The 72,089-nt window shown below is 48.2% G+C and overlaps 2 long non-coding RNA genes across 2 annotated transcripts; both read left to right on the top strand.

Annotated features, from left to right (window-relative positions):
* Positions 1-23,260: 23,260 nt before the first annotated feature.
* LOC120229550 lies at positions 23,261-25,088 on the top strand. Its single transcript, XR_005527772.1, has 3 exons — positions 23,261-23,363; positions 23,813-23,902; positions 25,063-25,088. It is a non-coding gene; the product is annotated as an uncharacterized LOC120229550 (long non-coding RNA).
* Positions 25,089-33,902: 8,814 nt separating this feature from the next.
* Positions 33,903-52,103, top strand: LOC120229551. The gene is made up of 3 exons (XR_005527773.1): positions 33,903-34,030; positions 49,304-49,458; positions 52,069-52,103. It is a non-coding gene; the product is annotated as an uncharacterized LOC120229551 (long non-coding RNA).
* The last annotated feature ends 19,986 nt before the right edge of the window (positions 52,104-72,089 follow it).

Below are 72,089 nucleotides of genomic sequence, written 5' to 3'. Positions count from 1 at the left end.
AAAAGCACCAGAAATATGCCCTTCAGCAACACCATGTCATAAATCCTCTCCCAGTTTCAGCATCTGATCACCATAGCAACCACATCTGGTGATATGTCGCAGCCTATACAGAGGTATAGTGTTACAGCAGCCAAGTGGGGAGAGCATTTCAGGAAGGAAGAGGTAATGGATTAGGACATATTGGGTGGAAGGGAGCCAATGACACTTGTCCTAATGACTGTGGGAGCGGGGGCCCTAGATGGAGGATGAGAAATTGCAGTACAAAGCTTAGTAAAGAGAGGAGCCAGGGAAGGGAAGTGTGAGAGAAAGTGCACTATGAAGGCAGGTGTCTGGGAAAACTTGAGCATGGAGGACACATCCTTGGCTGGGTTTTTAGCCCCCCAACACTTGTTCTTGGGGATGCATGAGGCCCAATCCAGCCTGCAGTACTCTTGAACCAGGCAGGCTCTGGACGAGTCATCACACTGGGGCTCTTACCCTGAGTCTCCCTCCTCACACACTCTGAGCTCTGTGCACAAGGCTGGGACATGTTTACAACAGCTGCGGACACTAGTCAGTGAGGTGTCATTCATGAGGGTCCCAGGCTCCTCGATAACACCATCAACAAGGTCTCCAGCATTCGCTCCAAAGAGCAACTTTTCCAAGGTCTCACTGAATTTCTCTGACGACCCAGTAAAGCTTCTCTCCAGGGAGACGACAACACAGGGCTCCCAGGAGAATCACCTTCTCCCGTTGGCCCCACCCCAGAAAAGCCAGGCTGTACTTTAATTCACTTCATTCACAGAAAAGTGGTCAGAGCTCAAAACTCTCTGGGTTTGGGGTGCCTGGGTGGCTCAGTCGGCTAAGTATGTGACTCTTGATATTGGCTGAGGTCATCAGGCTCTGCACTGAGCATGGAGGCTGCTTGGAATTCTCTTTCTCCTCCATCCAACCCTTTCCTGACTCATGCTCTCTAAATAAATAAACAAACAAACAGACAGACATTTAAACAAAACCATCTGGGTTTGAATTTTGCTAGCTGTGTAACCTTTGGAAAATGATCGAACCCCTCTATGCCTCAGTTTCCTCATTTGTAAAATTGGTTATACCAATAGGATCATGAAGGATTATGTCAGCTACTGCGTATAGGACCTTGCAAGGCCTGTGATCAGAACTGCATCAAGACTTAAGCTGCATCCCTGTAATTTCTGACCAGCTAATGAGCCCCAGGACATGGCCAACATTCAGCAGGAGAATGTTCCCAGAGTGCTCGCAGGTGTGGAGGGCAAGGTGTGTGCAGGTGTGAGGGCAGAGCCAAAGAGAAAGGGATGGAGGAAGGGGTTTGGAGGCAAGGGGGGGAGATGAAAGTGGGGGGAGAAAGAAGGAAATTCAGCACATCTTCTTGCATAGGTTACAAAAGTCACACCTCTCTGTAACATTTCAGTGTGTTCAGGATTCACTTCTCAGTGTGTCTTCCCGTGTTGATGCCCTCAACCAGCCAGGATCTGGGTTTCAATTAACTCAAGGTAAAGCTTAATATTGTCTTCAGCCCTGGCCTTCATGTGACCGAGGATAAGCCTGGTGAGGTGTAAAGAAGATTAAATGAAGAAACAGGACATAAAGTTGGACTCTGGCGGGAAGGAAAGGCCCACCGGAGACTTACAATGCTAATTACACGACGCAAGTGATCTCTGCAGAGGGACCTAAGTCTCTGTTTCCTTTGAAGCTTCTCTCCTTCTGATCCTTCTGTTTATTCAAATGATATCCTGTAACAAAGCAGAGAGTAGAAACTGCAGAAGAGTAGAATCCTAAAGTTGCCGTAATCCCACAGGAACTGGGTTACAGAGGATCCTAAATTTGGAAGGAAGCCGGGGAAGGAGGGAAGGAATTTCCTTCTCGTCTCTTGTGTGGGATCCTTCCCCAGTGCGAGTGGCTTGTCTTCTTCCCCAGGATGGCCCCCAGAGAGGGTTTGCATGTGACTTTCAGATGCACCGGACGATAGCAAGAAGGGCTGTTGTTCTGATTATCAGTCTTGCCTGTTGGGAGCACAGAGCGTCTGGTTGACAATATAACCTGATCCCCAGGGCCTGACCAGCCAGGCAGCTGAAATGCAGCCATAATGACAGCAAAGTGGGGCTCACAGGCCTCCCTCCCACTCTTCTGATGCAGGATCGAGTCCCCCCAAGCTCCCCACTCAGTTCCAGCAGCCCTTGGGGGTCTTCTGCTCTCAGGACGCTGCCAGCCATCACAAGGGTGGTCCCGCAGGCCCCGCACCGGGCTGGCCTGGTGAGAACCCCGACCCTGGCCAGCCCCCAGCCCCAGGATGCTGGGCACCTCCTGAGGTCCCCGCACAGTGCGTCCTCTGCCTCTGTCCCTGCCAGAGAGTGTCCTGGTGTCCCGGTCTCCCCCAGCCTCCCCCACCTGCACTGCTCCTGCCTCTGGGAAGCAGCATGGGCAGTGTCACCCCTCAGGGCCCAGATGCGGCCCATGGGGCTGAGTGAAGGAGCAGAACAGACCCCACAGTGTCCTCTCCATGCCCAGGCCCCATCTTTTTTCTATTCCCCCCCCCCATTTCAGACCAACCCATAGAAAACAGCAGTCTGGGTCTTGGCCACCCCAGCACCGCAGATGCCCCGTGTCAGGGCCCTAGATAGGCTGAGGACAGATCTCTAGCCCACGAAGTAAAAGGGGCTGTTGGTGTGGGACAGCAGAGGGCCGAGTCAGAACACCTCTGTCTTCTGCTTCCTCAGCAGTGACCTCTGGGCAGCCCTGTGACCTTGAACTCAGACAGGTGCACCAAGGGCTGATCCCAACACCTGCCCTGCCCCCTCAGAAGAGCAAATAATATATGAACAAATGACTCAGAGATCACAACGTGCTATACAAATGCTAGCTATTGTCAAGGTTAATAATGACACTGGTAATAAAATTGAGAGGAACGGATCAGCGTACTCTGAAGAGAACCTCATTGGATGAGCTATTCTCTCTGCTTCACCCAAAGAGGGAAGCAGCCAAGTCTCAAAGACATCTCTAGGAATTGGAGGGCTCAGCTCCTCCCACGGCCACCCACCCCTGTGACTCCGAGGACAGGAACAAGGGAGGGCAGGGTGTGCATCTTCTGATAAGCTGGTAGAACTGGGTGGCGCTCTGTTAGGAGAGGAGGGCCCCCTTTGGTAAAAGCACAGCTCTGCGAAATCTCTAATTGCCCTGGTTTGGGGATGCTGCCGTAACAAAATGCCAGACACCAGGCGGCTAAAACAACAGGCGTGTATTTCCTCTCAGTCCTGGAGGCTGGAACCCCAAGGTCAAGGTGTGGGAAAGGCCGGTTCCTTCCACGGCATCGCTCCTTGGCGCGTAGACGGCCGACTTCACACACACTCAGACTTCCCTCCGTGTACCTTTGTCCCGATCTCCTCTTCTGATGAGGACATGAGTCATCTGGGGTTGCCCTCCCCCCAGTGACCTCATTTAACTTCAGTTACCTCTTTAGAAACCTTGCCTCCAAATGTACAGTCACATCCCCAGGCCCCGGGGCCAGGACTTCAACATAGGAATTTGGGGAGGACACAATTCAGCTCCTAACAATTGTTATTATTTAATCTTCCCACAGTGCAGTGAAGAAAGGGCATTAAAGATAAGGAAACGGAGGACCACAAACATTCATTAACTGCCTTCATAATAACTTAGCTTCATTAAGGGCAGGGACACCGAGGCTGTGCCAAGATCAAGGCCCAGGTAATAATACCCAGCGCAGCGTGGAGAAGGGCTTGCCCGCTTCCTGTCCACACAGGTCACATTAAAGGGCAGGTCTGCGCCGGGTCCCCTGGACTGGCAGGGACTTTGTACGGTCTGCGTCGGGCACGGTGTGGGGTTCCCCTGAATCGCACCCTTCCCCACCCTTTCGCAGCTGTTCCTCCCCAGTAAACCCCCTGTGCTCCTCGCTGCCCCGCCGACCCTCACAGATGGTAAGAGGGTCCAGACCGGCAGATGCAGGAAGATAATGCAGCTCCCAACGTCCTCTGATGCTCAGTCATCCTTGGATGTGTGGGTCGGGGGAGGGACATGGGTTTCAGGTATGTGGTGAGTATCCTAAGCCCCATAAATATACTGAAAGTTGGTCCAAACTGCTATTATTTACCTAGTGTACATACGGACCTTTTCTGGAAGGCACTGGAAACAGGTCATAGGCATCTTGAGAGAAGGGGGGGGGGCAGGAAGGGGCTTCGGCCTATCAGGCAGGACACTGCCAAGGCTCAGGCTCAGGGGCCCCAAGTAGGGGTGGGGCCTGAGCGGTGTGCTCATACAGACCGGCGTTTTTGTGAGCTTCGCCAGTGCCATTCATCGTGTTCTTTTTCTGAGCGGGGAGCCCTTGAATTATACAAGCCTCTGGCCCCGCAGAACGTAGCGCCCTGCTTTTCACAAACATGCTTTTGGACGCTTTGAATTTTTCCCACGTGCACATGTTACAGTGTAACTTTGTCTTAGGTGCTATGTTACAGCCCAGAACAAGCCGGAGGAAAGGGGAGAGAAGAAAATTAACACACGGGTCAACTGCTGCAGAAACATCTTAATGGAAAGCAATAAGGGGAGATGCTGGACACAGGGAAGGGGAGTGTTTAGAAACCCCAAACTCAAACTATCAGAATCCCTTTCAGCAGTTACTGTCCAGGGCCAGAAGACAGCAGGGTCACTGTGTCACCTGCGGCAGTAAAAGGGACAGGCAAGACATCTTTCCCAGCCCGTTGGGTGTGCATTTTGTGCCTGCGGGGAGCCCTGGTCCACAGACAGGGAGCTGTGCTCGCCCTCTGGCTGAGAGCTGCTCAGATAGACACCCAGCAGGAGCCCGGTCAATCCACCCACCCAGCAGGTGTCTTCAGCCCAAAGGGAACAGAATCACACCCATCAATTTCCCTTTTATGAAGCCCTTCAAAGCGGTCGTCCCAGGAAGGGAATTAGAGCTCTGCTATACAAAGGCTGCCTTGCAAGCCTCCTGCAAGACAGGGTGGGGAGGGAGGACCTCCTTGAGGAATGTCCAGTTTTCCCATGAAGCCGAAACAATATCAGACTGTGTTCGGGCCGCAGCTGCACCGAGACTGACTCAGCGCGTGGCTTCGGACTTCTTGCTCAGCTCTTTTCCTGGCTTCCCACCCCCAAAAAGGGAATCCCCACTTTGAAGACGCTTGGATGCAATCATGCCGACGGGACAGTGTGAAAAGCAGACGGTGCTCTCCGAACGCGAAGTTTTTCGCATTCGTGTCGTCCTGTGTCCATGTGTGAATAGTGGTTGTAGCTTAACCCAGACATAAACTAGAGCCCAGAGCCAAATCTTCTAGGTATTCTCTCTGGGGAGACCCTAACTGCTGTGTAAGGCGAGTGCCTCTGCTGTGCTTACCCCGCTTCTGTGAGTGTCTCCATTCGTCTTTCAGACCCCTTGGCGTCAGCAGATTGCCCTCCTTGGCCACCGTTTCGCTCTTCCCTCTGTTCATGACTCTGTCCCTCTGGCTAGATTCACTGCTTCGGACAACATGCTTTGCAAACCGCCCGGCAGGCCTGAGCTAGACCAGACTCCTGGGGAAGGCTCCCAGCAAAGAGGGGTGATGACTCAGGGTTGTAACTTCTGGGAGGGGGCTGGACACACGGGCCCCGAAAACATGGAAGAGGAGTCACTGCTGAACACAGCTAAGCTTCATGAGTGCCTTTATTTCTCTCCCCCGAAGGCTTGGGTTTGCACATAGTCACTTTGAGGTGCCCAGAGTTTGATGAGTCGGTTTAAAATCAATTGGAAAACAAGTGCCCTCCTCCATGCAGTAAACTATTTGTAAACAAGTAAACAAATAAATAAAAATTAAAAAAAAAAAAAAAGAATTGGAAAACAAGGGTGCCTGGGTGGCTCAGTCTTCAGTCACTTGAGCGTCTGACTTCAGCACAGATCATGATCTGATGGTTTGTGAGATCGAGCCCCACATCAGGCTCCACGTTGACAGCACAGAGGCTGTCTGGGATTCTCTCTCTCTCTCTCTTTCTCTGTCCCTACCCTGCCTGCACTCTCTCAAAAATAAATAAACTTTTTTTTTTTTAATGGGGCGCCTGGGTGGCTTAGTCGGTTAAGCGTCCGACTTTCGCTTAGGTCATGATCTCGCGGTTCGTGGGTTCGAGCCCCGTGTCGGGCTCTGTGCTGACTGCCAGCTCAGAGCCTGGAGCCTGTTTCAGTCTGTGACTCCCTCTCTCTCTGACCCTCCCCTGCTCATGCTGTCTCTCTCTCTCCTAGAAATAAATAAAACATTTAAAAATAAATAAATAAACATTTTTTTAAAAAAAATGAATTGGACAGGGGCGCCTGGGTGGCTCAGTCAGTGAAGCGTCCGACTTCAGCTCAGATCGTGATCTCACAATCTGTGAGTTTGAGCCCTGCGTCGGGCTCTGTGCTGACAGCTCAGAGCCTGGAGCTGCTTCGGATTCTGTGTGTGTCTCTCTCTTCCCCTCCCCCACTCTGCTCTGTCTCTCTCTGTCTCTCAAAAATAAGTAAATGTAAGAAAAAAAATTTTTTTAGTGACTTGGACAACAGACAGGCATACTTGAAAATGCATAGATGACTTAGAGAAGCACATTCCAGGCCTACTCTATCATCGTCAGTGTAAGTGGCTGGTGATCCAGGGGCACTTTGTCCACACCAGAGCTTTAGAAGGAACAGAGCGAGTCATGGCCTGAGTAAAAGCACAGGCAGACGGTACACTTGAGCCTAAGAAGACGTTCGGCCAACAGGGACCTCCAGCCCCCAGACCAATTCCTGAGGATTTATGCACCCAAACGTTCACATCGTAGGGTGAACAGAGCCGCGTAAATTGGCTGTGTGTTACAACACCTGCAATGACTTGCTGAGTCTGGCTTGGTGTCTGCTGCAAAGTCATTGTGCCAAGAACATGTGGTCACAGCACAAAAGGGTCTTGTCTGACGGAAATGAGGGCACGACCATCACTCCTCACTGTTTGCTTGATATTTTTGGAGGCAGCACAGTTCTAGAAGCACAACCCCCGGCTGCCGAGAGGCACTAAATGGAACACCATGCTCGGTACGATGTGTGAGAACCAATGCAGGGAAAGACTTGCATAGGCTCCATTCTAGAACTTTCTTTCCTGGATCGGCCCTCCCCGAGAACCTGATTCTGCCCTCCTGGGGCCACCGGTCGGGACACCCACACTTATCCCAGGACCCTGTTCGAATCCCAGCATGGTTACCCCCAGCCCTGAAAGCAGAGTCATTTTCATCAGCTTCCATCTCTCAACTAAACCTGAAACAGAGGTGCGGCTTCGGTGTTACCACGGGAATTCACTGTGCAGAGCCCGACGGCCCCTGGCAAGTGCTCACCAGGAGATAAATATTATCGTAAAAGACAGACGTGATTACTCATCAATGCCCCCAAAGGAGCCCTTTGAAACAAACACTGCCCGACAGCAGGAAGGATTGGTGTGAATGACGGACATGATGTCCACGACAGAGAACAAATTCTTGACCGAAGCAATGTCTCACCCGACTCCTGTGGAGCAGACCCTCCTCCTAGCTGCTACCCGGCACCCATGGACCCGATACACTCCTGGGCACCACCGCCCTCTGTGCAGCTTTGCAGCAAGAACTTACTACAAATCCCGGCCTAGTCCAAGTCTTGCTCTCTCTTTCTTTTCCAGCTACTGGAAGTTCACAGTTCTAGAAGCACAGCCCCTAAGTCTTCATCACATGTATTTCTCTACCTTTGGATTCTTTACACGCTGAAGACTACTGCACCGGTCTGAGCAGCACAGGAAACCAATGAATTTCACTTTTCTTTCAGGGTGCTCCAAGGAAGAGGGGTTTTCATGCCTGGGGGAGGAATGCTCTGTTCTTTCACGCCCCCCACAACCCCGTGTGCTACAGAAGCATATCGAAGGCCCATTATGTGTGTGTGCGCGCATTTTAGTGGGAAGAGAATTTCCAGACGAGATGTTGTGCTCCTTAATAACACATAGGTCCCTGTTCCTTCCAAAGTGTTTCTTCATCAAATACTTGTCCCCCTTCCCCAAGGCAACAACAGCCTTGGGATTTGCTTTAAAGCAAAGTTTAAAACATTATTTAGAAGTTGTTGTGTTTCTGACCAATGTTTGTAAGATTATACCTACCTAGATCTGTATCTACATATTATGTAGATCTGTCTCATAAATCTTAATTCATATTATATATTATCTTTCTAAATCTCTTCATGTACTCTTATACATTATCTCTCTATATAGCTATGTATTAAATGCAATTTGGGATGCCGCCCTGAGCCTCTGTGACTTGGCATTTGCTGTTCATACATTGGCTTTACAGTCAGCACGGGTCTGTGCTTTGTGGTCATGGTCCTCATCCGTGTGTCCAAATGTGCATTTACTTCTCAGACATGGGATTCTGTTCCCACCATGCTCTCCAAAGTACTCCCGCCTCTCACACACACAGAACTAAGATCCAGATATAGTCCCTATTTGGGAACATTGCCTATTTCTGCAGACATAGATTGCTGTTCCTATTATCAAAGCTAATGAAATCTATGCAGCATAACCTCAGATCTAGAATGTTCTCTCTCAGACAAAGGGGGGGGGAGAGATAATACTCCATGCAAAAAGCTCGTGTTCAGCAAGCGATTTCAGTGATGATTCCAAGAATCAGACCCCACAGAACACACCCAGCTCATGGGTCTGCCGCCGTAAACAGAGCATGTGCGGCTGGGTCTCTGTGGACACTTGATGGAGAAGCCTGCGTTCTGATGGTCCCTCTGCCTGACTGGCTTTGCATACGACACCAGGCTGCAGGCTCCACGCAGCCTCCAAGGCGATCCTGGACAGCGGTCCTTCCTATTAACAGCCCCGCCCGTAATTTACTGCGCTGGCTCGTTGTCTGCAATTTCCAGCCCTGCTATAAATTCTGCCTCTAATCTCAGGCTCAGAGAAGTCTTTCTCCGTCATGTCTCCACCGCACAAACGTCTGCAGACCTGCTTTTAATAAACAAAGAGCGACGGGCAGAGGGCCAAAGAAGGAAATGGTGAACCACAGAAAGCCTCTCTCAGAGAGCTCTCCCTCTTCTGACTGAAGCCCCCCGTCCCCGACTCCTACTAACCACAATTGTTGTTTGCCGTGACCCACTCGGTCCTTGAAGAAAATAGTAAATAAGTTTATCCAGGCAAAACGCTGAGACAGTGTGATAACCTGCCCAGGGGTGGCATGTGTCCTGAAATCTGGAGTTTAAGGGTTAATCAAAAGTAGTGGTTTTTAACACATATTGGCTCCATGAGAGAAAAAGAGAGTGTTTTATGAAAAGAAGTTATGAAAATGATGGACTTAAAATGGCCCCGTCGGGACTTCTCAGAATCACTAATATGCTAATGAGAGTTGGATCTCCGAGAAGGAGCTGGAAGGTTCACCGGTTCCCACATCTCTCTGACCACAGATCCCGTTTTTGAAGGAATGTCTGGACGGGTGAGTTGTTCGCATCATTGGCTCTGGAAACACTGATCTAAGAATGCACTTCCGAGGCAAAGGTGCAGTGGGAGGGAAGCCTTCGAGGCGTGACCACCTTCCTGGTCGGTCACTTTGTGTGGGAGCAAAGGTGGCCAGGTTGGGAATATGTGTGGACTCGTGGGCAAGGGCACACGGCTCTCAGTGGCTTAGATGGTACGAGACTGCAAGACTGGGCACTCCGTCAGAAAGCCTGGAGGCCGGGCGTCCGGGCCACGTGCACAGGGATGGGCCCACGGAGGTGGGCGGGGCACGTGAAGGTGTGCTCCCGTGCTGACACCTCCCCAGAGCACCCACCGTAGAAAAGGCACTAACCGAACAAGCAGAGGGAATGACTCCTTCCCCAGCTGCCGACATCATGGCCAATGATCACTCACCCCCAGCCCCTCGACGGCCCTCAGCTGCAGCGAGCCGCCTCATCAAGGTTACCACCCCGCCTGAGCATGGCTGCCGCTAGCGACTGCTTCATGCAGAGTTCAAGGCTGAGCCTGCTGCTTTGATTCAAGGCAGCTCTGAACAGCCGTCCCAGCCCCAGAGCTTAGCAGAGCCCTCAGCTGTGACTGCATCAAGGTCCAACCTCTCCCTCCACCCAGGCCTGTGCTGGGTGCTCCCCAAGTGTGCTCCCCAGTACACTTCCTGAAGGCATGTCTCTATTGCAGACTCTCAGAGAACCTAACCTGAGCCACCTGGATTAGGAGCAATTGTGCTCTGATAGTCCATCAACAAGAGACCACGTTATTGGGGTGCTTGGGGGGCTCAGCTGGTTAAGCACCAGACTTCAGCTCAGGCCATGATCTCGCGGTTCATGAGTTCAAGCCCTGAGTCGGGCTCTGTGCTGACAGCTCAGAGCCTGGAGCTGCTTCGGATTCTGTGTCTCCCTCTCTCTCTGCCCCTCCCTTACCTTGCCCCCCTTCTCTTTCCCTCTGTCTCTCTCAAATATAAATAGACATTAAAAAACTTTTGTAAGTGCTCCCTGTTCCGATGCCCAGCATCAGAAGACCTACATGGCCAGAAAACCAAATAAGGCAGACAAGTCAGACAGACGAGACAACTGTCGCTGAAGACAGTCCACGGCAGTGGGTCTCCCACCGAGAGCCAGGCACCGTAGCAGATACTCCCTCCCCTGAAGGGCTGCATTGTTCTCCCCATTCGATAGATGGGAAAACTGAGAACAGGGAGGGACCCCCAGCACCTTCCAGAGTCTGCAACACATTAGAGGTTCATTGAACATTTGTTGATCATGGAAAAATTGCTGGGGAGACGTCCTTACTCTGTTGCACTGAATGCCGGCTTTGAGACAAGATGACTGGCAACCTTCACAATCCTGGGCCTGAAATGCTCAGACATCAACCATTCATTCAACAAACATTTATTGAGCCCCTTCCATATACAGGACCATGCTGGGTGTGGGGGTCCCATCCCAGTCCCCAGGACACAGACCATGAGCAGTGTTGCTGGTGATGGCTGGGATTCAGGCATTACCGTCCATCTCCGCAAAGGATCCCTTCTCAGTGGGGACCCCCAGTCGAGAAACCCTTACCTTTCCAAAGGGAATAAACAGATTGCACAGGCCCTGTGACCGCCACAAACCAGGAACAGGCACTGACCGTCATACAGACACACTGACAAGGATTGAAACACAGAGTTGATGAAACACAGAGTTCTTTGGTGAAAACAAGTCGGGCAGCCAGCCAGCACCTTTGCGCAGCAGACTGGAAGGAGTCCCCTTAGCAATCTATTGATTTCTGCTTAACATGAACTTTGAGCTTTTTGTTTTAGAGCTAGAGCTAAAAATTACTCCTCAGCAGATATAAGGAGGCTTTAAAATAAAGGAGATGTATTCTTAGCACCTTGGGTAGGGGACGGGAACAATGAGAAACACCGAGGGGGAAGTTAGCAGCAATGGTGAGCAGAGAAAAGTGGGCGGTTCAGCTCCGAGATAACCCCCTTTACCACAGGGGACAGGGGTTGTCACGACCTCTCATGAGGAGGAAACAGAGTCTTCCTGGTTGTTGTAGATGATTGTACTTAGTTGCGTTACCATAACCGCTGTGTGGTCCTCAGCTCAGTACCATCGACGAAATCTTGTCATTTTGTGCAGCCTCCATTAAGGACTCCTACCAGACCCTGACACACAGTCCCCCAGCCACTGGGGGTCTTAAGGGATAACTAGTTAAGACTCTGGTGCCCAGAGCTCAAGCAAACTCCCTTTAAGGATTCTGTCTTCACAAGGCTTCTTGCTCTGTGTGTGTGATATGCGTTGTAAGCTGACACCTTCACGGGGAGGAGCAGAACGGATCCAAAGTAAACCCAAGACTAGAAATAGAATTTTAATACAATGGACAAAGCGTTTCACACCCTGCAGAATTCATTCGGTGATATGAAAGCTGGTCAAAGAGTGGATCCGAGGCACTGCGAGCTGTGGCTGTAGAGGACACTGGTGACGCAGAACTCACAGGCAAGGCTGGCATTAGAACACGCAGCCAAACAACAGAACACGAAAGCACTATTTAGAAACCAGTATGATCCTCTGGGGCAGATGAATTGGACGCATTCATCTCACATTGGCCCCGCATCGGCTTTGTGCCCGGTAACATCCTGGGCTTTGGAAATACAGTAAATAGGACAGGGGCGCCTGGGTGGCTCAGTCAGTTGAGGGTCCAACTTCAGCTCAGGTCATGATCTCACGGTTCGTGGGTTCAAGCCCCGTGTAGGGCTCTGTGCTGACAGCTCAGAGCCTAGAGCTGCTTCAGATTCTGTCTCCCTCTCTCTCTGCCCCTCCCCTGCTCACACTCTGTCTCTCTCTCTCTGTCTCTCTCTCTCAAAAATAAACATTAAAAAGAATTTTTTCGTGTCACTAGGGATGGCGTATTCTGTCACCCTAAGTCATTACTAGTGAGGATCTAAATAGAAATATGCCCACTCATCAAGCCCTTTCCCTGTGCCGTCCCTGTGCTAAGTGGCAGACATCGTCTGGTTAACAGCAAGTGAGGACAATCCCTAGGAAGGCTCTTAAGAAGGAGCATAGGGGCGCCTGGGTGGCTTAGTCAGTTAAGCGTCCGACTTTCGCTTGGGTCATGATCTCGCGGTTCGTGGGTTCGGGCCCCGCGTCGGGCTCTGTGCTGACTGCCAGCTCAGAGCCTCGAGCCTGTTTCAGAGTCTGTGACTCCCTCTCTCTCTGACCCTCCCCTGCTCACGCTGTCTCTCTCTCTCTCTCTCCTAGAAATAAATAAAAACATTAAGAAAAAAAAAAGAAGGAGCTTAAATCCAGTGTCAGTGGGCTCGGCCCTCTGTCTGTACAGCACTAGCCACTGGGCTCCACTGTCCAGCGCTGCTATCTTCACATCCACACATCTTGGATGGATTCCCGAGGAGTAGAGTCAGAGACCTGCATTCCAGTGCAAGGGTGGAGGCAGTGATAACAGCAAACGCAGGCGTGGGAGGCGACGGTGAGAGAGATGGGCAGAAAGCCAGGAGGGGGTTTGTGGTCACAGAAGTTTCTCCTGTGGCTCAGTGCCCTGGGACTCTGGATGCCTGCTGGGATCGTGACCGGGGTTATCTCACGTCCCATGCTGGGTGAAGGCCCTGGGCCTTTATCCACCACCTCCCCTCGGGCAGGGCTTAAGGGCTGCCTGAGTGGGGAGGGCATCTCCCCGGCACTTCCAGCCCACCCAGCGTGTGGGCAGGGTAGGCAAGGAGATGCAGATGGTAGCCGTTGGGAGTCTACCGGCTGCGCAGAAACACAGGAGCCAAGGGATGGGGGGAGGCCGTCACCAGCAGCATCCGCGTCAATACCTGCTGTGAATTCTCAGCTGCAACCAGACACGCGTTTATCCAACACACATTTAGCGGAGAACCTACCAGCGGCCAGGCCTGGACCGGTTCCTTGTCTGGAGCCAGCAAGTGGGGCTTTAGACATGCTGTCGCCAGATTGTCACCTTCTTCAGAGGCCACTGCCATGCTGCGCTGAGTCTGTGCCTGGCCAGTCTACGTGAAGAGGCATGTTCCTCCAGCAAGGCCCCGCTGTTTGGCCTGTAGTACCTTCTCGCCCATGCCTGTTGCCTCTCTGGCCTCTCCTCTTCCGAAAGCTCCAGTCACCAAAGTGTCTCTATTTAGAGCTGGAGGGACACAAGAGGGGGCAGGCAGAATGAGAGGTGGGACCCACCTCATCTTCCTAATTCCGGTCTTCCCCTCAGAATCCCACCTCAACGTCTCGGTCCTCCGAGGATCTCTGTGGCCACCCCACCCGTCGGGCCCCCCTCGGCTCTCCGGCACATCCTGGGTGGCTCCTTCTTCTGCCAGCCATGCCCCTCGCTCACTGAAGCCTCGTCAAAGAAAGAAAGACAGGAGAATGAGCAGGGGCACCTAGAAATTGAGAGAACAGCAGATTTGGCAGGGAGTGGATGTTGCTGCCACGGCTGATCAGGCCGCTGAACAGGGCTATCAGCGTGGCAAGAGTGTGTGAAGCACAGGCGGGTAGAAAGGAAGCCAAACTCATTACCTAAGAGGCTGCCTGCCTGGGGGTGAGTGGGCATCAGTGTGTCTGACTGCGGCACCTGATGGATGGAGTCGAAAGCCCTCTTCTTGGGGACCACACCGCCGAGCATGTGCGATCATTTGCCGTGAATACTGAGACAAGGACGCAGGCAGCTGACCGTGGGCCACATTGGAGAGTCCCCATTTCTGTACCAACACCAAGAAGTTCTAACCTATTTTCTCTCTCCAATATAAGTAAAAGGTGCCTCGTTTTTTAAGATGCACCATTTATTTGGTTATCAGTAACAATGGGCATTTTTTTCATTAGCTAATTATCCCTTTGCATTTTTTATCTTTTGTGAATCTACTTTTTAAAAAAATTTTTTTTGAATATTTTTGATATGGAGAGAGACAGAGCCTGAGCAGGGGAGGGGTAGAGAGGGAGGAAGAAGCAGAATCTGAGCTGTCAGCACAGAGCCCGACGCGGGGCTCGAACCCACGAACCGTGAGATCATGACCTGAGCTGAAGTCGGACGCTTCACCGACTGAGCCACCCAGGCGCCCTGTAAATCTCATCTTCATGGTCTTTACTGATTTTTCTTTGGGTTTTTATTTTCCTTGTTTTTTTTTTTTGTTTGTTTTATTTTTTTCTGTCAGAGAGGATTTGAATATTTTCTCTTGTGTGTATTGGCTTTCTAAATTTTTAGCATTTCTTACTATTCACAAGTTTTGTGATGTTATGGTTTAATCTAGGTTTGGTTTGGTTTGGTCTTTGAAGTTTCATGCAGTCATGTATTAGTCATTTTAGCTTTGGTGTCCCACTAAGAATGGCTCTTCTCAGGGGCACCTGGGTGGCTCAGTTGTTTAAGTGTCCAAATTTGGCTCAGGTCATGATCTCACGGCTTGTGAGCTTGAGCCCCTCATCGGGCTCTGTGCTGACAGCTCAGAGCCTGGAGCTGCTTTAGATTCTGTGTCTCCCTCTCTCTCTGTCCCTCCCCTGCTCACACTGTCTCCCTCTCTCTCTCAAAAATAAATAAACCTTAAAAAAAAAGAAGAAGAAGAAGAATGGCTCTTCTCCACCAAGAATGATAAATCAGCTTTGTTTGGCCGCCTTTCAGTGTGAAAGGTCTTTTATTTGTTTTTGTTGGGAAGGAAGCAGCCGTTGTTAATCTACTCTCTAATCCATGCATGAATCATTGCTCTTAGAGCAAGAGAGAAACTCAGACAATAATGTGGCTCAGACTTCACGTGACTAAAAGGTGTTTGTTGCCCTTCAGGGCAGGAGGCTGCAGCAAAGACGTGACCAGGGCCAGTCCTGTGCATAGTGACAGCAAGAGTTTAGGACACAGGCCCCTGCTTTGCAGTTCTGGGTGGTTCTCGCTATATCACCTCATGAGTCACTGCTTGTATCAAGTCCCTACCACTCAGCTGCACTGCCCAGCAGGGGTTAACGGCTCCTAGCAGTGATGGGGTCACCATTGGGTCCCACACAGCCTGCATTCATGGAGCCCACACAGCCAGAGCACCTCCATGAAGAAACGACCACCTTCAAGATGCCATCAGACCCTTCTCCTAAGGGCTCGGAAGACTGGCCGTTCCAGCTTCCTCCCTTCATACCCACACCCCAGTGTTTGAGCTACCTGCCCCCCTTCCAGATCTTCCAAATGCCGTTCCCAAGCCCCAAGTCAGCTGGTTCTGAAATTGTTCTGACTTTCGCAAATAGCAGTTTCCAAAACAGCAAACTCCAAACACCTTTTCCGATTGCTTTGTTGTTGGGTGCTGGAATTGTACGTTATTGAATGTTCCTCGAAGATGATAGATTTATGACAGATTTCTATACGCAGTGATTTTTAGTTTAATGGAATCTAAACTGAGATGGATTTTTTAAAGGCTCTTTGAAACACTTAATAACCCTCTCCATTGCACATTGAGAAAATTCATTCCTTCAAAACCAAAAATCAAACCTACAAGATGTTGGACGCTTACTGTATATCACAAGCGGTGGTCAATTGACAGCAAATTTGGTCCCCGTGTCCACGTCCTCCGCGATGGTGGCCTCGAGTCCCTCCTATCAAGATGCAGAGTCTTGAGTCTGGGCTGGCTTTGTGGCGAGCTTTAGTGGAGAGGGTGAGTCAAAGGAGGCAGTGCCCCCAGCAGCCTGTGAGATTCTCTCTTTCTCAAAACCTTCCTTTCCATGGTGATGCTAACAAGCCCAGGCTTGCCTGCTGGAGGGATGTGAGGAGTCTCCTGTGGCAAAGCCACATCGTCTGGACTGTCCCCGCTGAGCTCCGGACGTGATGAGAACCCAAGTTCAGCAGAGCCTCTGAGCTAAGCCCAGCATGGGTCAGCAGAATGGCCCCAGTGACCTGTAGAGCCTGGAGCAAAAATTAATATTTATTTTTAATAAATATTAATTAGTCCTGTGCCACTGAGGTCCACTTATTATTACCGAGCATCATTGTAGCAAAAAATAATTGATATGAATGTTGGTGTTGACGGCTCAACAATTTATACCAATGGTGAGCATTCAAGAAGTAAAAGGACAGCCATTTCCTGGCCTCCTGGGTGGTACAGCCTCCCGCGAACCTATAAAGCAGCACCCTGGAAATACTGTGCTGTGCCCGATCAGGTAGTGACACACAGCGCCCTCTGGTTGGCATGGAAAGGGAAGTCCTCAAGGATCAGGGCATCAGAGAAGACTTCCGGGACCCAAGAGATAAGTCTTGGAGGATGGTCTTTGACTTGGCATGTGCAAAGGCCCGGGGCTTGAAGCACCAGAGCAGCATGGTATTTGGGCCTAACTGAAGCTTAGGACAGTGCAGTCCGTGTTCTCCCTCGGAGTCTCCCGGAAGGACTAAAAAGACTCAAGTCTCTGAGCTCCAGCCCGCAGTTTCTGATTCAGGTGGTCTGGATTGGAGCCCAGGAATCTGCACTTCTATCAAGTACCCAGGTGATGCTGAGGGTACTGATCTAAGACCCACAGGCATGGAGGTTAAGAGTATGGCGTGACTTCACCAGAGGGACCCAGGACGCAGTTCTGGCAGGTTCTTGATGTTTCCTCCACTGGGAAGCAGGAATCGTAATGCTCATGGCCTCATGGAGCTGGTCAGCGAGCACTGAATGAGCTAATGCAGAAAAACCCCGCAGCCCAGAGCTAAGTGCATGGGGACGTTCAGGAAGATGAATGATCATTGCCACGGGTATAATTTGAATTGTCACTATGGTGATTCCTGAGTACTTGCTGGAGCGTGGAGGAGTCACCATACAGACGGGGAGAGGGGAGGAGACAGGCCAGGCCAAGAAGGGCCGGGTTTGCGTTGACCCTAAGGTTATATGGAGACATAGGGGGCCGTCCACTGGCTGTAACACTTTAGACTCACATCTCAGAGAGATGGTGTGGGCACCGGAGTGAAGGATGGGCTGGTGAAGGATGGTGAGCCAGGAAGAAACAGAAGCTGTTTGAGGGGCATCTGGTCATTTCTGTGGGCACCTTGATGAGTGACGGGGCCGAGAGGGCATAAGCCAGTGAGAGACGCCTGCCCCCCTTTGATTGCGGGTGCTCTGAAATGTCCCTCGTGTGGACGTCTAATGGGCCAGAGCAGAGGCCTGATCCCTCCCAGGGATCACACGTGCCCACCTGCCAGCGGCCAGTCTGTCCAGGCAGGAATTGGACACCAAGCTTCCGAGAGCGTCCAGACCAAATGTCTCAGAGTCCTGCCTTCCTTTCCTCCGCCCCTTCTCTCCCTCTCTGTCCCTTCTTTCCCCACCTCTGTCCGTCTCCCTGCTTCTGTCTCCTACGGTCCAGTCCTTCAGCAGACCCCACAGAACAGCATCTACGATGTAATGGGACTTTCCCACACAGCACCTGCTGTGCCCTCCCCGAGGCAACTCTTCCTAAATTATGCCAGGTCCTTCCTTGCCACACCCTGTTTCCTCTCTTTCCCCCTCTAATATTAGAACCCTCCAAATGGCAGCCAAAATGCCCTTAAAGTGTGAGCCGAGTGGGTCCCAATGACCCTCATGACTCACAGTCTGAAGCCCTCACAGTCTACACGACCTCCCCAGCCACGTTTCACACCCGCCCCTCCATCTTCAGGCTCCATTCACTCTGGCCTCTCGCTGAGCCTCCAGCTCCACACATATCCCCCAGGGCCTTTGCATTGGCTGTCTCCTCAGCCAAAACTGTTCTTCCAAGGGTGACTGCACCACGAATGCCCTGTCTTCACTCACAACCGCCTTTCTGACCACCCAAGCATCTCTGTCCTCCCACAGACTTCTCTCGTTGGGTTCCTCGCTGCCTTGAGTACCTGTTCAAGGTCTGCATCCTTGTTTGCAGGGATGTCCGGGAGGGAGAAGATGGGCCTGCTCCACTCAGGGCTTACCCCTGGCTGTTGGACAGTACCTGGCATCAGGGGCCACTGTCACTGAACATGTCCCCAGAGATGGAGCACATGACCCTGCATGATGAAGGCGGCCCCATTGTGGCCTCCAGCCCTGTCCCCTCCCCTGGTCCCCAGAGAGCAGTGCCTGGTCTGCCTCAGTAACAGCGGGCCTGTTTGGCCTGACTCAAGTTCAGGAAAGCCAGAGGGTTTTATGAAGTTGCGTGTGTCTAAGGCATGAATATCATTTGCCAGTATCCGCAGTGAGAGCTCATCATCGGTCAGCATGGCCTGGGGGCAGAACCAAATTTCATTGCTTGGATTCATGGTAAGGGGAAAATATGTATGTCAAGACGTGATTTATTTGCATTTCTCTCCAACTCTCGTGACTTCTAAGAAATCCTGTTTGGACAGTTTCATGACTTGGAAGTGGCACTGAGACTCCCTTCCCTGCCTAGGTCCCGGAGTCAGGAATGATGAATAGAAGGCAGGAGGGAAGCTGTGTTTATCTGACTAAAGGCTCCAGGTTCCCAAGCAACGAGGAGAGCAGGTTGATCAAATCCCTCCCATCTGCTGGGGGCGAAACCTTTTGCTGACAGGTGGCCCCACTGTCCTTATTAATAGAGTCTGGGGTCAGAAACTGGCTTCCCGGAATATTCTCAGGGCAAGCTCTACTCAAAGTTCAAAGCCAACTAAGCATGTTTAAAACTTGACAATGAATTAAAATGGAAAATCAAGAACACTTTGTTTTAAAATTTTGAGCTAAAAGGGAAAAGCATTGGGGCCCCGGGATGGCTCAGTCGGTTAAGCGTCCGACTTTGGCTCAGGTCATGATCTCATAGTTCGTGGGTTTGAGCCCCGTGTCAGGCTCTGTGCTGACAGCTAGCTCAGAGCCTGGAGCCTGTTTCAAATTCTGTACCTCCCTCTCTCTCTGCCCCTCCCCTGTTCACGCTGTCTCTCTCTCTCTCTCAGAAATAAATAAAAACATTTAAAAAATTAAAAAATAAATAAAAGGGGAAGGCATTAAAGTTTTAAAATCTTGAATTAAGAATAGATCATTTCTGGGGCTCCTGGATGGTCAGTTGAGTGTTCCACTTTGGCTCAAGTCATGATCTTGCGGTTCGTGAGTTCGAGCCCCACGTCGGGCTCTATGCTGACAGCTCAGAGCCTGGAGTTGCTTCAGATTCTGTGTCTCCCAATCTCTGTCCTTCCCCTGCTCATACTATCTCTCTGTCTCTCAAAAAAAAAAAAAAAAAATGAAGAAATGTTTAAAAAAATTTTTTTAAAAGAATAGGTCATTTCTGGTGTGGTAACCATAGTATCCAAACTTCAACAACTGAAGGTGCATCAGACTTAGGAAGAAACAAGAGCTTTTGTTCTCACTGAAGGCTTGCTCCGCCAGTTCGGGGAATCCCCCAGGAAACTGGCCTTGACCGTTTCCTCTCCTTTCCCTGTGATTGTGGGAGACAGGGAATGAAATTAGGGAAGCAATTGGCCATTGCTTGTGCCTCAGCACCTTTAGGCACTCACTGCCATGTGTGCAGAAAGAACACAATTTACACTTCCAACAGCCATCAGACACCAACAGCCTGATCCTTACAAATGTCACAGGCAATGAAATACGCCACGCAAACATCATGATTGATACGGGTCTCAGAATTCTAACCCACACTCCTTCAGACTTCCTCCAATCCATGGGAAAGCTCTGACATATCTAATGTCAGGAGGATTCTGGCTTGCTTATCACGTCTAGGGTCAAAACATCACAGGTTGTGACTGCATAAAATACACTTCTGTTCCAGATTTTTCCAGCCTCTGGAATACCAAATAACCTTATGGGTAAAATAAAATGATCTTAAAGATGTCATTCTTCATCCAATCTTGGAATATGCATTTCTGGTCATGGCTTCAATATGGCAGGCACATTGTTAGGGACATGACAATGCCCTAGAGAAATAACGCGGTGGAAATGAGTTTACATTCAAGGGAAGATGAGCTGATCCTGTTCCCTCATCCCTATAACAAAATACATCTGATGCTTTAGATCTCCCAAGAAACAGAACTCAATTATGCACATTGGTGTCGTTTTACTCAACTGCCTAATTACATTTACTTCCTTTACACAGTTAAGTTGGGGAGTCGAGAGGGCACTCAGGTGGGAGGCAGGAGGGACGGGGTCCTGTGTGAGCCCAGCACCTGCTGAGGTTCATGAACAAGGGGTAGCCACGGAGCCTCTCTGGGCCTTTGCTTCCTCACCGGTAATAAGAAGAGTAATAAGACTTCCAAGATGTACCTCAACTTGCTTCTTTATGGTCTAGGCCAGGTTGGAACAAGAGAGACAATGAGATAAAAAGATCCCATTGGATGCTCAATATGCAGACACATTAGTGAAATATGATTATTCAAATGGAGGTTGACCAGTTGTCCCCAGCTGCACCCCACCCCCTTCCAGGTCCCAGCAGCTTCTGCCGGTTAGAATGTTTCAAACAGAAAGAATCCCACAAAAGGACTAGCCCTATGCAGAATTCCGCAGGCACCGAGGGTGATTCTGCCTCTGGTGGGTCCATCCTTCCGTGGCTGACTCTCCCTGGGCTTTCCCTCCTGCAGCCCCCGCGATCCAGGCGGATGCATCTGCGTTGTGGGCAGTCCTCTGTGCCCATTCTTCCTTCAGCCCCAGGTATCTGGTGTTCACCATGCTGCTGGGACCCCTGTGTGTGGCCTCTTGGACAAGACCAAGGCGACCCACACAGTTCTGGCTTCAGGAAGGCCCACACCAGGTCGCGGGTGACGTCTGCGCTCCTCACCTGAGCTTGTCTGGGAGCACGGTCAGTCCCAGCCTGGCCTCTCTGACAGCCAAGGGCTCTCAGGGCTTTCCCGGCCAAGGAGCCCAAGCACCAAGTCCACCCAGCTGCACAGAACACACTTCAGATGTGTCCCTGTCACTGTGGGTGAGTCGTCCCCTCCTCACTTAAGGCAAGGATGGTGGGTGGGATGAAGGGGGAAAGACACTCATAAAACACTAGGGTTCTCTTGTCACACATTTCTTTCTCTCCATCTGATCCCTCTGTACGTTCTTAACCCTAGACGTGTGCTTAGGAATCAGGAAGCACTGGGGCCCCTGGGCGACTCATCGGTTAAGCATCTGACTCTTGACTGTGGCTCGGGTCATGATCTCACAGTTCGTGAGACTGAGCCCCATGACAGGCTCTGCGCTGAACCTGCCTGGGATTCTCTCTCTCCCTCTCTCTGCCCCTCCCCAACTCATGCTCTGTCTGTCTGTCTCTCTCTCTCTTTCTCAAAAATAAACATTTTAAAAATTAATAAACAGGGGCGCCTGGGTGGCTTAGTCGGTTAAGCGTCCGACTTTCGCTTAGGTCATGATCTCGCGGTTCGTGGGTTCGAGCCCCGCGTCGGGCTCTGTGCTGACTGCCAGCTCAGAGCCTGGAGCCTGTTTCAGTCTGTGACTCCCTCTCTCTCTGACCCTCCCCTGCTCATGCTGTCTCTCTCTCTCTCTCCTAGAAATAAATAAAAACCTTAAAAAAATTTTTTTTTAAATTAATAAACAAAGAATTGTGAAGCATAGTTCTAGAAAACTTTTTTTTGTAAATTTAGTCTGCCAAGAGGTGGTGTGAGATCCCATTTGGTAAATATCTATCACATTGGGACCTTCATCGAATTTTAATTTAACCACCTGGTTTATCTACCTGAGGGAAATGCATCATTAGCTTGGGAGGCAGGCGCTGCGGCAGGCAGTGTGGACCGCCTCTCCACATCCCTCCCCACACCGGTTCTCGCCAGGCAGAGTTCCCATTTTATTCAGAGAGCTCCCTGACGCCTCAGAGAGCCCAGGGAAGGAGCACTCCTCTAGACAGGAAGGAGACCACCACCCCGGATCTCAACGCTGTGTCTCTCTTTGGATCTGATTCTAGGCTGGGATGCAGGCTAGAATCAGTGAGATTGAGGAAGAATCCAGCAGGGGCTTTGGAAAAGATCTTCCTTGCTCTGAAAGAGCCCAGCAGGATAAGCATATCCATCCATGTGATGGAATATTATTTGGCCATGAGAAGAAGCGAGGCAGCTATAACCTGAGTGAACCTTGACAGCATGATGCTGAGCGAAGAAAGCCAGACACGAAAGCCCCAGATGATTCCATTTGCATGAAAGTAAACTTTCTTCTAGACACAGAAAGCAGATCAGTGGTTGCCAGAGCTGAGAAGGAAGGGGGAACCAGGAGTGGCTGCTAACAAGTTGCCATTTGGGGTGACAAAGACTTACTGGAACGAAACAGGTGACAACAGACAACGTCGCGAATGATCTAATGCTACCGAATTATACGCCCTAAAATGGTTTAAATGGTGAATTCTGCGCTACGTGTATTTTCTTGCAAATGGGGGGCGTGAGGGAGACCAAGAAAGAGTAGGTGTTTTTCTGTGCTCTCACCAGAGAGAGGACAGTCAGGGGACCCCGGGGCTGGGCTGGGGTCAGAGAGGGGACCTCACGTCTGTCTGAGCCCCCACACTCAATCACCGAGCGTCCTACCCTGTGGGTTTCTCACTAAGGAAGGTTTTTTATTTCAACGTGTCCTGGGAGAGCAGACCTTGAACAAGCATGATCTCTGCTCAGAGCTACACCATTTCCTTTCCAGCTAACTGCTGAGCCGCAGGACGCCGCCTTGCCCAAAACGTTCCCTAAGTTCCCAAAGGACAAGCGACTTCTTTCCTGCCACCCCTCTAGGCAGCGGCCCCAAATAAAATTACTTCCATGACATTTAAATTTAGAAATCGAAATGAAGTTTGCAGCTTAGGGTGGGAATCCTCCACCAGGCAAAGAAGACAGACCTGGCCCCGGGGCAGGGAATTTGCAGGAATCGCTCTACAAGCCCAGCAGTGATGGGGGAAGACAAGGGAGCAAAGTCTGAGGGCAGGTGATAAGAGCCGCGGGACCCGGGGGACTCGGAGCAGACGGCTCCTCCCGGAAGAGCCCGGAAATCAGCTCCTTGGGAAACAGGTATGATGACCAGGTGATACAATTTCTGCAGATTTTATTTTCTTCTCTAGATTTCTTTCTGATCTCGTATGTCCCTCAATAAACATGGATTGTTTTCAAAATGGGGGGGAACCCTTACTTTTTAACATTTCTTAAAATGTTTATTTATTTATTTTTGAGAGACAGGCAAGCAGAGAGCGAGCAGGGGAGGGGCAGAGAGAGAGGGAGACAGAGAATCCTAAGCAGCTCCAGGCTCCGAGCTGTCAGCACAGAGCCCGACATGGGGCTCGAACTCATAAACTGTGAGATCATGACCAGGGCCGAAGTCAGAGGCTCAACCGACTGAGCCACTCAGGTGCCCCCCCAAACATGTTTTTAATTGATATTGTCTACAAGTGCATGTGAAAATAAGTTTTGAAGGCAAAGTTCTTCCACCGAGTCTTGCATTTAATTTTTTTTTTTTTTTTAAGCACATCTTACTAAGTTCAGCCTATTACGGAAGTGCTTCTCTGGAGCACCAGCCCGGTGGCAAAGTCATTGTCTTTATTCTGTGCTCCCAGGTTAGTGCAGGCGGCTTCCCCTAGGCGGCTCTGACCCAGCTCACCGCCCAAAGGCTTATTGAAACAGTCAAGAAACATTTACTTTATCTGAACTGATGGTGTTCAGCCCGTTGAACAAAGTTGGGGGAAACATGTTTTGGAGTTTGATGTTTAAACAAAACCATAACACTATTGGGTGGTGAAGGGGGGTGTTGCCCTTGAATTTTCTTTCAAAGTACCCGAAATTTGAGGTGTTTCCTGTGCTAATATGGTCACAGAAATTCAGGGTGGGCAAATATTCTTCAGACCTCATGACGGCCTCTGTGCCAATCACAGAGCAGAAGAGAGAAGCACAAGACGATTTCGGACGCGGAGGCGCTCACATCCAGCGTTTTGCTTCGCCAGGAAATGCCTTCCTCAAGTTTACTGTAAACAAAAATGCCAGCCACACCCTGAGTAACGATCACTCGAGCTTTGCCTCCACTCCCTGCATGGGAGAGAGAGTCCCTTTCTGTTTACCAAGTATTTTAAGCCTCCTTTAAAACTTGAGAATGTACCGAGTTTCATAGATGGTCAGAGCCACTGGTGTGAGTAGAGCACATTGTGTATGAGAATACTAAGCACACGAATAATGGGGACGATCGTGGTAACAGAGCTGATGCGTGAGACCGGCATCAGGTGTGACCTTCCTCTGTATCTGCTCCCAGGACGGAGTCATGGGGGAGGGGGCACTGGCCGGATCCCAGCCACCCACCTCGTCAGCCACGTTGCACCTTAAATAAACAGAGTATGTATGTGGTGTGTGTGGGTGTGCGCGCGCATATATAAATCTCAAAGTTTTTGATTTCAAAGCTGAGAGCCTGACCCCTCCCCCACGGTCATTAACTCTTACCACACACTGTGTCTTCGTGGACCCTGTTTCTAAAGCAGGAAAAGGGGGTCCCTGGCCCCAGGCAGGCACTTCTGAGTGAGCTGCTCCAGTCAGGTGTTTTCCCAGCAGTCAGCTGGCCGTTTGCAGCAAACTACGAGGCCCTTTACCCTCTCTGGTGGATTATGTCCCCCAAAATGATAGTCCAAGTCTTAGCTCCCAGGAGCTGCCGATGCGAACTTGTTTGGAAATAGTGTCTTTTTAGATGTCGTAAAGCTAAGGATCTCAAGATGAGCCCTAACTCCCATGACAGGTGTGCACCTACAAGGACGGAGAGAAGACTCCAGACACGGAGACGGGACACACAGGGAGAGGGACAGGAGAGGCAGAGGCGGAGACCGAGAGATGCGTCTGCACCAAGGACTGGCGACGGGCGCAGAAGCTGGGGGAGAAGTCTGCAGAGAGTCTTCCCCCAGAGCCTCCGGAAGGAACCAACCTTGGCAGCACCTTGACCTTGAATTTCTGGCTCCAGAGCAGAGAGAGAACAAATTTCTGCTGTTTTAAGCCACAGAGCTTGCGGTGAGCTATTTGATGCAGCTCTAAAACATTAATATATTCTTCTGACCTAGAACCTGGCGGTTCAGCCAGTCTCCAAACTCTGACTTATTCTGCCTCCTTTGAGCTCCCAGCGCTCAGCCCGACTCATTCCAGACTTTTCTACTTGGTTTCTCCTGCCCACCCATCGGAGCCCTGGCTGCCCCCGAATTACAGGGAGAGTTTTTCAGCAATAGAGAGACCAGGGCCCCACCAAAGATCGAACATCAATGAAGTAAGACTGTCTTGGAGGTAGAGGGGAGGGTGGTGAGGCTCGAACATCTGAATTTTTTTTTAATATTTTTATTTATTTTTAGGAGAGCGAGAGAGACAGCGTGAGCAGGGGAGGGTCAGAAAGAGAGAGAGTCACAGACTCTGAAATAGGCTTCAGGCTCTGAGCTGGCAGTCAGCACAGAGCCCGACGCGGGGCTCGAACCAATGAACTGCAAGATCATGACCTAAGCGGAAGTCGGACGCTTAACCGACTAAGCCACCCAGGCGCCCCCATCTGAATTTTTTTAACCACCTCCAGGGGGTAATGTGTAGCCAAAGTACAGGATGCAGCACTAGCCGTGGGGGCTTCAGCTGGGGCCACCCCCCTTCCCCCCCTACACGCTGTCCACTGAAGTCTCCTCCACAACCACACTGATAGGGCTCCCTGCGCCGCGTGCCTCGAATTTGAGGTTTTATGAGAATTTCCTGGGTAGGCTGCCAAAGCGCAAATTCCTTGGACCCCACCCAAAAGGAGGAGTCTGTAAATCCTGGGGAGGTCCCAGGACAGGAGTCCTTAGAAGCATGAACTTTATTGTGCATTGGAATCCCCTGGGGAGGATTAAAAAAAAAAAAAAAAAAAGTCAAACCACATCCTCAGACCAACTGAATCAAAACTTCTGGGGGAAGCACAGTGGCATCAGAATTTTTAAAATTTCCCAGCTGATGCCAACACTAAAACACTGTTTCAAGAAGTACCTATGACATGCCAGCAACAAGGATGAGTAAAATAAATGATTCGTGCCCTCCTGGAGGGTGTTATCCAGTAGGGGAGGCAAATATTCATCATTTATATACACAAATAAATATCTAATTCTAAACCAGGCTGGGTACCATGACGGTAAAGAATCTAGTACTTTCAGAAAGACCCGTGTGGGATCAGAAACTGCCCCTCTGAGCAGGCGTAGGAGATGACAAGAGGCGGTGGGGGCTGGAACATCCCAAGTAGAGACGGGATGCAAAGGGTCACGTGCAAAGGCCCTGGGGCAGGAGAAAAATGATACATTTGAGAAATGAGAAGAAAGCGTGTGGCTGAGAGGCAGTTAACGATGTAAAGGAATGCAGGGGCCTTTTGTCGAGAAGGGAGAAAAGCAGAGCACGAGCAGGATGGAAGTGTGGAAGGCGGAGGCGGACCCAGCCAGCTTTGTTGGATGTGTAGGTTTGAGATGTGCAGGAGTTACCCACAGTGCGATGACAAGCAAATGGCTCCATACACTAGTCTGCACCGGGCTTGCGGACCCACATCTAGCAGTCCTGGCGTTTAGAAGATGCTGCAGCCACGGCCCGTATCGGCTCACTTGAGAATCATCCTTGACGGCCCCCTCCACCCGCCTCCCGGGTCCACCCCCTCGTCTCGGTCAGTGGCCAGCACATCTGCACCCGGCGTCAAATTCGAGGCTCCAGCGTCTCTCCCCCCTGATCTGTCCCTTAACCCCCTCCAGAGCAAGCTGATCCGATCATTCCTCTCTCTTGTTCACGTCTTTTCCGTAACTCAGAGTCACCAAGGGGACAAAATAGGACATCCCTGGTATGATGGTCTAAGCCCATCACCTGGCCTCTGCCGGCCTGTCCAGCCTCTGTTGGACCCTGCCTCCAGCTGTTCCCCGACCTCACTGAGTCACCAGCTGTCCCTGGCTACAGGGTACAGGGTACAGTCCCTGAGAGCCATCAGCAGCCTCGTTCCCCACCAGGAGAGGAAAGCCCATCTCCAGTGCGGAGAACTGAGGCTGACGTGAGCCCAGAGAGACAGGAGGAGAATATTCCGGCAGACTCACTGAGGCCCAGCCCAGGCGTGTGCGACGCCGTACGAGCCTGCCAAGCTTCTCTGCTCAGATCTGAGCCACTTTGGATTGGAGAGCTCTCCTTCCCGACCTCAACATGTGAACCGTGCAGTGCTGGTGAGGAGAGTGGCCGGGAGGTTTGGGGACAGGTGAGAGTCAGCACGGTCCCTGCAGATGAGAGTTCAGGCTAGGACAGTCACAGCACCCAGGAGAGGGACTGAGGCAGCCACTCGGCATCTGGGATCCCAGAGCTTCTGAGCCCTCTGTTCCCCAAAGCTGGGGCTGCTTGTCTGCCTGTCTGGCGAGGACTTCCTGGTGGCTTGAGGTCCTGGGCAGCCCAGTGGTGGATGTGTTCCAAAAAGACAATAGAGACAAGGGCGTGGAATGCTCAACCCCCACCCTCCCAGACACAGTCATCTTTGTGCCCAGAATGTACCCTCGAGTGGCCTTTGGGACTTTCCATCTGCTTTCCCCACCCCCATAATTTTGCAGACTCAAAACCGCCTGCTTCAGTCCCTGGTAAGTGACGCCCATGGTGACCCTGCACAGCTCCCCTCGGATCCTGTCCTCCTGGCTGAGCAGCAACCCATGCTTGCGGGCCACCCCTTGGCTCAGGATGGAGGGCAGAGAGGATGGGGGTGGGCAGAGCTTTATGCCTGACTGTGCCCATGGCCCAAGGGTCTGTTCCCACACCCTGAGTGCAGAGACCAAGCATCCAGGAGCTTTCTCCAGCCACTCCAGGGCCGGCCTGCCCTCCCAATGCCTTCCAGAACCTAGTCCAATTCCTGCCCATGGAACACATCTGAGCGCCCCAAAAGGAAATCGACTCCAGGAGATGTGAGTTGTACAATCCCTGCTGCACGGTTGGGGGCCTCGCTGGCCTGAGTAGTGCAGAAGCTCCCGCCTCCGTGCCCGGCGTGCCCGAGTGTGGAGACGCAGAGCTGATGGTGCAGCTTCCTGCTGCTTTCCCTTGAGCACCACTTCCGAGCAATGACTAGAAGAAAGCTCCAAGCTCAGTGCTAAAATTAGACATAGCCACTTTTAATTAAGTCTAGATTTTGGCAAAGAAGTCATTCCGACTCCCAGTCGATCTCTGAGAGTAAATCAAGAAGTCACCAAAGGCATGTGACTCCTTGACCAGACTAGAGGGGTCACCGCCCGTGTCTGTAGCATCGTCGCTGGGCCAGCTGGTTTTTCCCAACCAAACACCCACACCACAACTTAATGATTAGCCATTATTCTTCCTTTCCTCCCTTCTAACCACCCCTGCTTTTAGCAAAGTCCAGACTCATTCCACAGATGCTTATGTGAGAGGAAATCTACATTAAAGCCAGACGAGAAAAATATGCCTGAAAGAGGAAGAAATAATTTAGCGCAATAATTGAAGGCTTACATGCACATGGACTGACATTAGTTTGTACCTAGAAATTATAATGTACCGACGATAACCACATGGGAATTCCCTAAACGAGGCCATGTAGCCACAGCATGTGAACAGAGCAAAACCATGTCGTAACATGGAATCTGCTTCGAGGTACAGAATAAATTACATGGGTTTGCCTGGCACTTCCAGGCTTTCCTAATAATGAGCTCTCACTGCATACATTTACGCTTTTGTGTTGTCAGTTGACTTCCTCAAAAATGTTTGTTATTGTCATAATTTAAGTCAAGACCATCAAACTGGGCTGTAGAAAAGCCCAGCACTGTAAATGAGGAAAAGAGACAATATGTACTAGCCTCAGAGATCTCTATTAAGAACCAAACAAATCGGGGCGCCTCACTGTTGAGCAACTGACTCTTGATTTTGGCTCACGTCATGATCTTGTGTTTGTGAGATTGAGCTCTGCATCAGGCTCTGTACTGACCATGTGGGGCCTGCTTGGGATTATCTCTCTCCCTCTCTCTCTATCCTTCCCTGGCTCATGTTCTCTCTCTCTCTATCTCTCTGTCTCTCTCTCAAAATAAATAAACTTAGAAAATGTTTTAAAAAGAATCAAAGAAATCATAACCAAAGTTACCTAATTAAAATCACATCCTTATACTAGCAAATCGAATTTAACAGTATATTAAAAGAATTATTCACCATGATCAAATGGGATTCATTCCTGGGCTGCAGGACTGGTCCAATATTTGCAAATCAATCAATGTGATGCATCACATTAATAGAAGAAGGATAAGAGCCATATGATCCTGTCAATAGATACAGAAAAAACATTTGACAAAATATAGCCTCCTTTCTTAATAAAAACCCTCAAGAAAGTCAAGAAGGAAGGAACATACCTTAACATCATAAAAGCCATATATGAAAGGCCCACAGCTAACATCATCTTCATTTCCCCCTGAGATCAGGAACAGGACAGGGATGTCCACTCTCACCACCGTTGTTTAACATAGCATTGGGAGTCCTAGCCTCAGCCATCAGACAACCAAAGGAAATAAAAGGCATCCAAATTGACAAAAAGAAGTCAAACTTTCACTTTTCACAGATGACATGCTACTCTTCATGGAAAACCCAAATGACTTCACAAAAACGGATAGATCTGATACACAAATTCAGCAAGATTACAGGATATAAAATTAATGTACAGAAATCAGTTCTATTTCTATACACCAATAATGAAACCACAGAAAGAGATATCAAGGAATCGATCCCATTTACAATGGCACCAAGAACCATAAAATATCTAGGAATAAACCTAACCAAAGAGGTAAAAGATCTGTATGCTGAAAACTATAGAAAGTTTATGAAAGAAATTGAAGAAGACACAAAGAAATGAAAAACATTCCATGCTCATGGATTAGAAGAACAAATATTAAAATGTCAATACAACTCAAAGCAATCTATTACATTCAATGCAATCCCAATCAAAATAGCACAAGCATCCTTCTCAGAGCTAGAACAAACAATCCTAAAATTTGTATGGAACCAAAAAGACCCCGAATAGCCAAAGAAATGTTGGAAAAGGAAACCAAAGCTGGAGGCATCACAATCCTGGACTTCAGCCTGTACTACCAACGTGTAATCATCAAAGAGTATGCTACTGGCACAGAAACAGACACAGACAAATGGAATAGAATAGAGAACCCAGACTTGGACCCACAAATGTATGGCTAACTAATCTTTGACAAAGCAGGAAAGAGTGTCCAGTGGAAAAAAGACAGTATCTTTAGCAAATGGTGCTGGGAGGAATGGACAGCAACATGCTGAAGAATGAATCTGGACCCCCTTCTTACAGCATACACAAAAATAAATTCAAAATGGGTGAAAGACCAAAAGTGAGACAGGAAACCATCCAAATCCTAGAGGCGAAAATAGGCATCAACCTCTGTGACCTCGGCCGTAGTAACTTCCTACTTGACATGTCTCCGAAAGCACATGTCAAAGCAAAAATGAACTACTGGGACCTCATCAACATAAAGAGCTTCTGCACAGCAAAAGAAACAATCAACAAAGCTAAAAGGCAACCCACAGAATGGGAGAAGATATCTGCAAATGACATATTGGATAAAAGGTTAGTGTCCAAAATCTATAAAGAACTTACCTAATCCAATACCCCCAAAAAACAAATAATCCAGTGAAGACATGGGCAGAAGACATGAATAGACATTTTCCCAAAGAAGACCTCCAAATGGCCAACAGACACATGAAAAGATGCTCAACATCACTCATCATCAGGGAAATACAAATCAAAACCACACTGGGTACCACCTCACACTGGTCAGAGTGGCTAAAATTAACACCTCAGGAAACAATAGTTGTTGACGAGGATGGGGAGAAAGGGGAACCCTCTGGCATTGCTGGTGGGAATGCAAACTGGTGCAGCCACTCTGGAAACCAGTGCGGAGGTTCCTCAAAAAATTAAAAATAGAACTACCCTACGACACAGCAGTAGCACTGCTAAGAATTTATCCAAGGGATATAGGAATGCTGATTCATAGGGGCACATGTACCCCAATATTTATAGCAATGCTATCAAAAATGTTAGCCAAATTATAGAAAGAGCCCAGTGTCCATCAGCTGACGAATGCATTAAGAAGACGCGGTTTATATATACAACGGAATACTACTCGATGATGAAAAAGAATGAAATCATACCATTTGCAACAATGTGTATGGAACTGGAGGGTATTATGCTAAGCGAAATAAGTCAGTCAGAGAAAGACAGATATCGTATGTTTCCACTCATATGTGAAATTTGAGAAACTTAACGGAAGAATATGGGGGAAGGGAAGGGGAAAACAGAGACGGAGGGAGGCAAACCACTAGAGACTCTTAAATACAGAGAACAAACTGAGGGTTGATGGGGGTGAAGGGTTAGGGGGAACAGGGAAAATGGGTGATGGGCACTGAGGAGGGCACTTGTGGGGATGAGCAGTGGGCGTTGTGTATTAAGCGATGAATCACGGGAATCTACTCCCGAAGCCAAGAGTCCCCGGTATACCTTGTATGTTAGCTAATGTAAATATATAATGCACACACATCCTTGACTTGAGAAGTGAGTTTAGTTTTGATGTTTGGTCACATCCGTCCCCTGTTCATTGACTCAGTCACTAATTATTTCTTGAGCATCTCATCTGTGCCCAGCGCTGTTCTGTTCTATGAATAGTATAATTCTTTAGGCATTTGTTCCATTCCAAAGGGAACTTCCTGCAAAAAGTTAAGTAAAATAAACTGTAATATGTGACCAAGTTCAAGTTACTGTCTCAAAATCTTATTAAGCAAAGCTATAGTATAAACTCAAGTGTAGTGACATCTTTGATAATCTTCATTTCCCTAGTTAATAACATTAAGTTTCAAAATGTGGAAATATTTGTTTCCTTTCATCTAAAAATGTATACAATTTCCTACAGGGGAAATTAGAAGCACTAAGAATACTGATTCCCTTAGACTTTAGTGCCGTTTTATTTCACCCCTCAAAATAAAATCTCATCCAAAGAATTTCCCTCTTTCCAAACATTTCTTTCCAGACATCTTGGGCTTAATTGTATCTAAGAAGTATAACCGTGAGATCTCATGAATGGCCTGGACTCTGAAATCCAGATTTGTCATCTTAATTCTGTTCCTTGCTCTTTTGGGAGGAGAGTCTGTGTGAGACAGCAATCCCTTGAAGAAGAGATTTCCTGACTTGGAAGCAAAGACTGTTGTGGTGTCAGTTACCGGAACATTCGTTGAGACAACACCCTCGAGTGATGTGGTACTATGACATCAGCAGGTGTCTGGGATGGATGTGCCCAAATCCCCGGATGTATTCATCACAGGTGTTCTGGCACATTGAGGCAATGCTTTGGGAAAACATTCATGTTTCCCAAGTCAAAAGAGTCTTCATTCACTTTAGATTAGTAATTTCAGTCCCAGGAAAGCTTCCTTTGGAAACAATATTTCTAAAACCAAGTGATATGTTCATAAAGATGCATGATCCAGCTGTCGTCCGGGGCATTAATGTTCACGGAGCTCTGATTAACATTGATGAACTCCTCAGTTCCCAGCGGCATGGCCAAGACATTGGATTTGAAGGCCACACCCATGTTCTCATAGTCACCTCAGCCCTCGGGTCCTGGCTTCTGTGCACGTAGTCGTCACTAACACCACATCCACTCTGAAAGGAAACCCAGGTCTTCCTCACTCACACCACATGGACACACCCACACCCATGCATGTGCCTTTGAAAGCATCCGTGAGGGAGTGCAAGGGCAACTCCAGAGTCCGGAATGGCTGGGGGGGGCGGGCGCTGTAGGAAAGGGTCTACATCATGGCCACGTAACCAACTTTGGATTGACAATCGGGCATTCTGTTTTGAAAATATTCTTTGGCCATTCAAGAATTTCCTCTTGGGGCGCCTGGGTGGCTCAGTCGGTTAAGCAGACGACTTTGGCTCAGGTCATGATCTCGCGGTCCATGGGTTCGCGCCCCAGATCGGGCTCTGTGCTGACTGCCAGCTCAGAGCCTGGAACCTGCTTTGAATTCTTTGTCTCTCTCTCTCTCTCTCTCTGTCTCTGACCCTCCCCTACTCATGCTGCCTCTCTCTCTCTCTCTCTCTCTCTCTCTCTCTCTCAGAAATAAATAAAACATTAAAAAATTTTTTAAAGAATTTCCTTTCAACCCTTTTACTGTGTTTTTGTCCTCTCCCATCTGACTTCCCCATCCCCTCTCACCCGGGATTACACCTCCTCCCTGGCCTAGAAATGGCTCCCATTTCTGTTCGTTTCAGTTGTGACTCTGTGCGAATAAAGCCAACTGAGGCCAAGGTCTCACTCTTTTATTCAGCATCAATCGCCTCGCCCCTGATTCTCCTGACTCTTTCACTGTCTTCCCTCCCCGCCTCCCCCGTGCTCCCCATCACCCACATTCCTTCTCGATCCCAACTCAGCAACTCCTATGCCAGACTCGCCAGTGCAGGCCATCCCTGTGGTTTCCTCATCCGTCAGAACATCTGGCTTCACCCACGGGGTTCTGAATTTGCAGTATTGTGATGTGGACACAAGTCTGTTTATTCCCCCAGATGCATGAAACCTCTAGCTCTTGACTCGTTCAGAGAGAAGAGCGACCGTGATGGTGCAGGTCCACGGCTCTCGAGGTTGACGTTGAGGGTGGTGACCGGCTAGTGTGCAGCTATTCCTCATCCCACATAGACCGAGGTGAGTTGGTAATGACTTACTTACCAGCTGAGACCATGCTGGGCAGAGCTACCGAATTCAGTGCAAGTAGAAGGAGAAGGAAATCTTATGCCTCAAGATTCTCTTATAATTTTCTATCTTCTCTTCCAGGATTTTTCAGATTAAGATACACAGTTGCTTGCTTCAGCCGGGGCAATGTGAAGATATGTGGATGTGTTATTAAGGAACTGGAAGTAAATACTAAATGTTTGCAGTGAATGTTTGAAAAGCCTGATTAGTAGGTCTTCTCACTGAATGGCTAACAAACGTGGATATCCTCGCAGATCCACGCTCTTTCCTCATTAGATGTAAAATGGATTTTCTCTCTTTTTTAAGTTTACTTATTTGTTTTGAGAGAGAGAGAGAGAGAGAACATGCGCACATGAGCAGGGGAAGGGCAGAGAGAGAGGGAGAAAGAGAATCCCAAGCAGGCTTTGCATTGACAGCATAGAGCCAGACAGGGGCTGGAGCCCACGAGCCATGAGATCATAACCTGAGCTGAAATCAAGAGTCAGACACTCAACCGACAGAGCCACCCAGGTGCCCCTAAAATGGATTTTTTAAAGGCGATGGAAGTTATTCAAGCACAACAGCCTTGGGATAGAAACGTTCATCATCAAATTAGTCATGGGGCTAATAAAAGATTGAAAATACCCAAGAGAGAAGGGAACGGACATTCTGTTCCACGCCCCTCGGCAGGAGGCACACCCCTGCAGGTCTCTGGATGAGGCGTCAAGCGCGAGATCAGCCAGGAGTAAGGCCCCCCGCCAAGACTTTCCATGGAACCGTAGGGAACAACGACTAAAACCATCTGGTTGACAAACGCTGAAAGCAGAGGAGCCCATTGAAGGAAGAGAGATTCAGAGTCCAAAGCAGGATGAGAACAGATAGTGAAGGACCTTGAATACCAAGCTAAGGATTTGGGCTTGTTCCTGTGGCGGGTGGGAAGCCACGGGAGGCTCTGGGCCAGGTCTGGGGCGAACAGCCGTGTCTGGGGAAGATCACGTGGTCGCAGAGAGCGACCTGTCCTGTAGACAACAGACGGACAGGGAATGCAGGGATGCCTAGAACGTCAGAACTGGATGGCACAGTGTGGTCGTTTGGATCAGGTCCAGCTAGACACGTGAGGCCAGGGACCCCAGGGCTCAGTGGGCATGAGCTGGTTTGTGTGAGAGACAGGAATCCCTCAGGGGGAGATTGCATGCTTGATCCCCCGGATATGAAAAGATGAAGCCAGAGACTTGAGCCAGGAGATCTTCGTTCTCCAGCCTAACCCCAAGAACCAGGGGACAGGGCTGTGAGCAGATGAGCTGCTCCAGTGAGGACCTTTGCAGGGATCAGGGCTGGGCCAGCTGTCACCTGAGTCGCCGGGGACACAGGGGGAGCATGAGTCAGAAGGAGACTGCAGCTCCTCACCTACCTGGCCCAGAAGAGACCCCAGGTGATGTGGTTATATATTACATATATAATACATACATCCTCTCTGACGAAAGGAATACAAAATCACAATATAATCAGATGTGACAAGGAGTACTTCTTTTGCATAAAAAAATTACAAGAAATTACAATTGTTAAGTGACCAACAGACATCACACCATTCACAATAACAATGTTTTATTAATTACCTGACATGCCGATGTAAAGAGATTTTCTTTTTCCAGATATTTTGGCCACACGCTCTCAATAACTTTTAAATTTGTCAACACCTGATATCATTTTATACAGAAAGAAAAAAGGTAAGTTAGTCTTTGTCGTAACATGGCCGAACAGGATGAGGGTTTACAGACTGACAGTGTGGGAAAGGTTCAGCCTCACAAATCTTTACTGGTAACGTGATATAAATTTTTAGAAATGTTATCAAATTAAGGGACATTTCTATACAATTCACATCGAATAGGAGATGTAAGAAATGCTTGGGGGCATTCCAGAATATCTAGTCTATTAGCTACTGCTAAATATTTTCTGGATTGATGGCACTACTTCACAAGCTTGTCACCGATGTCCTCACTGGCGTGATGTATTATGAGGGTATGGTATCTTCACCGGTATTGGGATTTTGTACCAAACAGGGAGAAATTAGCAAGATTTCCCAGAGATGTGACGGTCAAGGCCTGTCAAGCCAAGGGAAGAGCATGAACAAAGACACAGTGAGGCAGGGACACAAATTTGCCGGGACAGGAAGCCGGCAGCAGCGGGGGACAGGACTATGGAGGTAGAAAGCCATGTTCCATGCTGGCATGTGGCTGAGACTCCTCATCCTTTAGGCTAAGAAATCAAAGACCTGGTTTTGAACCCAAGCCCAGGAGAGCCAATGCTAAGTTGATTATCATTTAAATGAGATAAACCAGGATCTGAGTCCTAAGTGCCAGTGACAAGCTGTGGACTTTGCTGAGAGTAATTGGACTCTCCGTGGAGTGACTTCGCTCTGTGCACGCATGGGTGGAGTACGTACAGAGCACACATATATGGTCTTGATGTCTGCTTCTTGGCGGACCCAGACTAACACAGTAAATATTTTATTCACATTTATTTTTTCCCTTTTTTTTTTTTTTTTTTGAGAGAGAGGGCAAGTAGGGGAGGAGAGGGAGAGGGAGAGAGCGAGGCTTAATCTCAAGACCCTGAGATCATGACCTGAGTCAACATCAAGAGTCGGACCCTTATCCGACTGAGCAACCTGGGTGTTCCTGTTTACATTTAGACGTTATAATTATCCATGCAATATTAACATTATCAAAAATTTGAAGACTGGAAAAAATACCAACACAATAGTGACACCAGCTAAGCATCACGGCCCACATCCCCACTGCCAGCTCTGAGTGATTTCTTACATTAGCGTATGAGGAGACAGGGGCTGCTGGCTTCCCTGTTTTACAAACGAGGAAACTGAGTCAGGGAGAGACTAAGAGATTAGCCCAGAGTCCCACAGCAGCTAAGTGGAGAAGCCGGAACTTGAACCAAGAAAGCAGGTGCTTTGCCCCCATACTGAGCCCCAGCGCTGCCGCTCTGCCTTCCGTGCATCCGTCCAGCAGCGACCTGCCTGGTCAGGCCTTCACCTGCTGTCTTTCCTTATTCTCATCTGCTGTGCCCTGTGTATATATGCCATGCACCTTACATAAGCTGTCGCCGCACCTTTTGGGCCACTTCCTTAGAAGTCCATTCTTTCTTATTGTATTTTCATGTGTTTCATTACCCCCAGTGGACCCCATCCTCAGAGAAAACAGAAGCTTCTCCATTAGGATCCAGAGCCCATTCCTCCCGGGCACATGCAGGTGCTCAATAAAACCTCGCTGAATGGTGTTATTCCTCATCAGACTGCATGTAAGATTTCATGCCCGGCTTTTGGGCCACGCCACGAATGTCACGCCACGAATACCTCCCGTGCTGCCACAGAGTCTTCGTGACGATGGATTTTCACGACCATGTTATAGATCATGACTACTAGACACTGACATCTAATTAACCATTCCACACTGAGCCATCCGGAGCTCCTGATTGTAAAAGGTAGTGTTCTAGAGGGTGATGTGAGGAGCAGTTCTATGCACACAAAATTCAAAATTATCTGCCAGCTCAGAGATGAGGCAGCCCCCCGCCCCCCCACCCAGTGAGTGTCTTCCTGCTTTGACCCAATGATGTCCCTTCCTCGGGGCCGCCCTCTGCTGATGGGCGGTGGGGAAGAAGGCATGTCACATCCTTTGCCAGCCAGCCCACACCTGCGCCCGTCTCTCTGCTGTCCCTCCAGGCAGTCAGCCCCACAGGCTCTGCCAGCCTCCCTGCCCGGAGGGCTTTGCTCTGCTGCACACCAGCCTCTCCCTCTGTCCCCCGAAGCACCCGGTGCAAGGCCACTCATGCTCATCACAAATGGCAGAGCCTCCCTGACCTAGAAATTCGTCTGAGTCCCTTATGCAGGGCACTGCTTACGGCTGCTGCTTTCCTGTTAGGTCCTGGCCTCTGCGGGGGGCTTCTAGACCTCCCCCTCCTCTCTCCTCCTGCTCCCTCCACCCCCGGTCAGCCTCCCCCTCCTACGTTACACACACACACACACACACACACACACACACCTCAGAATGCTTACAAGCCCACTTTTGCATTTTCCAAACTCACTAAGGAGCTGCAGAAAGTCAAGGGGCCTCAGCACTAGTCAGTTTTGACATCAGACCTGTCTTTATTGTGGGAAGCTTTAGAGGGAAGTTCCTGCCTCCCATGCCTGGACGCTTGCACCTCTATGTGGTGTCCGAGGTCCCCGTAGATGTCAGGCCACATAGCGAGCCCCAGGAAGGAAGCTGCACAGAGCACGATGCTATGGGCCGTGCATGCATGTGGCCTCAGCATGGCCGGAGAGAGCCTGGTGCACAGGGGGGCGTGAGACGTGGATCCTCAGAGTGGAAGCCACATAACTATTCCTCACATAGACCTTGTAAGGGTGGTGTTTGCAGGCACTTAGTTAAGCTGACCATTCACCAGGGAGCAAATGCAGCCTCCCTCCTCCTCACACTAGAAAGTGCTTATAACACAGTTAGAGCAACACAAAAAGTCCTCAGTGTGGTTGTGGGAGACCAATGGCCAACATTTATTGAATATTCTTGAGAAGCCCGGGGCTGTGCTAGTCGGCACCCCGCCTGCCCTATTTCCCTGAGCTGATGAGGACAGTGTCTGGTACATAGCCGTTCACTGATGGCATGAGTAACAGAATCCTCAGACCATGGACTGAGTTACTAGTACCATCTGCATCTTACAGACTGGGAAGTGGCGCTCTGAGAAGTTAAGGTCAAAGAGCTAGGGGCGCCTGGGTGGCTCAGTCGGTTGAGCGTCCGACTTCAGCTCAGGTCATGATCTCGTGGTTTGTGGGTTTGAGCCCTGCGTCGGGCTCTGTGCTGACTGCTAGCTCAGAGCCTGGAGCCTGTTTCTGATTCTGTGTCTCCCTCTCTTTCTGACCCTCTTCTGCTCACACTGTCTCTCTCTCTCTCTCTCATAAATAAATAAAACGTTTTAAAAAAATCAAAGAGCTGGTAAACATAAGGGCCAGGGCCCAGCCTCCGGTGGCCCCACCTTCTGGCCATGATCCTTTCCAGGGGTGCCCCACATACTCCTGGACATCAGCAGATGGGGTGCTGTGTCCCCAATGGTGTGGTGGTTATACTGATTCTTGAGGCAAATCTTTATGAAGAGATTTGTCTTCCAAGTGCAATATTGAATCAAAACTGCACAGGGTATGATTTCCCATATATTCAGGAGAGGAACTTACATTTGAGTCAATTCCAAGCCAAATAATTAAATATAAGCCCTTAAGCTATATCCCCTAAAGATGTCATTCTTCGTGCTATCTTTGTTTCACACACACACAGATGCACACTCCTAGACACACACTCACTCTGAATATTGGCAGTAGAAGGGAAGAACTGAGAATTCTGCCAATAAACAATGTGCTTCAGGAGTCTGAGACCCGAAGAGCTAAAAAGAATCATTAAAAGCATGTTTTCTGGTAGTTGACTTCACGCTTGCTCCTAACAACGCACTAGGATTACAAGTGCAAGTAGCTTCTGAGTCTGGAGGCTACTGAGTGAACTGTGTTTTAATTCGTTCTGGAATTACGTTCATCCAAAACACCTTCAGAAGAAAACTTTCCAGAGACTGCCACGGGAAAGATCATTGTATGGACTTTCCAAAGCATATTTTGCGTTCAACATTCCTAACCTGGGTGATTGTTTTAAAACAAACACAGCAAAGTTGGCCATCAAATTTCCTGTCACGCTCCGCAGCCTCCGGTAAGAAAAGCCCACAAGAGCATTAGAGCCCGGATGGTCAGGGCCGCAGGCCATGGGGGATATTTGTGGGGAAGAACAGCAAAGCTGCTTCTCATAAACTGATTAGGTCAACATACCTGATCACTGATCATCAGCTAAAAGTTACCCTGAAGGGCACACTGGACATTCACACGGGAATTGTTTAGGCAACACAGTGTTTATTTTTATAGCGAAACCAAAATTCTGCCATTATTTGCTTGGTAGAATCCAGACCAACACAACATCAGGCTTTTGAGAAAGTGGAGATGCTGTCTTCTTTAGGAAAGGGTCATACTGGTGGAGAATGTGGTAGTAAATGTGAAATCATCCCCTGGACAGAGACCAGGCTCAAAATCCAGACCAGCTTCTCAGAGGAGCAGGAGGCTGGGTGAGAAGTGGGGCCATCTGGTAAACACGTCCCTCCTGGATTTGCAGGCTGTACCAGGAGAGTCTTTGGAAGCCTCGTGTGGGTCAGTGAGAGTTGCTCACCATTTCAATAAAAAATACATGAGCATGCTTTGCAGAAACACATTTCCCCACCTGAAACATGGACTGTGTTTGTGGAGCATGGTTGCTGGATGAGCTCTGCCTAATTCCATTTTCCTCAGAGCAACTCAACAGGAGTAGATACAGATCCATAGGGTTATGCCATTAAATAAGGTCGGGTGGCATGACCCGCTCTGGGACACTCAAAACCCAAGGCCATCCAAGCCCAAGGCCATTTGAGCCGAAGGCCATTTGAGCTCAAGGCCACCCAAGCCCGTGGCCACCCAAGCCCGTGGCCACCCAAGCCCAAGGCCATCCAAGTCCATGGCCATCCAAGTCCATGGCCACCCAATCCCAAGCCCATCCAGGACAGAAGTCTTGGGAAACAAGTCAGGGGTCCTTTTCCTTCATTCCTGCTTGACCTCAGTTGACCGTGGTTTGATGCTGCAAGTTTTTCTGGCCATCCAAATAGTTTGCCTTGAAGCAAACGCTCAAAGACCGTACATAATACCTGTAAAGAGTCGCTTGGCAAAGCAAAGAATCCTTTGGTTACACACATACTCACCTCTTAAATCACACGTTTGCTATAAAACAAACCAGCACAGCTACTCTCTGGTGACCACAAAGAGTAGTAATTTGCTTACAGCTCAGAATGAAGATTTATCCTTGAAATGGACCCTTCTTACCTAACAGCGAGTATTTGCATTCAGGGCGCTGCGGCTGGAATTTCTTCACTCCCCTTTGGAGGCTGTGTTTTCTGGAGCCTCTGGATTGTCGTGGCGACTCTGTCCTTCACCAGGCTTGAGCTGTGCCCCTGAGGCCAACGCCCTGTCACCCGACGCAGCCCTCAGCCGTGCGCAGAACAAGGGAAAGAGGTTGTTCTCTTCTTCTCCAACCCATTACTGGCATCTACATTCCTGCTCTGTATGTGGCCCCAGGTCCTAAAGCCTCCCTTCGAAGACAGCCGCTCCCATGGGAAAACCAGTGGGCACAGAAGGTGGCAGTGACCGGGAGCCCTTCTCTGAGCCACAGAACTGTGGCCTCAGCTCTGCCTTCTTTGCACTTTCCTCTCCCCCAGGAGGTCCTGGCCACAGGATTCTGTCTGGACTCAGTATAGATGACTCACGCTCCAAGAATTCTTCACTTCGCTTGAAAGACCAGCCAAGGAGAGGAAACTCCCTTGCGTCTGGCGTCCTTCTGGGGGCCGTGGGGGCGGCGGTGCTCTCCCCAACAGGCAGGGCGGCGAAGGCTGTTCTGTCACAAAGCTGCAGATGTATCTGTTTCCTGAGGTTGCTGTTTATTCTGCTGGAGGCTGAAAGCACCTCGTGAGAACGTTTGATTTTGCTCCTGTGAATTCTTGAAAGGATCGGTTGATGATAGTAGGGCTTTCTGAGAAAAGCACCTGTGATGGTCACAAATACCTACAAACATCTGAGGCCTGATCTCCTTTATACCCAGCAAATAAACAATAGCATAGATTGTTCTAGAAATCTGGCCCTGATGTCCTGTCTCAGAAGCTCAAACTAGAGCTCTCGGGTTCATTCACGAGAGGGTTCTTACCGATGTGTGAAGAGAGGGATCAGCATGCCAATAAGGGCAATAATACAGATCAAAGAAATTCCCTGGGTGCCTGGGCGGCTCAGTCGGTTAAGCGTCTGACTTCGGCTCAGGTCATGATCTCATAGTTTGTGGGTTCAAGCCCCTCGCTGGGCTCTGTGCTGACAGCTCAGAGCCTGGAACCTGCTTCAGATTCTGTGTCTTCCTCTCTCTCTGCCCCTCCCCTGCTCACACTCTATCTGTCTCTCAAAAATAAACATTAAAAAAAATTGTAAAGAAATCCCTATGCTGGCCCCAAATCTAGTTCTGAAGCCCAAGCCAGCAGGAATTGCTCCAGAAACTCGGCGCAGCAGTAAGTGGGCTCCCTCCGCACTGTGCTCCTGTTTACCAGGGCCCCAAGGCCCACCCAGAACCAAGTTAGCTTGAGGAGCACCCCAAGGTGCCCTGCCCAGAGCAGACACCCAGAGATGCAAGTATCAGCTAAGCTACTTGTTAAACCATTGGTAGCTTGAAATAGTCCGTGGTGGGAGTATTTATACCATAGAAATTGGCAAATGCTACAAATCATAGCTTTTTTTAAAAAAAAAAAAAGATGATTTGCCAACACTCCATCGCCTGAGCTGGAGTAAAAAGAAGGCAATGGATCCAGCCAGAGCGCAGCCCTTCGAGGCAGGTCACAGGGTTTAAAGGGTGTGAACCACCCAGGCGTGGCTTGGTGGGTCCCCACGTCTGGACATGTGCAGCAGAGACGTTGTCATAGGTGACCAGCAAGCGCCAGGTATGGGTCCAGGAGCTGACGGCTTTCTTTTCCCACACGGAGTAGATCCACCCAGCCTGGGGGACAGCAAATGGTGACCTGTCAAGAGAGCAGCGAAGGGCCAGACAGCCAGCTGAGGGGGCAAGGAAGAGCCAGGGCAGATTTGAGAACAAGGTGCATCTGGACCAGGATCTTCCAAAAAACACATGAAAGGGCAACCTGGTAAATGGCAAGGCGCTGTAAAGCCATACTGGACAGGGACCCGGGCTTACTCAGATAAGCAAAGGTCCTGTGGCCACCTCGGCCAGAGGGCTCCTGGATACACAGATCACTAACTAAAATATTATCGTGTTAGTTGTGTTTAAGAAGGGCTCGCTCTGCCCCAGGCACTATTTTGAGAGCTTTATCTAGAATATCTCATTCTGCCTTCACAGAAACAGCACAGAATAGGGCGTGCTGACTCCATTTTACAGACGAGGAAGCTCAGGCGCAGAGACTTCATTCAGCTACTGGGAAGAAGAGCCAAGATTGGAACTCAGGCTGTTTGACCCAAAGACAGCTCTCTGAGGAGGCCCCTCGGGACTTGTGGGTCTCTGCTTCCTGGAAGCTTTCACGCACCGGTTACAGTCTCACCCTCTAGAGTGCTTGCTCTCTCTAAAGCCTGCAGATATTTGAATACAACCTTCATACCCCCCGAGTCCCCTTCTGTCCTCCAGGGTACATGTCCTTTGTTCCCTGGGTCACTTCTCCTGGGACGTGGCTTGAATTTCCCACGTGGTGAACTTGCCATGGAAAATCCAGCCACTCGCTCTGTGTGCAGAATCAGTCAGCGATAGAATGCAGACACCACCCCTTCCTCTAATGTTATCAACCTCTGTTAAAGCTCCAGCTAGTGAAAAAAGGACAGCCTTCAGAACAGTGTGTTAGGAGGCGCCTGGGTGGCTCAGTCGGTTAAGCATCCGACTCTTGGTTTCAGCTCAGGTCATGATCTCATGGTTTGTGGGTTCGAGCCCCTCATCGGGCTGTCTGCACTGACAGGGCAAAGCCTGCTTGGGATTTCTCTCTCTCTGTCCCTCCCAGCTTGCTTGCTCTCTCTCTAAAAAACTGAATAAATAAACATTTAAAATTTTTTTAAAAAGAGGGGCGCCTGGATGGCTTAGTCGGTTAAGCGTCCGACTTTCGCTTAGGTCATGATCTCGCGGTTCATGGGTTCGGGCCCTGCATCGGGCTCTGTGCTGACTGCCAGCTCAGAGCCTGGAGCCTGTTTCAGAGTCTATGACTCCCTCTCTCTCTGACCCTCCCCTGCTCACACTCTCTCTCTCTCTCTCCTAGAAATAAATAAAACATTAAAAACATTTAAAAAAAATTTTTTTAAAAGAATATGTTGGTAGGGTTTCCCTTCTGTAAAGTGGTTATTTGTGTATGATAACATACATGTGTACACACATAGTTTTCAATTTTTTTTATAGTTTATTTATTTTTGAGACACAGAGAGACAGAGCACAAGCAGGGGAGGGGCAGAGAGAGAGAGGGAGACACAGAATACAAAGCAGCTCCAGGCTCTGAGCCGTCAGCACAGAACCCGATGCGGGGCTCAAACCCACAAACCATGAGATCATGACCTGAGCCCAAGTCGGACGCTTAACCGACTGAGCCCCCCAGAGGCCCCACATAGTTTTTAATCTGTGCAGAAAAAACCTCCCAGAGGAGAAAATGGGACTGCGCCCCCTACCATTATGCACAGGTGGTGAGGCTGGGGGTGGGAACAGGCAATTGAGGAATTCCACACAATACGTGCTTCTACACGGACTGAAGCTTTCATAATAATTACGTGTTGTTTTATTATTCAAAAATTAGGGCACAAAAACATGGACTTCTGGAAGCCCTTCCGTGACTCTCCTTTTTAAAAGAAGCTATTTAGAAGCTATTTTTCATAACGCGAAGATGGACTCTGCAAGAGGCGAAGCAGAAACCTGCTCACATCGTAATTTCATCCTGACTATCACGATTTAATTCGATTTCAACTCACCCTTCTCCCCAAAAGGCTAATATGAAATTTTGAAATTTATGGGTCCCGCCCCCTGCTGTGGTCCTCAGGCAGCAAAGCAATTTTCCAAAAACGTGGAAATTTTCCACGCCCTCCGCCGGCGCGAGTCTGGGGCAACACGCCTGGCGGCTTCGCACCTTACTGGCCGTTTCCAAGCCCGTGTTGCCGAAGGGAATCGCAGAATAGCCGACGATGTGTGCAAACCCTCCCAAACGTGGTGCCCGGCACTCACCCCCTCATCTGCTTCTGGGGGTGCTCAAGGTCTTCGTGACCCCCTCAGGCAAAGAGGACAGAGCACTCATGGGCCTTAAGGGGATGCCCTGTGAGGCTGCTCAGTGGGGAATGTTCTGGAGCTATCGAGGCATGGCGCCCCATACTGCACGGATCACCTTTTCGCGGCGTGGGAACCAAGTTCCATGGAGGGCAAGTGAGTTACCCCAGATCCACCCACTGGGCCCAGCTACGTTCCTTCCAGCCCACATCCACACACTGAACTAGAATGTGGACGGCCCAGAGCCTGCCTCGAATACCACTGGGGGGTTAGACTATGTCAGCCTCTTCAGGAAGCAATTAGGAAAGATCTATCAACGTTTAAGATTCTCACGCCCTTTGACAGCCTCGCTTCCAGAAATGCATCACACGCATACACCCGTGTGTGGAAATGATTGTGTCCACGCACATTCAGTGTAGCATGATGTGCGTTACAAAAAAATTAGAAAGGACCTAAATATCCTTCCAGAAGCAACATTCAAATAAATCGGGGCACATAGTATGGGATCTATGTAGGCTTTTAAATAAGAAGGGGGGCACCTGGGTGGCTCGGTCAGATAAGCGTCCAACTTCAGCTCAGGTCCTGATCTCGTGGGCCATGAGTTGGAACCCCACATTGGGCTCTGCGCTGACAGCCCAGAGCTTGGAGCCTGCTGCAGATTCTGTCTGTCTGTCTGTATCTCTCTCAAAAATAAATAAACACTTTTAAAAAATTTAAAGAAGGAAGCAGATTGAGGGGTGCCTGGGGGGCTCAGTCGGTTAAGCAGAGGACTCTTAGTTTCAGTTCAGGTCATGATCTCACAGTTCGTGAGTTTGAGCCCCGCATCCGGCTTTACACTGACTGTGAGGAGCCTGCTTGGGACTCTCTCTCTCTCTCTCTGCCACTCTCCTGCTCATTTTCTTTCTCTCTCTCAAAATAAATAAACTTAAAAACAAAAAAGGAAGAAGGAAGCAGATTGATACGCCCTGATGTGGACTGAGCCCTGAGAGGTAGCCTTAGCTACCAGAGGAGGGAAAAGTGGTTTGAAAAGTATGCGTAGGTGTGTGTGATCCAAGGGGCAGGGGGCAAGGCTATTCAGACTCAGGATGCATCTCATAAGCTTGGACTATGTCTAGAAGGGGTACAAACACAGGCAATCCCTGGTGGTTGTCACAGGGAGAGGGAACGAGGGGTGAAGGGGACCAGGGCCGCGGGCAGGGCCTAAGATTTACTCTCTGCCTCTTTTATTTTTTTTTAAATTTTTTTAATGTTTATTCATTTTGAGAGAGACAGAGCATGAGCAGGGGAGGGGCAGAGAGAGAGGGAGACACAGAATCCGAAGCAGCTCCAGGCTCCGAGCTGTCAGCACAGAGCCCGACACGGGGCTCGAACTCTCAAACTGTGAGATCATGACCTGAGCTACGTGAGACGCCCAGCTGACTGAGCCACCCAGGCGCCCCATTCTCGGCCCCTTTTAAATCTTCTGAATTGTGTATGTTGTTTATGTAGTATCTATTTAAAATTTTTTTTTTTAATAATTAAAGAAAGAAGGGAAGTCTTTGCCCATGAACTTTGGCTGACTCTCCAGATACAGCCTATGGTTTCCCGGGTCAGAGAGCTGCTCGGCAGCCAGGGCTGTGACAGAAGGGGAGGGGTCCAGGAAGGAGTGACAGAACCCCATCCAGGAGAGGGGGAGAAGGGGCTTCATGCCTGAGTCCTGAGTGATCGTAGAATCTCAGGTCAGAACGGGCCCTGGTGTCCCGGAGCCTGAATCTCGGGCAGATGTGGGAATCCTGCCCACAATATCCCAACACTGACCTTCAGCCCCAGCACCTGCCCCTATAAAGGAGGGGTGCCCAGCTCACGTCTGCCATGAGCATTCACAGGCGCACGGTCCCTGGCACATAGTACATGCTCAATAAAATGATCGTCCTGTTGCACGTGAAGAATGCAGAACATCGCAGGGCCGGGAGCAGGGCCCGCACACTCTGACATTCCACCCACGCGGCCTGGGCACAAGCCCTTCCCCGTGTTGTCCCACATGGCTGTCTGAGAGTCCGCTACGGGGAACTACCGTTTTCTTAGCTGCACATTTACATTGGTTTGAAAGTTTCAGAGCTATAAATACAGATATACAGATAAACATCTTTATGCTCATAGTATACATAATTTTTTCAAATGTCCTTGTTTTAGGAGCACAGCTTTCTTTTTTTCTAATTTTTTAAATGTTTTTTATTTTTGAGAGAGAAAGAGACAGAGCATGAGGGGAGGAGGGGCAGAGAGGGAGACAGAACCCGAAGCAGGCTCCAGGCTCTACGCTGTCAGCACAGAGCCCAATGCAGAGCCCGAACTCATGAACCGTGAGATCAGGACCTGAGCCAAAGTCGGACGCTAACTGACTGAGCCCCCCGGGTGCCCCAGGAACACAGCTTTCAAACAAAGGAGTGAACTTTTTGGCCGTATTGGGTGTTCATGAACAATAACACGTTGCTACGACATTGACCTTCGGAGGCACCTATGAGTATGGGAGGCAGGGGAACAATATGGACATAAGCAAATATGGAGCCTGGGTTAAAAAAAAAAAAGCATCCATTAGTCTGGATGGGAGAACCAGGTTTCTGCTTATGCCTTCAAACCCAAAACCATCTCTGGGATGATCAGAGTCCTGTAACATTTTGGGACCTATGCACAACCTTTTGGCTAAAAGCAAAAATAGCAAAAGGCCTGGTGTGAAAAGCATAAAGAGGCATAACATCAAAATGCAGAAAGCTTTCATTTCCTCTGTCCCCAAAAAGAAGTATTTTACCTGTTGAAAGAAAGACGGAGAGGGGAACCTGGGTGGCTCAGTCCGTTAAGCATCTGACTTCGGCTCAGGTCATAATCTCACGGTTTGTGGGTTCGAGTCCCATGTTGGGCTCTGTGCTGACAGCTCAGAGCCTGGAGCCTGTTTCGGTTTCTGTGTCTCCCTCTCTCTCTGTCCCTCCCCTGCTTGTGCTCTGTCTCACTCTATCTCTCAAAAATAAATAAATGTAAAAAAAAATTTTTTTTAAAGAAAGAAAGACGGAGAACAGCATCTTACAGGCGTAAGAGTTGGAGGCTCCCACCCGCAGGCGGGAGGCCGGGGTCATGGGGAGAACGGGAGCTTTGCTGGGGGGCTGGGTGTCACAGTGGCTGGTGACACTGGACGAGGTGTCACCTCCCTGAGCCCCTGTGTTCCTAACTCCTGAGTCACTGTGGGAATTAGGAGCCCCGCCCCATCACCTTCCATCTTTAATTTAACCTCCTCTGGATGACGGATTCCCGGCCGGATGGAGGCTGGCTGTGGACCCCCCATGCTCACACTGGTACCCTGTTCTCACGAGTGGCCAATTAGGCCTAGTCGCCTCCAGGACTCACCACACGCAGCCCATTTGGAGACCTTTCGTGACCAGCTCACCTGATGCTCAGGGTCACCCCGTGGGGCGGGCTCTGATTCAGCCCATTTCACAGATACGCCCACTGCAGGCCTCTCGGGTTAGGAGTTCAAGTAAACACCGGCTTTAGAAACGCGAACAGACCGTGGGCCGCAAACACTCAGGACGTAGCAGATCGGCCCCTGCAGCACGGCCTCGCCCGCTGCTCTCTGCCCACGGCACCCCGAACCCCGGCTTGCCTCTGTCCCCACGCCTCCCGCGCCAGGAGCCGGGCCTCTCCCAGCCGCACTCTCTCCCCCACGGGCTATGAGGCTCAGACCACCCTGTCTTCACGCCCACCCTCTCTGCGAGCTCCACATTGCACGGCGGGGGAAACTGAGGCCACCCTCGCTCTGTGGCAGCTGAGTGCGGCCCAGGACCCTCTCTCCCACTCTTGGTGGGACCCACGGGGCTGGTCTCCTCCCTCCCACCTCCTCCTCTTCCTCCTCAGGTCCTCACGGCAGACCCCAGGAGCCCCGACTTCACCACCTGGCTTCCAGAGCTATGGCGATTAATTCCATCCCAGGCCGTCCTGAAGCAATGGGAGGGGTTTCCTTTCCGACAGCAGTGTGACATCATTTTCTTGCCTCCTTGATCGGGGTGACCCTTCAGCGCACCCCAAGTCTTGCAGCACTGCCTCACTCACCTACGTGGTAGGCTCCGCCTGCCTTTGACGCCTCCCCGACAGTGCTTTGCACTTGACCCCTCTCCTGGGTCAGACCTGGGAATATACACAGAACAGAGTCCAAATGCAGATACTTTCATAAGCACCAGAAACGTTTACTTTTATTCTTTAGAAACATCAAAATGACCGCTCCCAACGTGGGCTTTTTCAACTTAAGTTTACTCTTTAAATCAAATATGGGTCCTCCTCACCCGAGTGGGAAGCCTCTGGTTTTTAAACTTGTTGTTTCTCTTTTCCATAGAGATCCAGACGTCAAAATGGCAACTGCTGGAGTTTCAACCGTGACCTCGTTTTAAAATTTATAACATCCTCTGGCTTGGACCCAGTGGCCAACATTATTTAGCTCCCTGACCTCCTGATGGAAAAACAGCTCTGTGGCAAAGTTACAGTCAAAAGGTAAAGAGAAGATTCTCCAGGGGCTCCTGGGTGGTTCAATCGGTTGAACGTTCAACTCTTGATCTCAGCTCAGGTCATGATCTCACGGGTCGTGGGTTCAGGCCCCACGTCAGGCTCTGTGCTATTGGCAAGAAGCCTGCTTGGGATTCTCTCTCTCCCTCTCTCTCTGCCCCTCCCCTGCTCATTCAGTCTCTCAAAATAAATAAATAAGCTAAATTTTTTTTTAATTTAAAAAAGAAAAGCGCATCCTCCAAAATCCAGTTGTGAGTTTCCTCATCTGACCCTCACTCAGAAGGCATTATTCTGTGCTCAGTGATCCAGATTCTTCAAAATATCCCACAACTTCCAGGATCGAAGTCAGAGCTCGCATACAAAGACCCTTAGAGTGTGGCTGCAACCTCACTTTCTACCCCTACTCTGGAAGGTTCTGGAAATAACAAACCCTTTCCACCATGGTACACTATCTCTTAGGGGTTTTAGAATTTTTGTTAAAGCATTTCATTAATTCTGCACAGTATTTGATAAAGAAATAGTATAAGAAGTAAATAGCTACTCTTTATTTTAGATGGGTACATTATCAGAGATTTATTATAGATTTACAACCCTGTGCTCACAATTGCACAATCCAGAAAGCTCTGACAAAGAGCAGTTCTTTCTATGTTTAGCATAAATTTGTCTGCAAATCTGACCTTAAGTGCCGTGAGGCTATTCAGAGTCTATATTTATCCTACATGGTATGAATATTCAAAGGATTCACTACAGAAATATTAATGTCCTTAATTACAGGCTATAGCCTCAAACCCCACTATGGGCTTTTATATAAATAGGACGCACACAGTGTATTACTTCCTTAAAATGTTAAGAATTCTGAAATCTGAAACACATCTGCCTTAAGATTTTTAGCTAAGGGGTTTTGGACCAGTATAAATTTATCATAATTTAGTTCTTAATAACATAGGAAATACATCTTTAAAAATCTATAGGGTCTTCCTATATAAAGTAATGCCAACCTCCACTCTTCCTCATTGTAGTAGCTTTAAAAAAAATACATCCACGAATTCTTTGTTATTCCTCCCTTCAAAAGATGGAGCTTGATTCTCTTCCCCTTGAATGAGGACTGGAATAAGAGACTCAATTCTAATGAAGCAAATATGTAGAAGGGATAGCATGTCATTCCAAATTAGGTGAGAAAGACAACGTGGCTTCCATATTGGATGCATAGGATTTCTTACGCTCTCTCTCTCCCCCTCCCCCCATGCTCTGGGGGAAGGCAGCTGCTATGTAGTGAGCTGCCCTGTGGAGAAGAAGATCAAATATCAAGTAACCAAGGGTGAGAGGGGCTTCAGCCAACATCTAGCAAAAAACTAAGGCCCTCAGCCCCACAAACCTTTCAGATCTGAGGTCTGTCAGCAACCCCAGGAGTGAGCTTAGAATCAGCTGTCAGCCCCAGTTGAGCCTTAAGATGAGATCTGAGCCCAGGGCAACAGCTTGACTAAAGCTTCAGGACAGACCCTGAGCCAGAACTGCCCCACCACCCACCACCCAGCTAAGCTGCTCCCAGAGTCCTGATTCACAGAACCTGAAATAATAGATGGGTGTCATTCAAAGCTGCTAAGCATGGGGTAATTTGTTACACGACAATAGATAGCTGATACATCTCTCAGTGTTTTCTACCTAAGCATTGTAGTTCTTTCTTCATTGCACTTGATCACAAGCTGAAGTTTTATTTAGTTTTTAATTTATTGGCTTGTTGTTTGTCTTCTCCTTCTCTTATGGGGGAGGGGTCAGACGGTACAGCCAGCATTGTACTCACACCATGTAACGCAGGGCCTGGCTCACAGATACTGAATATACACAGAAGGATGAAAGGAGAGGGAGGAAAGAAAATTATTCTGGGGACAGAACCAGAGAGGCAGTGATCATTTGAAAGCTCTGAACCCCAGAGAACAATCCTCCCCTTCTCCTCACCTGGTCTAGGTGGATACCAGGTCTCGTGGACCCTGCCCTCTCCTCACTGGGGCATGTCCCCTCCCCACCATCCTCACCGCCAGCCTCCGTCACTCCTCACCAGTGTCTCACTGGTCTCCCTGTCCCACCCACCCCACCAATCCATTCCAAACACTAACTGTGCACTAGTTGGGGGAAAGGAGAGAATACAGGTAGCTGAAAGTCTCTCTCTTTCTCCAGGACCTTAACGTGTAACCACCCCCAAAAAACTTGAGAGCCCGTGGTTCAGTATGAGATTCCTATTCCTTTGGTGCCCCTTCAACAAGAAAAGAGAAATGAAGCCAAAGTACCATCAGTTCTAGAGAGTGATGAATGTAAATCACATCATCTTTCCAGAAAATAGTTTAGTCATAGGTTCAAAAAGACTTAGAGCCATCATACTCTGCCTCCCAGTGACTTCCCCCCTAAGATGCCAGCATGAAGGTAAATTCCAGGACTGCACCAGAAGTTTGAATAAAAATCCAGGAACACACAAGTGCAGCTCAGTGAGCTTCTAGTAGATTATAAGCAACCTGAATACCCAGCAATGGCGGAAAGAATAAATAAACCAGGATATAGCCTTTAAGAGAATGTTATTCACCCAGTGAAATTATCCTTTCACAGAGTTTGATGACATGAGAAAACACTCACACCAGAATATAACGAGATGTTCCATGTACGTGCACCTGTATTATCTAAGACGCGCGCACAACTGTAAAAGTGCATCACACTGTGGCCACCGATTATCTCCGAACAGAGAAGGAACAGATGATCTTCATCTTTATAATTCCGTGCATGGTGCCCATTTTCTACGTTGAACGAGGATTGCCTTAACATTCAGCCAAGAGTTTTCATTTTCTTGAGAACGAGGAGGAAACTAATCCAAAATAACATCAAAGAGCCTTGTTCGCTGTGTCTGTGCCACGTGTCGGCAGCGATGCTGCCATGACCAGCAATTGTGTCCGCAGGGAAACCGAAATCCAGAAGAAGGGAAGGCACCCCTCCCCCCTCACCTCCCCGCCCTGCGGGTCCATCCTTTGACTTCCAAGACAGCCCAGGGGTGCTGTGAATCTGGGGAGGCTGCTGTCAGGAACAAGCCTGAAATCTTTCAAGCTGAACGCAGCAAAGGTTCACTTTCGGCTCACGCTTTGGGGGTTGGGACACGACATCGGGGGGACGCTACCCTGCACCACCCTCAGACACTCAACTCACTCTTCTCTGGAGGCGCTGCCTTGTACAACAGGTGGCTCACCAGATCCCCGGGGAATGGGCCATCAGAGAAGGAGGGGGTGAGGGGTCCCTGCCGGGGCGACCTGGCGGCCAGGCCAGGAAGCAGACTTTGGGGTTTCTGCCGCATTCCGCAAGCCCCACCCCAGTTCTGCGGCTCCCACTGCCTGTAAGGGAGCACTGGGAAGTGCCCCTCAGCTGGATGCCCAGGAGGAAGAGAGAACAGCCCTTCCTGGGCATCGAGGAGCCCAGCCCCTTCGCTCACTACCTCCCAGCCGCGTGCTGGACAGAATCTGCCATGTGCAAGGCAGAACGCATCTATTTCTGGGTCTGTTGCTCAAAGCAGCCTGGACCCAGGCCCATGTCAGACCTCTTGGGATCCTTTGCTGCAAAGTCAGTCTCTCATCTACTGATCCAATTTCCTCCACTTCTCTTCGCTGGAAGGCAAAGGTGGATTTGGGTGGCCTATCGATAGCAAGAAGGCCGGATGAAAACCAGGCTTTTCTATTGCAGTGACCTCCCCCCCCTCCCCCCGCCACCAAGCCCTCCTTCCCACACCTGCTCTTCTCCCTCCGCATAGAGGCAGGACGGAGGGTACAGGTAGTAAGCCCCCTTACTTCCGGCCATCTCACCTCCATATGGAATGAAATGTGCACAGCCTCCCCCCTCCCCTCCCCGTCACACGGACATCACACTACTGAAACCCCAAAGGAAACAGATGAAAGACAAGGTGTGGGGTGCAGGCGTGTTAAAGCTGAGCTTGTGGCAAACTCTTAGGCAAGAAGTGGGTATCACACTAAGATACGTTTGTTGTTTAAATCTTATTGGGGGAGTTCAAGACTACTTACTAAAGAGAAAGGCTTTAGAAATCAAGTCTTTCTTTAAAGTCTAATTGGGTCCTCAGAGGACGCAGATTTATTCTGCAGAGGAGATTCAGCAAATGTGCCTCAGGCTCCCAAGGAGAATCCCAGAGCAGCCTGCTCCCACCGGTGCACGAAGCTTCAGCCCAGCAGAGAACCCTGCAGAAGGGGCCAAGCTCACAGGAAACAGACCCCGAGAGCCCCGTGTGCAGAAGCCAGGGCTGGGCTTCCCAGGCAAGCAGGCAAGTAAATGCCCAGACGTGGCGCCGCTCACGATTTTTCACCCAAGCATTTCAAACACTGAACTGCAGTGTGGAGGCTGGGGCTCCAGCCCTAATGAGGTGGCCTCGAGTAGATTTCTTTCTGTGCCCCAATGTTCATAGCTGCCCTTGCAACAATAGCCAGATCATGGAAAGAGCCTAAATGTCCATCAACTGACTAATGGATCAAGAAGATGTAGTTTATACAATGGAATACTGCATGGCAATGAGAAAGAACGAAATCTGGCCATTTGTAGCAACGTGGATGGAACTCGAGGGTGTTAGGCTGAGCGAAATAAGTCAGGCAGAGAAGGACAGATACCATATGTTTGCACTCATATGTGGAACAGGAGAAACTTAACAGAGGACCATGGGGGAGGGGAAGGGGGAAAATAGTGGGGGAGAGGGAGGGAGGCAAACCAGGAGAGACTCTTGAATGCCGAGAACAAACTGAGGGTTGACGGGGTGGGGGAGAGGGGAAGGGGGCTGATGGGCGTGGAGGAGGGCACTTGTTGGGATGAGCACTGGGTGTTATACAGAAGCCAACTTGACAATAAACTATAATAAATAAATAAATAAAAAATATATGATACTATTAAAAAATGCATGAGAGGGGCACCTGGGTAGCTCAGTTACATAAACTTCTGATTCTTGATTTTGCTTAAGGTCATGATCTCATGGGTTGTGAGATTGAGTCTCGTGTCAGGCTCTGCACTGACAACACAGAGCCTGTTGGGATTCTCTCTCTCCCTCTCTGTCTGCCTCTCCCCTGCTTGCTCTCTCTCTCTCTCTCTCAAAATAAATAAACTTTAAAAAACAATAAAATAAATAAAACGCATGGGAACCCTTTATCCACTTATATTTTTTACATTTATATATTAAAAAGTATATATTTTATTCTTTATATACATTATTATATATTACATATAAATAATAAATATGTTTAATGTATTATTCACCAATAATAAATATATATATTCATTTAATATCAAAAATATTACCAGCAGCTACAGCTTCATTTCATAGCCCAGTCTGACATCTGCCCTATTCCAAGTGTGGACCCTGACTGTCACCACATCCCCACCACACCCCCATCTTGAACTGTAGGAAATGCAGAATTTTGGTCCCCTCCCAGCCACGAGAATCGATATCTGCGTTGCAACCAGATCCTGGAGTGACTCATTCACACATCAAAATTTAAGAAAATGCAGCTCTGCTGATGCTTTGAAGAGTGTGATCACCCTAATTTGGGTCGTGGAGCTGTAGAGGACTTACCGGAAGTTCTGTTTGCCATCCTCCGTCTTACAGCACTCTACCTCATTATCCAGTTTAATTTTCTCCAGAGCACTTCTCTGTGTGTACGTTTAGAATATATAAGCCGCATGAAGCAGGATCTGTTGCAGACCCATGCACAGAGAATTTTGCCTATAGTAAGTGCTCACTAAAAGGAATGTAAGTGACTGAATCTAATTGGGAGAAAAGAGAGGAGCTGGATATAAAAGGTAAGTCAAGTGTTAGTCTTTCTATGGGAAATTCTCTATAAGGAATAACTTTTTTTCTCTTCTGAAAATCAGAAGCAGGTGTGGTTTCCGTAGCATAGTGGTTATCATGTTTGCCTGAAAATCAGAAGCAAACAGTAGTATTGGAATGTTCCCACGAAAACCTACACCTAAATGTTCAGAGTGGCTTTCTTCTTGATAGTAAAAAACCAGAACAAGTAAGTACACGGTGGTACATGTACACCATGGGACACGCCTCAGCAATAAAGAGTGAACTTCTGATATACTCAGTGGCTTGGATGGCTCTCAAAGCAATTACAGGGAATGACAAGAGCCAGGCTCAAAAAGGATATTGCTACAGATTGAATGTTTATTTCCTTCAAAATTCATACGTTGAAAGACTAACTCTCAAGACGATGGTATTAGGAGATGGGGCATATGGGGGAGGGGATTGGGTCACGGAGACAGAGCTCTGATGAATGAAGTCAATGCCCTCATAAGAGAGACCCCAGAGGGCTCCCCACCCCTTCCACCATGTGAGGACACAGCAAGAAGTCTGAGAGCCAGGAAGAGAGCTCTCATCAGACACTGGGTTTGTCGGAGTCTTGATCTTGGACTCCCCAGACTCCAGAACTATGAGAAATAAGTTTCCACTTTTATAAGCCCCCCAGTTTATGATATGTTGTTATAGCAGTGCTGACAGACAGGTGCATATTATACGATTCCATTTACAGACTAGTGGTTGCCCAGGCTGGCGAGGGAGAATGGATGTAAAGGGGTAGCACCAGGGATCTTTGGGAGCATGGAAGAGTTCTGCATCTTAACTGGGGTGGTGATCACACAATCTGCACAGGTGATAAAGTTACATAGAACCATACACACACACACGCACGTGTGCAGGTAAGATCAATGAGATCTAAATAAGGTGTGTGTGTTGTACCTGTGTCGATTCCTATGTCAATTTCCTGGCTTTGATATTATACTGCAAATATGTAAGATGTTACCATTGAGGGAAACTGGGTTAAGGGTACCTGAGGCCACTCTGTACTAGTTTTGCAACTTCCTCTGAATCGCTATTTCAAAATAAAAATTTCAAAAGACCTGATTGAAAGGTTCGTGATAGAGATAGGGATGGTGTCTTGTTTTAAAACATTTAAGAGGAGCACCTGGGTGGCTCAGTAGGTTAAGTGTACAACTTCAGCTCAGGTCATGATCTCACGGTTCGTGAGTTCAAGCCCCGCGTCGGGCTCTGTGTTGACAGCTCTGAGCCTGGAGCCTGCTTCGGATTCTGTGTCTCCCTTTCTCTCTCCCCATCCCTGACTAGTGCTTTGTCTCTCTCACTCTGTCTCTCTTTCTCTCAAAAAATAAACATTTTTAAAAATTTAACTTGTACAAGATAATTTTATACTGTTCAGCATGACCTAACCATAGACGTGCCCTGATTTCTCCTGTACCAAATGTTTCCCTCAAAAAGAGCAGCTGAGCCCAAAGTAATTAAGCCTCTACTTTCACCTGACTTTAGAAGAAAATAACCCAGGACGACTCAGCTTTTTCTCGTCACGTGCCAGTCCTGGGGCAAAGTCTGGGTACTGAACTGCCCTGCTCAGATGCAGGACAACTGAAAAGACACACGAAGAAGGCTGCACCCGGCTTGGGAGTGACCATGACTGAGACCATGAGCCCCACGACTCCAGCGATGGAACACGGTCTCCAGGGCAGCCATCTCCTAGCCCAAGAGGAGCCACGGCATCCCCTCCATCACCAGCCATATTCCTCCTGAGAAGTGACACCACGTGGAGACTTTCTCTCCGACTTGGACCAGCCGTGTGGAAGCAGGAAATGAGGGCAGGCAACTGGTGACCTTCATCCACCCTTTCCTACTCTTCATCACTCCGTATAAAGCCCATCCCTCTTCTTTTTTTTTTAAATTTTTTTTTATTTATTTCTGAGAGAGAGAGAGAGAGAGAGAGAGACAATGTGAGCAGGGGAGGGTCAGAGAGAGAGAGACAAAGAATTTGAAGCAGGCTCCAGACTCAGAGCTAGCTGTCAGCACAGAGCCCAGCGCAGGGCTCGAACCCACAAACCATGAAATCATGACCTGAGCGAAAGTCGGAAGCTTAACCGACTGAGCCACCCAGGTGCCCCGAGCCCATCCCTCTTCTTCATGTCTGGGCACACGGTTCTCACTTGGGTCAGCATGTGCGTGGCCCGGAGGAAATGGATGAGAGCTCCATAAATAACTGTGTTATTCTGAAGGCCGTTACAATAAAGGCAGATCTTGAAAGCTCAGAAGCCCCAGGGGCTGGACAGGAAAGAGAGCGAAATGGACCGAGTCAGCGGTATGAGTGGGCAGGACACATCCCGTCTGACCCGGGCAGCAGCTGACTGCTTCCTGGGGACCCAGAACACCCCAACTGTCCAACTCTTCAAGACCAGCCAGAAACCTGGGCTTTTATGTGAAATGTACTATTTTACAGATAACGACAATATTTAAGATGTCACATATGCCAACAACGTTTTGCTGGTTCCTACCAGCCTCCCATGCCACCCTGGGGTAGGAGGCAGGCACCACAGGGGTCAAGAGGTCACCCCAGGGGACACCAGCTCTCATGTCTCCTGGTGGTGACTGTCTTGTAAATGACAATGTCATTTAGGATGACCTAGGCCAAGTGGGGGCAGAGCGCTGGACCCCTTCCCAGCCTGTCTGGGAGGAAAAGAACTCCCGAGGAATTTAAAGGCAAAAGACTGGTGTGAAGCGAAGCTCAATGCACCGCTGGCACGGGGGGGCTGGTCAGGTAGAAGCAGAACCAGGCAGAAACCCATTCTGAGAAAGGACTGGCAGAAGAGTCTATAGGGACAGAATTTTCCTGAAAGAGAACCAGGAGGCAGGATGGAGCTGGAATAAAGCCTTAGTCATCAGAGGATGACAGATTCCAAGCCCAGGGGACCCTGATCCAGCCCAGAGATGCCTGCCTGAAATCCTGGGGACAGGAGACTTGGAGCCAAGATGCAAAGAGGGAGCCTCATCACAAACCAGCCAGACCTGGGGGACCCAGAAGAAGACAGGACTTGTCCCCAGAGAGGCCCACACATGCTTTCACACCCACCCCCCACCGGTGTCAGCGAAGGGCCTGGCTGAGCAGTGAGGGCCCGGTGAGAACCTGGGTGCCCGTAGAGGGGCCAGACCCTCCTGTTTTTAAGTTCAGAGGCGAGATTCCTAAGAGAGCCCCGGTATTATGGGGAGAGGGCGCCAGCCATCAGATAACAGTGGCAAGAAGATACGTGCTTCAGTGTGAAAACTAAACACATTCGATTTCACTCTAGGGGACAGGAAAGTGCAGCCACCATCTGGGGCAGAATGTTTCACTTCCCTAAGGTCGTGAGCTCTTTGAGGGCAGGCATGTGTCTCCTTCATTGAAGCCCCTCTCCGGCCACTGGAAAAGTGTCTGGTATTTGGTCACGTCGATACTTCCTGGTTGAATAAGTTCCCCCATTGAGTTTCACCGCTGTAGACCTTCATACCAACAGCTCTTAACGTTTCTCTAGCGGCCGACCAGTTTCTGGAAGTTGAATCTCAGGTGCAACAAACACACGGAACAGATAAGCAGGAAGCTACTCCTATTGAAGAAGACATGGAGGGACGGGCCCACACCACCCGATTCCCCTCGGCTGACCCCACGAATCCACCAGGCAATTCCTGGGGCTACAGACATCACAGGGAAACGCAAACAAAGTCATGTTGTAAAAAAGGAGGCTGACAAGGAAGCCAGTGTGACCTCTCCCTCGGATGGCATCTGCAAAAACTCAAGAGAGCAAGCCCCTTGGGAGAGTACTAATGATACCTTAGCATCTGGATTGATGGAGACCGTAAAGTCAGGGCAACCTTTAGTTTATTAGGCGGGGAATAATTAGGCGAAGGGCAGGGCAAAACCAAACCCCAGAACATCACCCTCCTCCCGCCACTGTGTCAGCAGCACCCAGCAGGCTCTGACACCTCATAAATATTAATGCCATTGGCTCAGCATTTTCTGAACAGTCCTAAGTTTGAACTCTGCCTCAGTGCTTCCTGGGACAAGGAGCCAGCTTGAATTAAGATACAGCCCTCACGGTTCTAGAAAATGTTGAGTTTAGTTCTATTATTATTTTATCCTTCCCACCAAAACCTCAAGCTTTGCATTTGTGTTGAGTCATTCCTGACTAGGTCTCATGACAATGTCACGGTGTCCCTGTTGAGACCCACCCCAAGCAGCTGAGGTGACCCTCTGCTCCACATCCGCCTCTCTAACATTTACCAAGTCTAATTCCAAAAGGAAAATGACGTGAGGTCCTGACGGACAACCAGCTTCCTTGAGCTGTGTGGCGTAGACCTAGCATCGTACGGACTTGGAGCCACATTTCAGCTCTGCTATTTTTTCCATGCAATTATTGCTGATCTGGGCAAGTTGCTTGTTTTTTTAAGTCTCGGTTCAGCACCTTGAAGGTGTGGGAAATAATACCTGTATCAGTTTCTTATCATTCCTGTAACACAGCATCGCAAACGTGGTGGATTAAAACAACTCAACTTACTATATTATAGTTCTGGGCGGGGCAGAGTCTGAAATGGGTCCCACTGAGCTAAAATCAAGGAGCCAGCAGGGCTGACTACAATAATCCATCAGGATCCAGCCAATTTCCTTTTGCTTCCGTTGGCCTGGAATTAAAATGACAGCCACACTCATTGTCCAAGCTCACTTACTTTTCACCTCCCCAGCAGCAGCGATGACACCAAGTAGGGTGCCCACAGGACACATCAGACCACATGTCCATGGACCTTTCCTTTTGACATTTGGGAGGCAAGCCCCAGGATCCCTCCTGGAGAGGACAACCTCCTCATACACTCTGAAGCCATTCAGCCCGGCTCTCAGGAGACACATTCATGGCCAGTCTCTTCTTGACACAGTGGGTGCACCGGAAGCCTCCATGTGGACATGAGTAGCCAGGTTGTACAACAATCCCAGTGCATTCACTCTGAGTCCCTCCCTACATTCTTGCCCTCTAAAGCCCGAACGCTACCTAGCAGACAGGACATCCTCATTTCCAGGTGGCCTTTCTGCTTAATATACGCACCACTCACCATGCTGATAGTCTGTGCAGCCCACATAACCAAAGTCCTGCTAAACTGTCCAGGGAAGAGTCTCTGGAAATGCATAAACTCTGTTGCATCCAGTTATCATAGCTTTACAACTTGAAGGGCATGAAAGGAGAGATGAAGTCTATTTATTCTCACATTAAATGGCTAAGTTAGGAGCCGCTGATGTCTCTTCAGCAGCCAATGTGGTACAGGGACAAGAGTGTGAGTTTGGACTAAGTCAACGCTGGGTTGAACCATTATGCCAGCATTTTAGAACCGTGTGACCCGGAGCTGGTTAAACTCTGAATCTCAGTTTCCTCACCTGTACATTCTCAAGACTACTTACTTTGCAGTATTATCCTCAGAAAGGAAAGAGAGAACACCTACTGAAGTTAGCACATGTGGTACCAAATTCTGCTCTCATTGCCTACAGCTACATCTCCAACGACCCCAGAACATGGTGGTTTAAACAGCAACCATTTTATCGTATCTCACATTCTACGAGCAAGAACTCAGGCCGGCCTTGGCCAGCAGATTTCCTTGGCTGCTCATGCTGGTGGCTGGTGTCCCTCGGCAGTACTCAGCTGGTGACAGAGGGCCTGGAGGATGCGTGACAGCTTCGCTGATAAACAGTCAAGTCTTGTCACTCACACTAGTTATGTTCTATAAAACTGCCATGAACCCTGAATTAGTGAATCCTGAGCCACTGCTCCTGGGGGAAATTCAAGGTTAGGTCCTGGAGAGCCTCTGCTCAACCATCAACGGATCCATATGTAACCTTGTTTTATGAGTGTTTCTGTTTAAAGACATTTTATTTAATATACGTTTCTGCAAAATCACTAGATTTATTACACTTATAATCTAGCAGTGTTCTTTATATGAAATCCTAAAACCCTAGCTGAGAATGCTTTCACATCCTCCTGACGCTGAGTAATGTGACAGTGAATTTCTTTGGCTTTCCGCCTCACCACCGTGCTGTCCACCATAGTTTCACTTATTTTTCTTAATTCAGCCACCATCTCATGAATCCATGGATTTAAGCTGCTTTTCCGTAGCTTCATCACACATATACATGCTATATTAGCACTTTCAGAAGTGGCCTCACATACAAATGGGCAAATTTCCCCTTCCTTTTTCACAATGTACCACATTTTTGGTTCATTAACACTGAACTCATGGCCAAGAGCACGAGAACCCGTGCCTGAACGAAGCTTCTCCGACACTCGCATTTTCTCCGTAAGCACAGCCTTCCTGAGCCTGGGAGAAGGAGACAGCTCTTCAGCACTACCCTTGGGGCCTCTTTAAACAGCAAAATCACCAACACAAGGCACAGAAATCCAGAAAACATGGCACTAAGTGGACTGTGAAAAGGACCCTTGTCGACAATATGAGACCTGGAATGAGAAAGCCTTGCTCTACCTCTGCTGGCAACGGGCATGTCCGAAGACAAATTCTTTCACCCCTCTGTGCACGTCCATGAATGGCCACAAAGGTGCTGCAAGCATTGATTTGGAGCCCAGATAAATTTTAGTGGGCAGGAAAAGTCACAAACTCGGGGTCTGTGAATGATGAAAATCAACTCTATCTGGTGTTTTTTGTGTGGGAATGGCAGGAGGGCCGTTAAGACCGTCCACCAGGGCATCTGCAGTTGGCTCTCCAACATGGTGGCCTCATGGTAGCTGGACTTCATGGGTAGTGGCTGGCTTTCCCCAACGTGGGCATCCTAAGAGAACAAGGAGGAAATTTCATGATCACTCCTGACCTAGCTCTAGAAGCCACCCAGCGTCACTTCTGCCACGTTCTCTTGGTTGCAGGAGAGTCCAGCTCCAAGGAGAGGAGAATTAGACTTCACATCTTGGAGGAGGAGATGTTACGGCCATCTTTGTAAAACACAATCTGCTGGAAGCCTGGAAGAAACAGTAGCTATTAACTGATGCAAAGCAACAACAACAAAAGGTGTTTCAACCAAATGCCCACAAGCTTAGAAGTCATTACTCAGGATTGCTTTTATAATCCCCTCCTACCCTACAAGACTTTGGCAGCTGGTGGGATCTCCTCTCTGGCTACATCTTCAAGAAAAAGATAGATTGGAGCTAAGGAGAAAAGCAAGGAAGCCAGGCAGTTATACAATCCAGGATTTTGGAGAGAAAAAAAAAATTAGACATCTTTAAATCCAATTAGGACCATAGTCTGGTCCCAGCTGGAATAAGGAATTCATATTTGAAACATCATGATCTAGAACATTGGTTTACTGAGGAACAAGCATCTGGAGAGAGTGTTAAAACATGGGCTTGGACAACCTTGACTTAAATACATGTATTTGTAGGTCTGTAGTATTTTTCACAAATACTCCAAGTTATCTTGGAAGAGCCACTAGACCAGGTGCCCTTCTCCAACCGAGGAACTGGAGTAAACAATCAGCCTCACACCATCAACTCCACTCAGCTCCTTCAGGAGCTACCAGAGATCATTGTGAGGCACTTGTAGACCCACCTCACACCCCTGGGATCTACTGAAATGGCTGTTGGGCCAGGCCCATCTCCCCGGCTAACATAAAGGCTCCAGATCTCTGACATGGAGGTGGAGGGGATGATACCACACATTCCAATGGGACAATGTAAGTCCTCCCTGAGAGGCACTGCATTGCCAGCTATGTAACGTGGTCAGCAGAACGGTGCTCCCACCAATACCTGCCCCAATATTTGGAACCTGTGGGTACGTCACCTCACTGGCAAGGGAATTAAGTTGCAAATGGAATTAAACATGTCCTGTATTGTCTAGTCATTGACTTTTCATGCGGAAAAAAAGGCAACACAATGAATGATTGGCATATGGTAGGGATTCAGTACACGACACAGGAAATGACTGGAGGGCTTCTTTATTTTGCCTTATTCTTATCTTCCAATATGTTAAACTAAGCATTCAATTTTACTTCAGTACAAGGGTAGTTAATGCAAGAGAATTTTGCAGAAAGCACGGAGTAAGGCAATTAACACAGGCTTGAAGGGTTAACATGGAGCTTTTCTGTCAACATTAGTGACCAGTAGTCTGCCTTGAACTCATCCGGATTCTAGAATCACTTCCAGTCTTTACAATCACAGGCAATAGAAACATATTCAAACATACAAGAAATATTAACAACTCAAATCACAGGCAAAGGGCCAATCTCCCTACTACATATTGAGACCCTAGAAAGTAGTAAGAAAAAGACCTTAAAGAATAAAATGGAAGCAAGGACATATGACATAAAGGATACGAATAAGTACTTGATGGGAAAGTAAATACAAAGAGCTTTTGATGCAATGAACCTCACTAATAATAAGAGAAAAGCAAATCAAAAGTGTATGGGAACCCAAAGTTTAATAACACTGCCAGCAAAGTTCTCAAGGAGCAAGCGCTTTCATGTGCGGCTGGTGGAAATGGGAGTTTGTACAGTCCCAATGGGGAGTCAGTGGATGGTATCTGTCAAATTATAAGTCAGTTCCTTTTGTCCATCCACTCCATCTGGGGAATTTATCTGACAGACCAGACCCACCCACAGAGAAATGAAATGATACATTGAAGCTTTGCTTGTGATAGTAAAATACAGAGGGTTGATTTTATAATGATAGGTCAATTTTGTGGAGTACTACACAACTGTAAAAAGCAGGATAAGGCTCTCTAGGCATGCCCCGAAAACTCTCCCAGACACATTAAGTGAAAAAGGCAAGAAAAAAGAACAACATGCCTCATCTCCTCCCTTTTGGGTAACAAACGGGATAGAAGACAAGACTCAACAAAATATAATTGGTTGTATGTGTGCACAGAGGGTCTCTAATACATGAGATTTGAAAACGAGGCTGGTAACTGGCTCAATGGATGACATGGACAGGAGGTAGGTTTCACTGAGCACCATTTTGTTTTCTGAACACTAATGTGTATAAATGCATCAGCCATTAAAAATTTGATTAAAATAAAAGCATTATTTATTTGTTTATTTATCTATTTGAAGGGGGGAGGGTCAGAGTAAAAGAGAGAAAGAATCCCAGGCAGGCTCCACTTTGCCAATGAAGGGCTCAAATTCAAGAATTTGAATTTATGAGACCATGATCCACGCCGAAATCAAGAGCTGGACACTTACCCCACTGAGCCACCCAGGTGGCCCTAGAAGCATTATTTAGTAATGAAAATTTTTAATGTTCCAAATTGCAAACAACAGATGTCTCTTGAATAAGATGAGGGGCATGACAGAAGGGTTAACAGTGAAATATCTTCCTCTCACGTAAACACAAGCAAGTAGCTTGCAACAGGGGAGATGCAGTTATTAAAGTTTAGAAGTACAGATCATGTTAGCTCTTTAAAAAAAATTTTTTTTTAGTTTATTTGTTTATTTTGAGAGAGAGAGAGAGAGAAAGTGCTAGCACAGTTGGGGAGGGGCAGAGAGAAGGAAAGACAGCATCCCAAGCAGGCTCGGTGCCATCAATGCATAGCCCTATGTAGGGCTTGAACTCATGAACCGCGAGATCATGACTTGAGCCAACATCAAGAGTCAGACACTTAACTGACCGTGCCACCCAGGTGCCCAAGATCATCATATCAGCTTTAATTTCTGTTTCCAAATAAAATATTTTATTTTTATTATTTTATTATTCCAAATAAAATATTTCAGTTGTGGTATTGAGACATAATAGATATTTGTTTTTCCTGATTTTCCTCTTACAAAAGTGTGTGTGTGTGTGTGTGTGTGTGTGTGAGAGAGAGAGAGAGAGAGAGAGAGAGCACTTAACTAATGTCTGAAGAGGACTGACTGTGTTACTCTGTATTCATTTTCAAATATGTTAAGCACAAAATTCTATGACCTGTTTAGTAGAAAAAGCTTTCCAAAAAAGGACCATGATTTCACACAAAATATGCATTTTTCCAAATGCTTCTAGTTATAGTATGTTCTCAGCATGAGGAATCTTATACAAAAAACATTATTGTTTTAATTTTTTTTTTTTTTACAAATAGTTTATTGTCAAATTAGTTTCTACATAACACTCAGTGCTCATCCCCAAAGTGCCCTCCTTCATGCCCATCCCCCCTCCCCCCCACATCCCTCAGTCCTCAGTTTTTGTCAGCATTCAAGAGTCTCTCATGGTTTGCCTCTCTCCCTTTCCCCCACCATTTCCGCCCTTCTTCTCCCCCTTGGTCCTCCGTCAAGTTCCTCCTAATCCTCCTATACGTGCAAACATATGGTATTCGTCCTTCTCTGCCTGACTTATTTCGCTCAGCATAACACCCTCAAGGTCCATCCATGTTGCTACACATGGCCAGATTTCATTGTTTCTCATTGCCATGTAGTATTCCATGGTATAGATAAACCACATCTTCTTGATCCATTCGTCTGTTGATGGACACTTAGGCTCTTTCCATGTTTTAGCTATTGTGGAGAGTGCTGCTATGAACATTGGGGTCCATGTGCTCCTATGCCTCAGCATTTCTGTATCCCTTGGGTAAATTCCTAGCAGTGCTATTGCTGGGTCATAAGGGAGTTCTATTGTTAGTTTCCTGAGGAACCTCCACACTGTTTTCCAGAGGGGCTGTACCAGTTTACATTCCCACCAACAGTGCAGGAGGGTGCCCGTTTCTCCACATCCTCGCCAGCATCTAGAGTTCTTGATTTGCTCATTTTAGCCACTCTGACTGGCATGAGGTGGTATCTCAGTGTGGGTTTGATTTGTATTTCCCTGATGAGGAGGGATGCTGAGCATCGTTTCATGTGTCTGTTGGCCATCTGGATGTCCTCTTTGGAGAAGTGTCTGTTCATGTCTTCTGCCCATTTCTTCACTGGGTTGTTTGTTTTTCGGGCGTGGAGTTTGGTGAGTTCCTTATAGATTCTGGATATTAACCCTTTATCTGATATGTCATTTGCAACTATCTTTTCCCATTCCGTTGGTTGCCTATTAATTTTCTGGGTTGTTTCCTTTGCTGTGCAGAAGCTTTTAATCTTGATGAGGTCCCAACAGTTTATTTTTGCTCTCGATTCCCTTGCTTTTGGGGATGTGTCAAGTAAGAAGTTGCTGCGGTGGAGGTCAAGGAGGTTGTTTCCTGCTTTCTCCTCTAGGGTGTTGATAGTTTCCTGTCTCACGTTCAGGTCCTTGATCCATTTTGAGTTGATTTTTGTGCATGGTGTGAGAAAATGATCTAGTTTCATTCTTCTGCATGTTGCTGTCCAGTTCTCCCAACACCATCTGTTAAAAAGGCTGTCTTTTTTCCATTGGATATTCTTTCCTGCTTTGTCAAAGATCAGTTGGCTGTATACTTTTGGGTCCACTTCTGAGTTCTCAATTCTGTTCCATTGGTCTATGGGTCTGTTTTTGTGCCAATACCATACTGTCTTGAGGATGACAGCTTTGTAGTAGAGGCTGAAGCAACAGAAAGAGAAATCAAGAAACTGATCCCCTTCACAATTGCACAAAAAACCATAAAATACCTCGGAATAAACCTAACCAAGGATACAAGAGATCTGTATGATGAAAACTATAGAAAACTTATGAAGGAAATTGAAGAAGACACAAAGAAATGGAAAAACATTCCATGCTCATGGATAGGAAGAATAAATATAGTTAAGATGTCATTACTACCTAAAGCACTCTACACATTCAATGCAATTCCAATCAAAATTGCACCAGCATACTTCTCAAAACTAGAACAAACTATCCAAAAATTTGTATGGAACCACAAAAGACCCCGAATAGCGAAAGTAATACTGAAAAATAAAACCAAAACGGGAGGTATCACCATCCCAGACTTCAGCCTCTACTATTGTTTTAATTTTTTAATGTTTATTTATTTTTGAGAGCGAGAGTATGAAGGGTGAGGGGCAGAGAGAGACAAAGAATCTGAAGCAGCCTCCAGGCTCTGAGCTGTCAGCACAGAGCACAACTCCGGGCTCCAACTCACAGACCACGAGATATTGACCTGAGCCAAAGTCAGACACTTAACCAACTGAGCCACCCAGATGCTCCTACAAAAAAACATAATTGTATTACGGTTAGATCAAAATGCATTAAAGGAGATATTCCTGCACTGGACCCTTAAGAAATGACCAGATTTGACATATGTTTAGAACAGAAGTCCATCACCAACTCATGCCCTTTTAGTTACACAAACTCACAGTCGACCATAGTCTTTTCTACTTCCTCAATTAATAAAAGGACCAAATCGTTTATCATCCACCTGGGACACTTTTTAGAGCTAAAAAGACAGTAATTATGCAGGGACAAAGACCTAACCCAGGCTGCGAACACAAGCAGAGACACTTTGTCTATTACGGTGTTCATTATAAATGCAAACTGCAGAACATTTATAAGGCTAGTTTGGTTGCAATGAATTGCATCTTTCCAATTATGATACAAATTGCTTCCAAAAGGGCATAGGTTGAACTATTCCCTGTAAAGGCACATTGAACAGACCTGGATCGGCTCACAAATTCCTGAAAACTCTCTATGAGATCTATCCACGAAAACACCTGACTTTTGTCAAAAGTAATGATGTGTCCACGATGATTAATGACCACCTTGATAAATGCGATGAAGCCTTTCTAACATTGCTCTTGCTGTAGGTTTGTTTGAATTTACTGCGCCTGATTCTTTCCCTAATGCGGAATTCATTTGTGTATTTTTTTTTTATTATTGTGCTATATTACTTTCTAGAAAAATATCTTTAACATTTTAATTTCTCCCCACTCAACACATAACAGATCTTAGCAAATGTATCAAACTAATAATGGTTCAGGTGTTTCATTCTTAGACTAACATCTCTCCAAACCAAGTCAATCTGGGCCAAGAAAGGTTCAGCCCTGTTTGCATTATATACCCAAGTAATAGTTTCCATTATTTTACAGATGCTGTCAGTGCATTCTCTTCGTATAAACCTACCCCAAACCGTTAGTAAAGTGGAAATAACACTGTTACCACACACACTATTGTTCGTGTCCTCATCCTTGGTCCTCATCCTTGGCACATGTGAATCCCGAGAAATTCTCTCCTGCGTGTTTTGTGTTTGTGTGTGTGCCCTTTTGTCTCATGAAAAACGGTTCATTGCATTTATCAGCTTCGCAGAGGGGTCACCAGAGAACTCAGGAAAGGTTAAAACAGCTACATCGGAGTTGGTGGGCAGCTCTCCTCCGGATGTTTGATCTGCAGACAGACGCGGCCACTTAGGGGAAACTGCTCACCTCTCATGGAAGCAGCCTATGGTCCCACGCCCGTGTGTGTGGCCCTGCACCACAGACCCACTGTGGCTGCCCTCCCCACCTTGCCACCAGCCTTCGGTTTTTTATATACACCAACCACACTCCCAATTCAAGCTTTTGCAGAACTGACCCAGTGGACACGTGAACTCCCGACCCAACTGGTGACATCAGAAGGGTTGGAATCACTTTTCCAAAGTGGCCTCCTCTCATGTTCATATCTCTCTGGTACCCAGAAAAGAAAGTTCCCCTGTCTGCATTGCAGCAACGCAACGTTTTTAAAAAATAGTATTTGTCAAACACACTATTTTCTGCCTTCCAAATAATAACACTTTTTATATATATAATAGCTTCACATCAAAGTTGATCTCTGTTTCAAAACCCTGGGCCCCTGTCGGAACACTCGGATATGGGCCTTGGGACACGGCTGGGTGGCTGGGTGCTGAGTCCCATCCGTGTTATTGCATTTTTTATCTCATTTAATTCACAATAGCCCAGAACTTGATATTATTATTTTCCTTTTTCAGATGAGGAAACTGAGGCTTAATGAAGTTCTATACCTTGCCTGGCCTTCCAGCTGGCAGAGTCCAGATTTGAACCATATTTGACTCCCTGTAAGCCCATGTCCCTGGGGTGAGGGATAACGAACAGTCCCTTGACACCCAGAACCTTGAGCAGTAAACCAACTTCCTGCCAAATAATCTAGCACATGGCCTAACCCGGAGTATTAGCTTTGTTTTTGTTTTTTTCAGTTTATTTATTTTGAGAGAGACAAAGAGAGAGAGGAGGAGGAGGGTAGAGAGAGACAGAGAATCCCAAGAAGGTTCCAGGCTCAGCGCAGAGTCCAATGGGGGGGCTCGAACTCAGGAACCAGGAGATCATGACCTGAGCTGAAACCAGGAGTGGGGGAGGGCCCAATGGTTTTACCATTGGGAAAAACCAATGGTATTGGAAAAATCAGAGAACAAGCCTACAGAAGCCAGAACAGATCCAGGGGAGTGGCAGGTGCCCAACTGCTGGGCTACTGGATAAAAGGGTGAAGTCATGGGGCTCCCATCATGCTCAGCGTTGCCTCAGAAAGTCAGTAGGGAAAAGCCCTCGGCCACTTCCGTACCCACTACCGCTGCCCAGCTCTGAGGAAGCACGCCTGACGAGAACCCTCAGGACAGATGTGGGAAGGCTCTGGAAGCCAGTGGAAAATGCATCCAAAGCCAATCCGCTGGGCAATTAGAAAAGAAATAGAAATTTCTTTTTTTTTTTAATGTTTTATTTATTTCAAGGAGAGAGAGAGAGAGAGAGCGTGAGCAGGGGAGGGTCAGAGAGAGAGGGAGTCACAGACTGAAACAGGCTCCAGGCTCTGAGCTGGCAGTCAGCACAGAGCCTGACACGGGGCTCGAACCCACGAACCGCGAGGTCATGACCTAAGCGAAAGTCGGACGCTTAACCGACTAAGCCACCCAGGCGCCCCAATAGAAATTTCTTATAACCAAAAAAACCAACTACAGTTCTTCCTCAACTTGTGAAGGGATCATGTGCCGATAAACCCATCAGCAATGGAAAAGATCGTAAATCAAAAATGTACTGGATATATCCAACCTACCAAACATCAGAGCTTAGCCTCACTGACCTCAAACATGCTCACAACACTTACGATTTGCCTACAGTGGCCCAAAATCATCTGACACAAAGCCTATTTGATAACAAAAGTGCTGATATGTCACGTGAGGTATTGAATACTGTGCTCTAAGTGACAAAAGAGCTGTGTGGGCACAGAGTGGTTGTTAGGGTATCACTTGTTGACTCTGGTCATCGCTGGCTGACTGGGAGCCGCTGCTGGCCAGCATCACGAGAGAGGGTCAGATCGCACATCACAAGCCCAGGAAAAGATCCAAATTCCAAATGCCAAGTACGGTATCTCCCCAATGCCTATTGCTTTCAAACCCTTGTAAAGTCAAAAAATCCTAAGTCAAACCATCCTACTTTGGGGGCCATCTGTAGGAACCAGAAAGTCAAAACTTGAGGTCTTTTCCTTTGGAAAACACACTGAGGCAGTGGCTTTCTTTCCCGACCGGTGCCCAGCTCTGCCACAAAGCACAGCAGGTGTCTCAAGCTGGGACAGAACTGACAAGATGGAGTGGACTCCAGGGGGAAAGAAGAAGAATGGAGGTGGAGAAGTTGGAAAGTCAGAAGCCAGGCTGATTCCTGGCTCTTTGGGGGTTTTCCCATTTGTTTTTGTATTTGTTGTTGCCTTTCTTTTCCTGTTTGTTAAAAGTCCCTTCTTTATGCCTGAAATAAGAAAGTGTAACTATGCTAAATCCAGATATTGGGCTCTTCTAATGAATTTTGCTTTAATTTTAATGAGCCTCTTCAGTCTGAAGGTCCAATTTTCTTTAGCTCAAGATAGTTTCCATTTGTTTACTGCTTCTTTTCCATTTGCTCTATACTTTCTGACATGAACAGGAGATCCTCCTGAACTGTCATCTGTCCCTTGTTCCTGCCCATTCCTCATCTTCTTCATGTCCTTGATCCTCATTTTTAGGTACAAGGAGAATTTCTCATGTATGTCATGTTCTTAACTCATCCAGTTTTCTACCGGATAGAATCTGTTCCTCACCACTTCCATTTAGGATTTTAAATTCCACTATTATGTTTTTCATTTCCACACATTCTTGCCACTGGTCTTTCTCTGGGACAGCCTGCTCAACTTTCACGGGTTCAATCTCTTCCTGAATGTTCTAAGGAATACACACTAACAAACTTGCAACATTTTCTCCTATTCCTTACAGAACACCATTTCATTGGAAAACATTGTTCTGGTTTCTTCTGAAGCATTTTTTAATTTGCTTTGGTTAGTTATTTTTTTTCTATAATATCACTTCATAAAGATATTAATTTTTTCTGTCTCTGTTAATTCTTACAAACTGTTTATCATCAGGAATCAACATGAATTCTGACACATATTGTTCAAATCCCTCCAAATTCCTTGGACTCACTGAAATTGAAAAACATTTACAGAGATTTAGTTAGCCAGATCAGGTATGCAGCACTGGAGAAGGAAGAGACCTGAAGCAGCACTGTGGCAACTCAGAGCATCATTTCTGTACGAGAGCGCCTCTTCCCAGCAACTAACACTAGATTTATGCTTCAAAAATATCCAAAATATCTTGACTTAATCTAAAAACATCTTGAGTTATAAAAGCAAATTAAAAAATAGTACAGTTGTCTACCACATCAACAGACTAAAAATGAAAAATCACATGATCATGGTAACAGATCAGAAAAGGCATCTGACATACATCCATGGTGAAAATTTTCAGTAAACTAGGAATAGAGGGAAACTTTCTCAACTCAAGAAGGAATACCTATAAAAAACCTACAGCTAACATCGTACTTAATGGTAAGAAACTAGAAACTTTTCAATTAAGATCAAGTACAAGGCATATTGCCTCTCACCACTCCTTTTCAACACTGTAT

This window comes from Hyaena hyaena, unplaced genomic scaffold, assembly GCF_003009895.1.
Source record: "Hyaena hyaena isolate Hyena2069 unplaced genomic scaffold, ASM300989v1 scaffold_31, whole genome shotgun sequence".
Lineage (NCBI taxonomy): Eukaryota > Metazoa > Chordata > Mammalia > Carnivora > Hyaenidae > Hyaena > Hyaena hyaena.
This window is presented reverse-complemented; position numbering and strand designations above follow the sequence as displayed.